Source organism: Nylanderia fulva, unplaced genomic scaffold (genome assembly GCF_048542155.1).
Source record: "Nylanderia fulva isolate GAGA-0341 unplaced genomic scaffold, ASM4854215v1 Scaffold128, whole genome shotgun sequence".
NCBI classification, from domain to species: domain Eukaryota; kingdom Metazoa; phylum Arthropoda; class Insecta; order Hymenoptera; family Formicidae; genus Nylanderia; species Nylanderia fulva.
Genome location: NW_028189496.1, coordinates 192,118 through 264,206, shown reverse-complemented (window position 1 = coordinate 264,206; position 72,089 = coordinate 192,118). Strand labels below are relative to the sequence as shown.

General features: G+C 40.8%; 3 protein-coding genes and 1 pseudogene across 3 annotated transcripts; 1 reads left to right on the top strand and 3 right to left on the bottom strand.

Annotated features, from left to right (window-relative positions):
• Nucleotides 1–19,344: 19,344 nt before the first annotated feature.
• On the top strand, nucleotides 19,345–24,480 carry LOC114930891 (uncharacterized). The gene has a single exon (XM_029302748.2). It carries the CDS (start codon nucleotides 19,345–19,347, stop codon nucleotides 24,478–24,480), a length of 5,136 nt encoding a protein of 1,711 aa, XP_029158581.2.
• Nucleotides 24,481–39,109: 14,629 nt separating this feature from the next.
• On the bottom strand, nucleotides 39,110–39,757 carry LOC146724514 (uncharacterized). Its single transcript, XM_085479696.1, has one exon. It carries the CDS (start codon nucleotides 39,755–39,757, stop codon nucleotides 39,110–39,112), a length of 648 nt encoding a protein of 215 aa, XP_085335822.1.
• A 2,468-nt stretch (nucleotides 39,758–42,225) lies between these two features.
• Nucleotides 42,226–43,206, bottom strand: LOC146724513 (uncharacterized). The gene has a single exon (XM_085479695.1). It carries the CDS (start codon nucleotides 43,204–43,206, stop codon nucleotides 42,226–42,228), a length of 981 nt encoding a protein of 326 aa, XP_085335821.1.
• A 28,095-nt stretch (nucleotides 43,207–71,301) lies between these two features.
• LOC114942584 (uncharacterized) lies at nucleotides 71,302–71,824 on the bottom strand (annotated as a pseudogene).
• Nucleotides 71,825–72,089: the final 265 nt, after the last annotated feature.

The following is a 72,089-nucleotide window of genomic DNA, read 5'->3' as shown; positions in this document are numbered from 1 at the left end:
CGCGCTCGTCCTAGCGGCTGCAGCGCGCGCGGCAAAGGGAGGAAAGGAGGCGTCGACATACGAGAATCGGCTGAAATGCTGAGATAATTCCGAGCACTGCTCTACCTGCACACGACGGTTGAGGCAACTCTTACCGGACACCCTGTATATGTAACACAAATACAATACAAAAAGAAAGATACGGAAATAATTACCTAATCTGATATTATAATCTGATATTATATACAGATGAGTGTGGTAAAAAATCTGCTAATAGCAGATTTTTGAGATCATTGGAAGGCGATTTTTCCTTAGCGAAAATGTCCAGCCATCAATAATTTTCGAGTTACATGTATAAACGATTGAAAATTTTTCGCAAATTAAATTAAGTTAAAAAATTATCAAAATTACATGCTTTATTAGTTAATTTAAGATAAAGTTTATTATATAATAGAATTTTAATTTAAAGTTTAATTATAGAGATATATGATAATAAAAATTAGAAACCTGTAAAACATGATCTCTTAATATTTTCGTTGAGGAAAAATCATCTCCAAATGATCTCAAGAATCTGCCATTAGCAGATTTTTCACCAATTACAGGACACCTTGTGTTCGAAAATCGAACGTCTAAAAAAGCTGAAAGAAAAAACAATTAAAACATTGCATGCAAATTCATGCCGTACTCTCATTTCACATGCAGCATGCGTATAATTTATATTATAATAGTCTATCAATTTTTATTTTAACATGCTGACGTTTCATATTATAAATAGCGCTCGGCCGCAAAGGTATAAGTATACCCCGCGCCTACGAAAAATAAGCGCTTATATTAAAACACATTAAATTGTAAACACCGCGGTCGCGCGAGAGGAGATACAATTTAGTTCCCAATAATAACAAAACTACGATTTGCTGGAAAGTAAATAATTACAGTAAACGCTCTTTCGCCCTCAACCGAACGATAGAATAAGAAAAATGTTCGCGAATATTCTAGAAATACAGGCCTATATAAATCTCCTCTCTCGTGACCGCGGCGCTCTTTTCCGATTGCTTGTCGCGTCAAGAGTGTGCTTCTACTTTACGAAAAAGATCGCTTGTCTTTTTCACGTTTAATTACCGTTGCTTGCGGACACTCAGTACTTTATTTTCAACACGGCTTTTCTCTCGGTTATTGTACTTTCTAATACGTTCGACTCGGCTATCTTTTGGTACATTCTGTGCGGTTTAAATAATTGTATTTTTGTGTTAATAGTTTAAATATATTTTGTTAACGATACGCGTGTGTCGAGTGCAGTGCTTCTCTGTCTTCTCGCTTCCGACCTCCCTATCCTGCTTTCCGTCGCGCACATTATTTGGTCCTTCGAGCTAGAATCTTCTGTGAATCCGGTGCCACGGAAGCGATAGTGAATCAGTGTCGGTGACCAGTGCTTCTGGAAAAAAGAGACAGTGTCAGAGATGGCAGACACAAAGGCAATCATTGCTACCGCCACAGTGCTATACGGCAAGATCTCGCGCGCATACGAGAATCTTCGGAAGCTCGGCAAGGCCAATATCACACTCGGCGCGGTGGAGGCTCGGCTTCAAAATCTCGAGAAGCTGTGGAAGAAATTTGACGCAATTAATGATGCGTTAGCCGATCGTGTTGAAGAGATACGACACGACGTCTACGCCAAGCAAGACATCCCTTTATTGGGCAAGGAGGCTTACCTTCAGAACAAGGGCCTCATGCTCGATCTGAAGAGCGCTCTCCAACGATAAAATCAGACATCCAGCTCAATTTCGGCAGCGACACCGGCCGCCGCTCCTCGGACCGCATTGCCAAAAATTCAGCCGCCGACCTTCGCCGGGAAGTACGAAGACTGGCCTTCCTTTCGAGACTCTTCCAGTCTATCATTGGCAGGAACCAGGCAGCCAGACCTGTTGAGAAATTACATTATCTCAAACTCTGTGTCAAGGGTGATGCTGACCTACTCATACGTAACCTCAGCACTACTGACGAAAATTACGAAATCGCTTAGAAGACGCTGAGCGATTTTTACGAGAATAAAAGATTGTTAACGCGCAACTATCTTAACAACTTCCTGGCGCTTACTAAAATAAAGAGCGAATCCGCAACTGAATTGGGGCGATTCTTCCACAGCATAAAAACCACAGTCAGCTCGCTGAAGAGCATCGATCGTCTCATCAATCGCACGGAGGACCTCTTTGTGCATCTAGTCATTGAGCTTCTCGACAATCGTTCGCGTCAAGAATGGGAGAGCGACATCAGTCATACGACGAATCCGCCTACCTACGCCGAGCTGGAAGCCTTTATTGAGCGACGGCTTCATACTTTGGAGGCGCTGTTTCCGGCCAAGAGCGACAGCCGCAGCCACATCAATGCGAAATCGACACGGAGCCATCATGTGAAGAAAACGGAACCGAAGGATAAGTCAAGAAGCCGGTGCGCCGTATGCCAGGGCGACCACTTTATTATGTTTTGTGGCACCTACAAAGAGAAGACGGCTCTGGCTCGCAGACAGTTTGTCAACGATCAAAACCTCTGTTCGAACTGCCTGGGTCGACACCAGCTGACTGAGTGCGTGTCAAAAAAAGACTTGCACCACGTGTGGCAGTCAGCATCACTCTTCGCTGCACGATGCCTTCCGCGACGCCGAGACCGCCACGACATCACATGTGGCTCAAGGATCGCACCCCGCCTCTGTCACGGTGCTGCTCGTCACTGCTCGAGTCCGCGTCCTCGATTGCCACGAATTCTGGCATTCCGCCCGAGCGCTGATCGACCAGGGCTCAGAGTCGTCCATCATAACGGAGCGATTGGTTCAGCGACTGCGACTGCCTCGCATGCCCGCCGCCGTCAGCGTCTATGGACTCGGCGAGAAACGGACGGGAATTGCCAAAGGCAAGGTAAAGCTTACCTTTCGAGCGCACAACGGTAAGTCGTCCAACTCCGTCACCGCCTTGATTTTGCCAAAACTCACGCTCTTCTCTGAAGGATGCCGCCGAAGTCTGCAATCCTGGACACATCTAAAGGACCTGGAGCTCGCCGATCCAGAGTTCAGTTCCGCGGATCCAATAGACCTTCTGCTGGGTGCCGACGTCTACGGAGTAATCATCCGCCAGGGCCTGAAAAAGGGAAGTCCTCAGGAACCGGTGGCACAACAGACCTCTCTAGGATGGATACTGTCAGGCACCATCAATGAGAATGCACGCGGCCAACGTATTTCCTCCCACCATTGCCAGGTGGAGGAAGATCTCACTTGTTTGGTGCGTCGCTTCTGGGAGCAAGAAGTTCGCCGGCCGTCTCAGCTCTTCTCTAAGGCCGAACTAAAGTGCGAAAAGCACTATTGCCTGCACCATTCACGCACTGCCGACGGCTGGTACATTGTGCGTCTGCCCACGATTGAGCCTCTGCTGGACCTAGCAGGAACAGTTCGCTCCGCCCGCCGTGCTCTGCAACACACGGAGAAGAAATTTGAGAGAGACAGCGAATTTCGAACCATGTACGCGGAATTCATGCGACAATACTTGGACCTGCGCCACATGATGCCTGCTCCTTCGTCGACGGAATCGCATCCAGGTGCTTGCTACCTGCCGCACCACGGGGTCTTGCGTCCGGACAGCACATCCACAAAACTGAGGGTCGTCTTCAACGGCTCGAGCTCCTTGCCAACTCCTTCAACAAATATCTCGCAACGGGACCGAATTTGCTTCCTTCACTGGCCGACATCCTGCTGCGTTGGCGACGTCATCGCTACGTCTTCGTGACCGACATCGAGAAGATGTATAGGCAGATCCTGGTGCACCCTGACGACCAAAGCTTGCAAAGAATATTGTGGAGAGAGAACGCTAACAACGAAATCAAGGAGTACTGGCTGGATACTGTTACTTACGGTCTATCCTGTGCTCCTTATCTGGCAATCCGCACTTTACATCAACTGGCTGAGGACGAAGAACATCGTTACCCAAAAGAAACCATCATTCTGCTGAGCGACGTCTACATGGACGACATCCTGACCGGTGCGGAGACCATGAAAAAGCCGAAGTCATGCTACAACAGCTGATTGATATCTGCAAGGCGGGCGGCTTCTCGCTTAAGAAGTGGTCGGCAAACCACTCGCTACTGCTGAACCAAGTGGGGCCCGACGACCGCCTTCAACGAAAGGCCAAATGATGGCTGCCCGGCGAGAGTCACTCCACTCTCGGGTTACGCTGGCAACCCCGGGACGATCGCTTCGCCTTCGCCACCAAACGGATCAATCTATCGACCATCACCAAAAGGTCGGTACTTTCACTGACAGCAAAGATGTTAGATCCTCTCGGCTGGCTGTCCCCAACAACAGTACTGGCTAAGATCTTCATCCAGTCTACCTGGTTGCTAGGCCTCGATTGGGACGCTCCGCTGCCAATCGACGAAGAGAGGAGATGGCTACAATTCCAGAGCGAGCTGCCTGCTCTGGAAAACTTGCTCGTACCTCGATGGCTGGGAGGTTTGGCTGACTCACAGCGGGAGATCCACATTCGCCGATGCTTCAGAGCGTGCCTACTCAGCTGTGCTATACCTGAAGACCAAAACAAAGGATATTACTAAGGTGGCTCTCTTAGCTGCGAAAACCAAGGTCGCGCCCTTGAAGCAAGTCTCCTTACCTCGGCTGGAGCTGTCTGCCGCCACTCTTCTGGCTCGTCTAGCCACCCACACCGTACCGATCATCGGAGCAGACAAGGCACCTCTTCATATGTGGTCTGATTCCACCGTCACGCTCGGCTGGATCCGTGGGCATCCCTCGACGTGGGCCATCTATGTGGCCAACCGGGTCAGCAAAATACAAACACTGATCCTGGACCCACTGGCATCACGTACCAAGTCGGGAAAACCCAGCGGACTGTGTTTCTCGGGGGCTCTATCCTAGCGAGCTGGTTGATCACCCGCTCTGGTGGCAAGGTCCCGTATGGCTAGCAGCGGAGAGCAGTCCTTGGACGACCAACAGCGAGGAGATGTCAGCAGAGGACCTCCCAGAGAGACGAGTCCGTGCTCACGTCACCGCCGTTGCCGAGCTGAAGCCCGAATCGGAATTGCTGCTTCGCTACTCTTCGCTGAAACGACTGCTGCGGATCACTGCATGGTCCGTCGCTGGTTGCTGATCCATCGCCAGCTCCGCCATGCGCAAAGCCAGCTTAGCGTAATCAGCGTCGACGAACTGACGGAAGCCCGCATCTCCTGGGTGAGGTTGATCCAGGCTAGAACATTTAAAGACGAGATTAGAAGGCTGCGCAATGGAACGCCTCTGCCGTCGCGAAGCTCCCTGCACAAACTAAATCCATTCCTAGACTGCAAAAGACTTCTACGCGTCGGCGGGCGCCTCAGAAACGCTTACCTGCAATACAATGCCACTCATCCGCCAATACTGCCCAGCGAGTCGACATACACTCACCTCGTCATCGACGACCACCACCAGCGGACGTTACACAGCGGGACTCAGCTGACCTTGTGCTCCCTGCGCCAGGAGTATTGGGTCCCTCGAGGTCGCTCGCTGGTGAAAAGACACATCAGCCGATGCAGTAGGTGCACAAGATGGCGAGCCGCCATCCCACAGCTTCTCATGGGCAATCTCCTAGTGCCAAGGGTCACGCCAAGCAGGCCGTTTCTGCACTTAGCAAGGATGACGAAAGATCAAGAGAAAAAGGAGAGGCAACAGGAGGAAAACACACTGAACCCTCGTGTTACACCGCTCCAGACAAAATCCTTTAAAGGATATCTGGAGAGGGTACAGACGAAAACGGAGGAGTACGAACAGGCCCCCATAGAAGACCTGGAAGCCATGGTCGCTATGGGGATCTACAAGGTGGCAGTGGGCTCGGGAAATCTAAAGGGCTCATTGGTCAAGCAGGCAAAGGAGTCGGCGGCTGATTTATGCGCGGCGGCAACGGTACTTGCGCTGAGAGCGCAAAACCCGGGAGCCGTAACTATAGATAGCCAGCTGCGAGAGCTTAGACAACAAATAAGGGCCCTGCAGGTAGAGAATCAACATCTCAGGAAAACCGTGCAGCAGTTGAAGAAGCCCAAAAATCAGGCCGCGGCTCCACAGAACATTACAAGTCAGGAGGAGAACACGGAGGAGAGATTAGAATCACTCCGGAGTAGCCAACGGACGGCAAGGACAGGAAAATGGGTCGCCGAAAACCCACTACCGCTCGAGGGTGGGGAAGCCTCAGGGGCCGCATGTGAAGCGGCCCCGGAAACCCCACTTCCACGGTCAAGCGGGGGATTCTCGCCAACCCAGGGAGAGGAGGAGAGGATGGAAGAAATGGAAGTGGTGGAAGAATCACCCACCACCATCATGTTTAGGAAGGAGGATTTCCCGCCCCTTGGCCTAAGGAAAAGTAGAAAGAGATGAGAAACACCCAGGGAAACGGAGCTGCCGGGAACGAGAAAGAACGTCCCCATCATTCTAAACCACCAAACAACGGAGAATGGTGATGAGGAACGAAGAAAGCAAGATAACCTCATCGCATTAATAGAAGGGGTTATCACGCGAGAGATGGACAGGCGCTTGGGAAACCCAGTACCCACTTATGCGCAGAAGAAAGAAGAGGAAAGGAAAAAGAAAATGGCACAACAGAAGGAAAAGGCCAAGCAACAAATCCCGAAAGGGAAAAGCACCACAGGCAGCGCACCACCTCCTACAGGAAACCGGAAAGAGAAGAGAGGGTCGAAACAGAAGCCGAAACCCAAAGTAACCTCGATAACGACCCTCAACCCCCCGGCCAGACTATTCAAGGAGAGAAACAGGATGGCATTGATTGTCCCTAAAAACAAGGGACAACAAAAAGCGCCAAGGCAGGACGCTGAAGCACCCCGGAACGATCCGGAATGGACGGAGGTGGTGAAGAGGAAGGGGAAGAAAATCCAAGACCCCAACACTAAGGTAAATCCCAACCCCAAAGGAAGAGAGATACCGCTCAAGCCACCAGCACCTAAGCCGCAACCCTCCCGAAAAAGGAGGGAGCCTAAAACAGCGGCAGTGACGGTGACGTGTCCTCCCGGACAATATGAAAGTATCATGCGGGAGGCACGCCAAAAGATAAACCTCGAAGATCTTGGCATTAAAAATGGAGTCAAGATCAAGAAGGCCATCACGGGGGCCCTCATGTACGAGGTGCCGGGGGCAAGAAGCCAGGAGCTAGCCGATAGTCTGGCAAGGAGACTAAAGGCAGCCCTGGCAGACAAGGAGGGAGTCAGGGTGCAACGCCCCACTACGTCAGCAGAGATCTGAATTAGAGGACTGGACGACTCGGTGACTCCCTCCGACGTGAGGAATGCAGTCTCCAATGAAGGAGGCTGCGAAGAGGAGGAAGTAAGTGTGGGAGAAATGAAAAAGACCCCCAATGGCATGGGGATGGTCTGGGTTCGTTGTCCAATCTCAGCGGCTAATGCCTTGGCCAAAAAAGGCCAGATAAAAATAGGCTGGGCACGAACCCGGGTAGATTTGCTGGAGGCACGCCCCCTCCAATGTTATAAATGCTTGGAGGGGGGGCACGTAAGGGCCCGATGCCCCAATAAAACGGACCGCAGCGATACATGTTACCGCTGCGGTCAAACGGGGCACATGGCCAAGAATTGCGATGCACCGGCGCACTGCGCTGTATGCAGTAGCAAAAACCTCCCGGCCAACCACCGGACGGGAGGTAAGGCATGTGCGCCGGTGCACAAAGGCAAGAGGGGAATTCCCTTCAATAGGCTAAATAAGCCAAGAGAGGAGGGAAACGCAGGGGGCCCAAGTGAGCCCCCCAAGGAGCAGAGGGTTCTAAGAACCAAAAAGGCAAAGGCGGACACCAATGCTATGGAAATAGCATCAGAGCAGGAGGAAGAAATAATGGTTCACGATGGCCTCCACTAAAATTGTGCAGGCCAACGTGAACCATGCGAGGAATGCGCAGGATCTCCTTGCACAGACCATGTGCGAGGAATCCTACGGCATAGCGATTGTAGCCGAGCCGTACAACCCACCAAGAAACAACAACAACTGGGTTGTGAGTGAAGACGGCACGGCTGCAATCGTCAGGAGGAATGCATCCGATTCGCCACCGTTAAACCCCAAAGATAAAGGAGAGGGATTTGCGGTGGTATCCTGGGGGCCCATCACCGTTATATCGGTATATATCTTGCCGAACATGGAAAGAAGAAAGTTCGGTGAGAGGCTGATGAACCTGGAGCGGCAGATAATTAAACACTCTGCCGGCCCCTTGGTGGTGGCGGGGGACTTCAACGCCAAAAATGTGGCGTGGGGTTCCCCGCGCACCGATTGGCGGGGCGGCGAGGTTTACGAGTGGGCGGCGCGAAGCAGACTCGACCTCCTTAACACAGGGAGGACAGAGACGTGTTGGAGGAGGCAGGGCGGGTCAATAGTCGACTTAACGTGGGCGACCCGCACTGCCAGAAGACTAATACACGGTTGGAGGGTGGGGACGGAGAAGGAAACAGATTCTGACCACAGATACATCACATTCTCCGTCTCTACTCTCACAAAGGAGGTCTTACAGCGCCGCCTACTCAGAGAGGCCGGCTCCAGGAGATGGGCCCTCAGAAAAATGGATGAGGATGCATTCCTGGCCGCGATAAACGCGGCCCTAATAGTGGACAGTTCCCAAAGGGAAGGTCCAGAGGAACAAAGGGCATGGCTGCAAAATGTTATAACACAGGCATGCGACGTAGCCATGCCCCGAGTGAAGAATAGGCCTAAAAAACAGGCATATTGGTGGTCGCAGGATATTGCAGAACTGAGGCGATCCTGTGACCAAGCAAGAAGGAAAATCCACAGGAGGAAAAGGCACGCGCTGCTAGATCCGGAAGGCCTGGAGGACGCGTGGGATGCGTACAGAGAAGCACGCTGCATCCTACGCGCCTCCATAAGGCAGGCGAAGGCAAGGGCATGGGAGGAACTGCTCTCCTCTCTGGACAGGGATCCGTGGGGTCGTCCCTATAAAATGGTTTTAAATAAACTCAAGGGAGGGACGGCCCCTCAAACGGAAACCATGGATCCCCATCTCGTAAAAGAAGTAATCGACACCCTGTTCCCGCGAATTGATAGTCATCAAATTCAGAAGCGGGAGCAGGAGTGGAATGAGGAAGAGATGGGGGTCACGAGAGGAGAGTTAAGGGACGCCGTCAGGAAAATTAAAAGGGGGAAAGCCCCCGGACCTGACGGCGTCCACGGGAAGGCATGGGCCCTTGCCTTCAAGGATCTAGCGGAGCCCATGAGGCACTTGTATAACGAGTGCCTCAAAACGGGCTCCTTTCACCGGGTGTGGAAGAAGGCAAATGTAGTCCTTCTTCCGAAGAAGGGCAAACCAAGGGAGTTGCCCTCGGCGTATAGACCGATTTGTCTGCTGGACGAGGCGGGAAAAATCCTAGAAAGGATCATCGCAGACCGCCTCGTCCACCACCTGTCTCGGAGTGGTCCGCAGTTGGATGACAAACAATACGGCTTCCGGGCCGGACGATCGACGGTAGACGCAATATTGCGGGTTTGCTCGGTCGCGGAGGCCGTAACGAGGGAAGGCGGGGTGTTGTTGGCGGTATCGCTCGATATATCAAATGCCTTCAACACCCTGCCGTGGCACCGGGTGGGGAAGGCCCTGCAATACCACAGGGTCCCCCCATACCTGGTGTCGGTCTTAGCGGACTACTTCCGGGATAGACAGTTGGTCTATATGGACAGAAACGCCGAGGAGCAGAGCAGGGAGATGTCGTGTGGGGTTCCGCAAGGCTCGGTCCTGGGACCATTGATGTGGAACCTCGCGTACAACATCGCCCTGCGGGTTGCCCTCCCCCCCGGCTGTCAGGCAATATGCTATGCTGACGATACCCTGATATTGGCCGGGGGAGACACCTGGGGAGAAGCGCAGGGACGTGCCAACCTGGCAGTGGCGCGCGTGGTGCGGACGATTAAAGATATTGGGTTGAGGGTGGCGCCCCAAAAGACGGAAGCTATCTTTTTTCACAATAAAAGAATAGGAGCGCAACCCAAAACCACAATAATGGTGGAAAACACCCCCGTAGAGGTGGGGACCCAGATGAAATATCTGGGTCTCCACCTGGATGGTAAATGGACGTTTGGCGAGCACTTTCGTCGGATAACCCCGAGAGTGGAAAGGGCCACGATGGCCCTATGTTGGCTTTTGCCGAATCTCGGGGGGCCCGACGAAAGAGTTCGCCGATTATATGCCGGAACTGTCCATGCTATGCTGATGTACGGAGCCCCCGTATGGGCGGAGAAACTGGGGGCGACCCGCAAGCTGCAGGACTCACTGCACCAGCTACCAAGACGGGTCGCCAACAGAGTTTGCAGGGGGTTCCGTACGGTCAGCTGGACGGCAGCCGGAGTGATCTCCGGGGTGCCCCCCGTCGAATTGCTAGCCCGAATGTACATCGAGGTGTACAAACGTACACGCGGGCTGCAAAGGGGGGGCACCATAGTGACGGACAGTATCCGGCGTAACCTGAGGGTCCATACCCGGCGGTGCCTAATAAAAGAATGGTCCGAGGGACTGGAAAACCCCAATCTTCCCGGACAGCGCACCGTCGGGGCCATCCAGCCCTGCCTGGAACAATGGCTAGGCAGGGCAAACGGGGGTGTGACATACCGCCGTGACTCAGGTGCGTTCCATCAGGGGAGCCCTCACCAGGAGGTTCCTCTCAGGAGGAGAGGAGCCTCCTCCGTGGACGGTGTTGCCCTCCCACCGGTGCCTTATGGCTCCCGGTGAGAGGGCTCCGCGCCTCACGTCTTCACAGAGGGGGACCCAAGGCGCCCCGGCCGGACTGGCGATGTCTGCCCGCCACGTGTCCCCGGCGGGCAGGCATCGCCAGTCCGGCCGGGGCGCCTTGGGTCCCCCTCTGTGAAGACGTGAGGCGCGGAGCCCTCTCACCGGGAGCCATAAGGCACCGGTGGGAGGGCAACACCGTCCACGGAGGAGGCTCCTCTCCTCCTGAGAGAAACCTCCTGGTGAGGGCTCCCCTGATGGAACGCCGAACCGGATCACCCTCTAGGGGATCCGGGGGATGCGTTCACCAGGGGGGCGGAGGGCGATGGCTCGAGCGGGAGCTCTCGAGCCATGGCCGCGCCCCCCAAACTCTTTGGGAGGGCGCGGTGTGGGGTTGGTGTTGCCCCGCACCGCAACCGCGAAGAAACCGCACAGTCATTGCACAAGGGCAATGATATTGGTTTGATGGGGCATGATTTTGATTGGGGCGAAGTTAAAATTTTAGATAAAGAACTTTATTATAATAAAAGACTAATATCGGAAATGTTATTTATAAAAAGACAAGCTAATGGATTAAATCTACAAACTGATACGGAATTTTTGCCTGACATTATAACAACATTATAGAGTCTTTGTCAAAATTATCAGAGTTTATAAACAAACCTTGATATAAGAAGGTAAAACATTGAGGTATTTTCGCATTTGCGATCTGAGAGTTGTGATGGTTTAACGTTCTGTTTTGTTCTCTGCAAAAAACCTTGTTTAAAGGGATGTCGGATCTGATACGTGGAACTTTTGTAAAATTATCACCGATTTGTTTGAGTGAGTGTACAGTGCATTTTACTTATCAGAATATGATGAATAATCGGATCTTGTTTATTTAGATCTTGATTTAATGTTTAACAACATTTCATCGAGAGGATTCAATCAAGATATCTCCCTTGACCAATTAATCAGGAAGTCTATTCTCATGGGTGATTGCATGGTGTGTTTTCTCAAAGTATGTATCGGAAACAATGGTTGTCATACACGATGACTTGTTCAACAACATATGTATTGAGACAATAACTGACTTCACATATTTATTATCTTGACTATGTTAACTACCGTCTTTAATGTTTAATATCACGTTCTAATTTGAAAGTAAAATATTGGTATTGCGCTGAAGAAGGCTTGAAATGTCAGCCGAAACGTTCGCATAATTGTTTTATTTCTTATATATTTATTTTCTCTTTTTAAAATACATTTTATTAATATCATCTACACATAAATGTTTATTGCTTATGTATTTATTTTCTTGTTTTAAATGAATTTTATTAAGATTATCTGACAACTGCAATTTGTTTAATATAGCTCTTACAGCCCTTCTTTGTTCACAAACATTAATTTTAATTAATTTAACAGTAATACAAAAAATACAAGTAATATACATTTATATTCATAAATACTTTCTATTATTTATTACTTACACATGATTATTTTGCAGATATTTAGCTGCGAAAAAATTTCTTTTTTTTTGCTCCATACCAACTGTATTGCACTGCTAATTCATTAGAAAACATTATCCGTAAAGAAGAAGTTTTTACATCTTGACTTGTCACATGAGTCAATTGTTTGATCTACAATTATGAAAAGTTGCGTTATAAAAATTTTACAAAAGATTATATTTGTATAACAATGTATTAATGTGGAATATATTTGTAAAATATTTTTTAAAGTATTCTATATAAAATTAATTTGTACATTAATATAAAATTTATTCTAAGTAATTATTTGTTAAAATATGTAAAAAACGAGACAATACAGAGACTATACGCGGTTGGTAGTGCGTGAGTTTCGTTGAAATTTAAGATTTTTACGAAACTTAATTTTATGTGCACACAAGGCACCGGTGTTTCTTAGATATACAAAAACTAAACGCAATTCGCGATCTCAATTTGAGATTCTAATGAACAAACGAAACTCGTTAGATTTCGTTCGTTCGTTAGAATCTCGAATCGAGATCGCAAATCGCGTTTAGTTTTGGTATATCCAAGAAACTCCGGTGCTCTGTGCACTTAAATTTTTTAACCTTATATACTAAGTGTTTTATTTCATCTATTTTTTTTCAATTAATCGTACAATATGTATATATTAATTTTTTGTCTTTGGTATTGTTCCTTACTTGAATGACTTCTTCTCCCTTTATCTCATCATTATCCTCATTTAGATTCGTTCCAAATAATTGTTCCGAGAGTATATCGGACTCATCATTAACATCATCTTCATCATCTACATAATCTTCATCATTTACGTCATTATCTACATCATCTTTATCATCTGCATGTATCTTTTTAGATGTACTAGGTTTAGGTATATCTAAAAAATTATTTTATTGCTATATTTAAATGTAATTTTAATATTGTAACCAAAAATATTATGTATTTAATTTAGTTATTTAAGTCTTTATATTAAATCTACAAATGTGCCATACGAGTATAATATAAAATAGATTTGATTTATTTAAATTATGCATTTATTATTATGTACATTATATGCTAGGTTTTTATATATTTAAAGTTCCATTTATATCATATTAAATTACAGTTATATAATAGTATAAAAAAAAGAAGAAAAATATAATAAAATGCATAATTTATATTTCTTGCTTCTTTACTTTGTAAACATATATATACCTTTTACATTGTAGTTGCAATCATATCTGTCCAATGTTGATTATGAGTTTTTATGTTTCACTGTTAATTCTAAACAAAAAAGTTAGTTTTCTTTATTGTTTTACATAATTAAAATTTGCAGCTTTAAACTAATATTTTATTATTATTAGAATTATGCACTTGTGGGCATTTTTTATAAACTCTCATAAGAGAGGTAGAGAAACTTTGTTTGACAAAGAGATTATCGGATCTCCGTGTTTTGTTTGTCGACCTCGTATCAGGTATTATTTATTTTCGAGAGCGTTCTGAACGATCCTTTGTCTGTCAGAGAAACCGAAAACACATCTCTGCTCGATAAACGAAGGTAACACTGATTGGTCCGATATTTCGGGTGGGAAAGGTTTTAACGCCGTATATATATATGCCGACTTTTGGGAATCGTCAGAGGTTCTCTCCAGCTTGAACATCTTGAGTCAGATCTTCTCTTAAACATCCGAAAAGACTTCTTCTCTTTAACTCGGAACGGACGGCGAAATTGGAACTCCCAGCTCGGAAGGATTGAAATCGTTCACGGCACGACTTGAAGACGTATAAGTTTCGCAATAATAGTGTACATATACATGCTTAACGTTGGAATAAATATTCAGACTTGATCTATCCTGACTATACAATACAATCTCCCGATCCAGAAGATTATCCTTTCTAAAAAGAAAAGAAAAAACCCCATCACTCGCCTACACACTATTAATTATTAAATTTTTTTCAATATTATTCTTTTTCTTAATATTATTCTTCTGACTATTAATATAATTTTTTATGCTTTCACCTTTCTGTGACAATTTTGCTTTTTTCATTTTTTCAGAGGTATGTTACAGGCCTAACAGGCATTTTTGGAAGCTGCAAAATAAATGAAATGAATTTTCGTCGCATTTATCATCACTATTTAATATAGAAGTTTCATCAAATTGCTTAGCAGCTCTATATTTTGTTTTTTTTTTTTTAATACTTCCTCTTTGTCAGTACCAGAATTGATATCTGATAGTTCTTCAGCATTTTTTAATTTTCTTCTTGCTAATTCATAGTTTGCTGAAAAAAATAATATACATTTTGTTAATAATTGCTTCATTGTATTATTTAAAAATATCTATTAATATTATACAGGGTGTCTTAGTATAATCGTATCAATGTTTCAAGACGGATCAAGGTCATCATTTTTTGCAAAGTTCCAATTTTTGTCATTATGTTTCTTTGTAACTAAACCTTAAATTAAAATTTTATTAAAGTAAACTCCATCTGAAATTGACTAAAGAATATAATTATGTTAACCTTTTAACTCCACAAAGTTTGTGAAAAATCCGTTTTTTTCAATTGCTTATAACTCGAAAATTCTTGATTTCTCAACATTTTTGCTAGGAAAATCATCTCCAAATTGGTTAGAGAATCCGCCTTTAAGCATTGATAGGGTTATTCTGAGACACTCTATATATATTTATATATATTTTAATATTTATAGTGCATATTCAAAACGCGCTTTTTATCAATAAATAAGAGTATTTTATAGTTTTGAAATTTTATAATATAAATGTTAACATGAACTATATGCTAATTACATACATTGCTATCAATAAAACCGCGTTCTGAATGATGGCAACTCTCTCTCTCTCTCTCTCTCTCTCTTTCTCTCTCTCTCTCTCTCTCTCTCTCTTTTTCTTTCTCTCCACATGTTGTATGCAAGAAATTATATACATATATTTTAAAATCATTGCATATATATTAAAAAAAAGAATATGATGATTGCTTACTGTCTTTTGCATAGATTTTCCGAATTGGATGTTCTATCCATGTAGGTTCTGGGTTTTCCATAAATTTCACAGCCTTATAGTAACGCTTGTTGTGTTGTTAGTGAAATTTGGCCAAACAGCCTTGTTTAAATTCGAATTCAACCAATTATTTGGAACAATTTGAAGCCCATCCTCAAATTCAACAACGGCATAAAATTTTTCTTGTGCCATTCTGTATATAAATAAATATATTATATAAAACCATGGAGGAGTGGTAAAACTGCATATTTGTCATCTTGATATGGTAACTTTATATATTTTCTAATTACATCTTTTAATGGCCATGATTTCAATTCTGATTGTAAATGTACACAATAAATTCCAAGCATTGTAGATAAACAAGGAACTGTGAATAAGTCTTCCTTTTCCAAAAATGTCTTAATTTTTTGAATACAACGATCTCTCGGTCAAGTGGAAAGCTTGTAACAAATTGGTACAGGAAGGAAACGTGTTCGAACAGATATATAAATTTCTTTTCCAACCACCCTTTTAAATATAAAATGAACACAATCTTTAATCTTGTAGATCACGCGATTCTTTTATCTAATGTAATGACCAGTTTCACGACGAGAATATTAATATCGTGAAACAAATTTTGTTTAATAACTGCTTTCCTAAACATGTAATCGATCGTTGGGTTAAAAAAAGGATTAATTTTTTAACATAGAAACATGAATGAATCGAGTAATGAGCGAAATATTGTTGATAATTCTCCTTTCATTTCACTACCTTATGTTAATAGCTTAGGCGATATCGATCGAATTTTTAAAAATATCGGATTTAATGTTGTTCATAATGTTCCTAAAAAGCCGAATCATTTGATCACACTCGGCAAGGATAGACTGCCTACAGATAAAAAAACTGAAGTAGTTTACAAAATTAATTGTAAGGATTGCAACGTGTCATACATCGGACAAACAAAAAGACATCTGTGTACACGTGTAAAGGAACATTTCAGCAACATCAAAATGCATTCGAGTAATTTATCAGTTATCAGCAAACATAAAATTGAATTCGATCACAATTTTGACTGGACTTCACTTGTTATCTTGCATAGTGAAAAACACGTAAGAAAAAGAGAAATCGCTGAAATGTTCTTTATTAAGGGAAATAATAACGCTATTAATTTACAAAAGGATACTGACAATCTAAGTAATATTTACGACACAATAATAAAGGTTGTTTAGTCTCCAATAACTCGTCTAAGAGTCTTGACGTGTTGTCAAACCGACACTATGTTCGTTCTTGACATCTTAGAATTATAATTTTATTTTTAATTTTACAAGTAAATCTCGCTTCTTTTTCTTTTTATCATTTTGTAATATTGTTAGTGAAGTGATTTTATTTTTTTTTATGTACTAATCTTGGTCTATGTATATCTAGATCACTTGATAAGGACTCAAAGAAGGGTCGAAACGTTGTGATTGAATAAATAATATTTGCCAGTACGGTCGAGAGAAGATTTTTACCTTTTTTAAATTCTCTCTGGCGATTCTCAAATATCTACGTTCTTATTTGATGATAATATATAATATTGTATGTGAGTTGATTTCTTTTCAATACATCTCCGTATGACTGTAAAGGTTTTGGTGGATAATGATACCATGGTCAAATGGATCGATGTTAATGAGGTGAGAAATAGAAAAGTTAAAACATTTAATGATATTTAAGCTCTCAATAAAAATTCTACAAATATTTACTGTTCGTCACTCATCGATGATTACTATCCAAATAGACCTCAGGAATTAGAATCATTGAATTTGTACGATTTTGCCAGATTCTGGGAAATTACGAAACAGATGTCAAATAATGACGAAGTCAAGTGTTACAAACTGGCATCGGGTTTATTTTTAAAAAAACAAAAAAAGGGTTATTTAATTAACCATTATCGATTTAATATAAAAACTGATCCCGAAAAATACTTTTACTCGCTGCTTCTTCTGTTCAAACCATGGAGAGATTTGAGTGAACTCAAAGGTACATTCGAGACTTACACGGATGTCTTTAAGAATTCAGAGTCTGTTTTAACGAAGGCAATGAAATATCACGAAAGGCTCGAGAAAATACAGAAAGTTTTTGAGAACGTTGCTGAATTAATCGAGAAGCGCGAAAATGATCTGAAAACAGCAGACAGAGACAAATCCGATGACGATGAACTGGATTGTAATCCGATAGAAGCTGACGACGCGATGAAAGATCTGGAAGATTTTGGTAAGATTGACGACCCGATTGATTTATCGCAAATGATGTCGCAATTGAACAAAGACCAGAAAAGAGTCTTTGATGGAGTATGCCAAGTTTTACAAAATAAGAATCAAATTCTGCGACTGTACGTAAGTGGCGAGGGTGGTACAGGGAAAAGTTTTCTAATTGAAACGATTAAACATTGGATCAGAATAAATTTGGAAAAAACGACTGCCATATCTGCTTCCACGGGTATCGCAGCATTCAATATCGATGGCTTGACAATCCATAGAATGTTTCAACTACCGGTTAGTCATGAATCTACACCAAAATATACGCAATTGTCAGACATGGTCTTGAAAACTTTGAGAGACAAATTAAAGAATGTCCAATTATTTATAATCGAAGGAATTACATGTAACAATGCAATGATGGATTTAGGAACGACTGTATTCAGTGATAATCAAGCCTATGTAGGTTTGTCACGAGTAAGTAAATTGGAAGGCCTACATTTGATAAATTTCAATCCAGCATCAGTTAAAGCAAACTCGAGAGCCATTGTAGAATATAATCGACTGAGATCTATATTCAAATCTGAACTGCCACAAATCAATCCGTCCGAGAAAAAAGTTGTGAAAATGTACGATCGTCGATGGGATATCCCTAATATCATTGATGATATGCAGAATTATGATTGTGAGGAACCAGAAAGTATAGTTACGTGGAAAATATATGGCCTTTGCAATAACGATGCTGTTTCGTGTTACGCTAATGTAATATTACAATGTGCGTTTCATTGCGTACGTATTAGGCAACAAATACTGAAAAATAAAGCATCGAATGCATTGATTGATGCTATCTGCGCGTATGGTGAACGTAAATATTGCAACATTCAAGCGGTTAGAAGATCTGTCGGAAAACGCTTCGAAGAACGAACACAACAAGATGTTTCGGAATTTTTTACGGCTCTAATGTCGACGTATTCCGACATCAATCATGTAATAAAACTCGAATTAAAGCATGTAACATGTTGCTCGAATGTCAAATGTAATTACAATGTAACTAAGCTGGAAAGCAGTAGTTTGTTAATATTACCTATTGTTTGAAACGCATAATAGAAAACTACTTGTGTAATAAAATATTATATTTTATTATTGGAATATTCTAGAATATTCGCTTCCGATCGCAAGTCAACAGGCATATCGTTTTTTTTATATGTTTTTTTCTGGAAAACATATCGCGACATAAATTATCCTGTCGTACAAAAACACGCTCGAAATATAAACAATTAACGGTGTCGCAACCGTTCCGCCAAATAATTATATTTTATTGAGCATGCGCGGCTTCTCACGGGCGCCTCGTTTCGCCAATAATTATCGTGATCTCCAGCTCGCGCATGCTTTCTAACAACCGTTGTTCTGTCAATTTTGACAGCGGCCAATTACGCGTAATACGCTCAGGTCACCTCGCGCAACTTTAAAAAGACGCAAAATTATTGGCGCTTCACACGAAGGTGGGTTCTTTGCGGAAACCCATAAAAGAGAGCTCGCACCCGAAATCGGGGCCTTATCGCTTTTTCCGCCGTGAACCGCATAACGCAACCGCAGATTTGTAAAACCGCAAAAATTCGTTGACGACCGCCGCTTATTCCGCACTTTGATTTGATTTCAATTTTCTCTGTAAATTAATTAAGATTGTAAAAGTTTGTTGAAGTGTTCGTTTTCTAATTGTTTTATAATATTAAAGTCAATTTAGTACAAAGATTGACTCATCCTTTCGTGCAGCGCGATCCTTTGCTCACGCAGCGCGTTCGTGAACATATTTCTGGTCCTTCGAGCCGGATCCGTCGCACCGGCAACCGCAAGTTCGCGAGCGTGACTTCTCGTGTGAGTGAAGGTGTGAACGTCTGGGTGTGCAGCCGTCATGGATGTGTCCACGCTGGTCGATTGTCAGCGTGAGATTCAAATCCGAATCTCACGCTCCGTAGAGTACCTGAAGAAGCTGGGCAGCGCCAACATCACCACCAGTGCTATCGCCACACGCACCAGAATCCTGGATCAGCTGTGGGCAAAGTTCGAGACGCAGCACGACCTTATCCGAGCGGCCCTGAAAGACAAATTCAGTGAGAGCGAGTATTTCCAATCAGATTTCCACGCAGATACAGAAAATCTGTATGTAAGTCAGCGAAGCATACTTGATGGCTACGCCGAACACTTTCGTGCACCGAACGTAGCTCCTTCTGCCGACGTCACGCCACGGTCGTCACTGCCGCGCATCAAGGTACCGCCATTCTCTGGTGCTTACGCTGATTGGCCGTCGTTTCGGGATCTCTTTCTCTCCGTCGTGAGTGGCAACGCGATCTCCAACATCGAGCGCTTCCATCACCTTCGCTCATGTCTGACGGGACCGGCTGAAAGGTTAATAAAGTCGTTACCCGTCACTAGCGACAATTATGAGCGTGCTTGGGCGATACTGGACAAGCACTACAACAATAAAAAAGAATTGATCCGCTCCAACTTTGCCACGTTCATCGCCGTGCCAAAGATGAAGGGAGATACCGCAGAGGAGTTGAGACGCATCCACAACGCCGTTACTGCCACCGTCAACGGTCAGGAGAGCATCGGGCGTCCAATAAACTCCCACGGGATGGACCTCTTCAACTTCCTGGTGACGGAGCTTTTTGATGCACGCACACGTCTGGAGTGGGAGTCGTCCATTTCAGACTCATCAGAGCCAGCACAGAACGAGGCACTTGTGGACTTCATCAGCCGCCGGATCCTGACGCTCAACGCCGCACGACCGAAGAGCGCCAGCAAACCGCCCGGAGATGCTCCACGGATCGCCAAGGCACACGTCACGAAACACCAAGGATCTGAACCGCCGCACTGTGCACTGTGTCGCGAGAACCACACCTTGATGGCCTGCCGAGACTTCAAGGCCAAGACAGTCAACGAGCGTAAGGCGTTCATAGAAACAAGCAAGCGCTGCTACAATTGCTTAGGCAACCACTTTCTATCTCGCTGCCAGTCGAAGAAGAACTGCCTCACATGCGACGCACGACACCACACGATGTTGCACGGAGCACCGACGTCTTCACTGTCAGCTGAGGCCACCACACGCGCCACCACACTGACCACGACTCTGCAACATCAGGATCACAAGGCCGTTCTTCTGGCAACAGCTCGAGTAAACATCACCGATCGGTACGGGTCCCCACACGCCGTACGCGCTCTGATCGACCAATGCTCTGAGGTGTCGATCATTTCAGAGACCTTGGCACAACGCCTTCGTCTTCCTCGAGTTTCGACGGATCTTTCAATCTTCGGCATCGGAGGGACCCGCTCAGGATCCGCTCGAGGCAAGGTAACGCTGCACGTAACGTCAGACGTGACCAACGCCGAGCTCAGCGTGGTAGCCTTTGTGCTGCCTCGCATATCACTGCAGCAAGGATCAGTCTCACGAGGAGAACGCAGCTGGCCTCATCTCAAGGGACTCCAACTGGCCGATCCTCGTTTTTTGGACGACGACCCAGCTGAGTTACTCTTAGGAGCCGAGGTCTATTCCTTGATCCTCGAGGAGGGCCTCCGCAAAGGAGATTCAAGGATGCCGATCGCCCAGCAAACAAGCCTGGGGTGGATCCTCTCTGGCGGATACGACTCCGCATCAGTCAACGGACATCGCCGCGCATTCCGATGCACCGCCGATCATGACCTCGCCGACCTCGTTCGCCGCTTTTGGGAGCAGGAGAGCGAGCCAATATCTCAGGCTCCACTCACTCCTGACGAAATCAAGTGCGAGGAGCTTTACGTGCGCACCGTCACACGCACGCCCACCGGAAGATACATGGTGAGACTGCCTCTTGCATCACCGCCGACGACTCTTCAAGACACTCGCCGCCCTGCGGAGCACCTCCTGAAAGCCATGGAGTCCAAGGGCAGCCGAGACCCTCGATTTGGCGACCTCTATCGCAGCTTCATGCAGGAATACGAGGACCTGCAACATATGAAGAGGGTAAATATCGCAACAACAGCTGAGAAGATCAGATGCTACTTACCGCATCACGGGGTCCTGAAGGAGGCGAGCACGACGACGAAGCTCCGAGTCGTGTTCAACGGCTCTCAACGGACGCGAACTGGGAACTCGCTGAATTCGCATCTGCTGACTGGGGCGAATTTGCTGCCCGCTCTCACCGACGTGCTGCTGCGATGGCGTTGGCACCGATATGTCTTCGTCACAGACATCGAGAAGATGTATCGCCAAATTCTCGTACATCCTGAGGACTGCAGCCTTCAAACGATACTGTGGCGTCAACACCAAACGAACGAGATCCAGGAGTACGAGCTGCTGACGGTGACCTACGGCATGGCGTGTGCACCGTTCCTGGCCATCCGGACGCTGCGACAACTCTGTGCGGACGAAGGGGCGCAGTTTCCTCAAGGGGCCACAGCACTTCGGCGAGATTGCTATGTCGACGACGTAGTCACCGGAGCGGACGACCTCGGCGATGCCGTCAACCTCCAGACAGAGCTGCGCAATCTCTGCATGGCGGGCGGATTTCCGCTGAGGAAGTGGGCTTCAAACAATCCGGACGTCCTCAGCGGAGTCCCACAGGAGCACCGGCTGCAGCAAGGACCACATTCTTGGGACGACGAGAGCCATTCGACCTTGGGTCTGCGATGGCATCCTCAAGAAGACCGGTTTGCCTTCGCCATACATCCTCGTGTAGTCAGCGAGTTTACGAAGCGACGCGTCCTAGCAGAGACTGCACGGCTGTTTGACCCGATGGGCTGGCTCGCACCTGTCGTGATTCGGGCGAAGATCCTGATCCAGACCACCTGGCTTCAGCAACTCGACTGGGACACTCCACTACCTGCCAAGGACGTCAAACGTTGGCAACAGCTGCTGAACCAGCTACCTCTGCTCAGCAACATACGGGTGAATCGCTGGCTCAGCACCGACAGCGATTACTCCACGTTGCAGATCCACGGCTTCGCAGATGCATCAGAGCGAGGATATGCTGCCGCCGTTTACATCCGCAACTCTGGAACGAAACAAACCACCATCAATTTAATCATGGGGAAATCCAAAGTCGCGCCCGTCAAGCCAGTTTCGTTGCCTCGCCTTGAACTGTGCGCTGCTGTGCTACTCACCACGTTGACGTTGCATATCCGAAACACCCTCGGCTTGACATCAACTCCAGTGCACCTGTGGTCCGATTCCAAGGTCACTCTCCATTGGATCCAGGGACACGCCGCTCGCTGGAAAACGTTCGTCGCCAACCGGGTGGCTCACATCCAGACTCAGCTCCCGGACGCTCAGTGGAGACACGTGGCCGGGAAGGACAATCCTGCAGATTGCGCATCACGAGGAATTAATCCGGAAGAGCTAGTCAATCACACGCTATGGTGGACGGGACCTACCTGGTTGGCACTGGACGAGACAGCATGGCCCAGCTCAGAGGTCCACATCGCAGAGGATGACCTTCCTGAACAGCGCACCACCAGCCTGATGACCAAGGGCTCCGTCGTCGTCGAACCGGACATCCTTCTTCGGTTCTCTGCGCTTCATCGGCTGCTACGCGTTACGGCCTGGTGTCGTCGATGGCTCAACGTGGCGAGCCGAGAGGTCACACTTGGTCGTCCGCTGCATCCTGACGAGCTGGACGCCGCCCTACTTCAGTGGCTTCGAATTGTGCAGGCACTCCACTTCCCGGACGAGATAGCCGCTGCCACTGCGAGACGTCCCGGTCCACCCCGCAGTTCACTGATCAAACTCAGTCCATTCCTCGACGACCAAGGTGTACTGCGCGTAGGAGGGCGCCTCAAACACGCTCTGCTGCCTTACGACGAGAAGCACCCGGTGATCGTTCCGCCGGCCTCCTGGATGACGCGACTGCTCATCGAGTCCTGCCATCGTCGGTCTCTACACGGCGGCGTCCAGATGACTCTCGGCTTGCTTCGTCATCGATTCTGGGTGCCACGAGGAAGGACCGTCATTAAGCAGCAACTTCATCGGTGCGTCACTTGCACTCGCTGGCGAGCGGCCACTCCACAGCCTCCAATGGGCAACCTTCCGCGTGACCGAGTGACGCCGACTCGGCCATTCCTGAGCACTGGCCTGGACTACGCGGGACCCATCTTCATCCGGACCAGCAAGGGGCGCGGACACCGCTCACAGAGAGGATACATAGCTGTCTTCGTATGCTTTTGGTCTAAGGCTATCCACCTCGAAGTCGTCTCGGACTACAGTTCCGAGGCCTTCATCGCCGCCTTACGTCGCTTCGTTTCCCGCAGAGGCCTGTGTACGGACGTGTACAGCGACTGCGGCACGACGTTCGTCGGCGCCGATCGCACCCTGCGCGAGCTCTTCAAGGCGTCATCTTCCGAGGGCCATCACATCGCTCGCGCCGCCAACAATCAAGGGATCCGCTGGCACTTTAATCCGCCAGCGGCCCCTCACTTCGGTGGTCTGTGGGAGGCTGCCGTAAAATCCACAAAGTTCCACCTCCGTCGAGTAATCGGCGAAACCACCCTCACATATGAGGAGCTTAGTACACTCCTCACGCAAATCGAGGCGTGTCTTAATTCTCGTCCGTTGCAGGCTTTATCAGACGATCCGGACGACACTTCGGCGCTCACACCAGGCCACTTCCTCATCGGGGCGCCACTATTAGCCGTACCTGAGCCATCGTCGACTGGTCAACCAGCATCCACACTGTCACGCTGGCGTCATCTCCAATTGATGCGAGACCATTTTTGGCAGCGTTGGTCAGCGGAGTACGTGCACGGCCTCAACCCCCGCACCAAATGGGTCAAGTCCGAGGCCGCACCTCACGTGGGAGACCTCTGTCTCATTCGTTCGGAGCTCACCCCTCCGACCCGATGGCCCCTCGCACGGATCACGAGACTGCATCCCGGGGACGACGGTATCGTCCGCGTGGTTTCGGTCCGCACCGCCACATCCGAATTCGTGCGCCCGTTCGTTAAATTAGTCATGCTTCCGGGCGCGGATCGTATTCCTGGCATGACTAACGCGGACACATCGTCCGCCGGCACATAATTCATCTCGCGACACTTTTCACCTCACGCACTGTATCACTCATCACATCTCGTTTTCTTTCCTCATTTTTATCTCATTACCGCACTTACATTTCATCCATCACCGCACTTACATTTGATCCATCACCGCACTGATAATTGTTCCATCATCTCACTGCACTACACAACACATCAAACACACACTCGTTACTGTCTCAGCTGATCATCACATTCCACGCGATCACCACGTGTTTTCGCTGCTCAGCTGATCGATTCAATTTACACGCGATCATCACGTGAACCTCGCCGCGCCGGCGCGCCTGCCCCACCATCGATCACTATCGACTTGCGATTCCGCGACCGAAATCCCACCATATGTTGTCACTGCGCGACAAGGCGGGCGGGAATGTTTGAAACGCATAATAGAAAACTACATGTGTAATAAAATATTATATTTTATTATTGGAATATTCTAGAATATTCGCTTCCGATCGCAAGTCAACAGGCATATCGTTTTTTTTATATGTTTTTTCTGGAAAACATATCGCGACATAAATTATCCTGTCGTACAAAAACACGCTCGGAATATAAACAATTAACGGTGTCGCAACCGTTCCGCCGAATAATTATATTTTATTGAGCATGCGCGGCTTCTCACGGGCGCCTCGTTTCGCCAATAATTATCGTGATCTCCAGCTCGCGCATGCTTTCTAACAACCGTTGTTCTGTCAATTTTGACAGCGGCCAATTACGCGTAATACGCTCAGGTCACCTCGCGCAACTTTAAAAAGACGCAAAATTATTGGCGCTTCACACGAAGGTGGGTTCTTTGCGGAAACCCATAAAAGAGAGCTCGCACCCGAAATCGGGGCCTTATCGCTTTTTCCGCCGTGAACCGCATAACGCAACCGCAGATTTGTAAAACCGCAAAAATTCGTTGACGACCGCCGCTTATTCCGCACTTTGATTTGATTTCGATTTTCTCTGTAAATTAATTAAGATTGTAAAAGTTTGTTAAAGTGTTCGTTTTCTAATTGTTTTATAATATTAAAGTCAATTTAGTACAAAGAGTGACTCATCCTTTCGTGCAGCGCGATCCTTTTCTCTCGCAGCGCGTTCGTGAACACCTATACATTCGACATTAAAAAGGAAAAAAGATGTCACTCTACAAAGTTTGATTAATGTAGAATTTTCTAAATGGGAAACGATAAACGGCAATTGTATTGTCTTTTACTGCGTTTATTCGGATTATTAAATACAGACTTTTACTCTCCACCGAGGAAAACCGTGTCTCGCGAGCGCGAGTCAAAGTCTATCTGCCCTTCGAGGCCGCGTATCGTCTTGCTTCTCTCGATTTTTCCACGACCTTATTTTTATTTTTAGGTGATTAGTCTATGTATTATTTTGAAGACTTTCGCTTTTTATTCTATTCGGAAATCATAATCTACCTTCGTCATGCTAGACGCTTATTTATTTATTTATTATTTTGTGTCACCGGTCGCGATATCCTTAACACTCGTCGCTTGTCATATATTTTTATTTCGTGTACATTTTTTATTTTTTATATATTTTAATATTCTTGTGGCATTTATCGCCACAGTACCCCTCTTCTAGTGGTTTCCTAATTGTACAATTATTTAATTATCGCGCCTATTTGTCGTTTCGAGTCGTCACTAGTCACCGCGTCAGTTTATACTTCGCGTGGAGAGATAAAGCAAATAAATAAATATAAATAAATAAATAAAACTTAATAAAAATTAATAATAATGTAAATTATAAAATTTCTGTTTGTCCGACACGCCGCGTCACATCGTATATCGGTCCGGGAATCGGACCCTTCGACCGCTCCTCGTTCGTGTCTGTCGTCCTTCACACGCCGGCTGCGCCTCATGTGACTGCTCCGGGTCCAGTCTCGTCTCTCTGTCTCCAGGAGTCCCTGCCGTCGGCGACGCTTCGTCACTCTGTCTCTCTGTAATTAAATACGCTGGTTTTACGCGATCGATTGAAATTGTCTGTTCTTTCCCGTGCATACGCACGACAAAGATCTTTTCTCCTCTGCGAACCACTGTGTAGGGCCCATCGTACGGCATCTGCAATTGTGTTTTCGGCCCGTCGTGCCGAACAAACACACTCTCCGTGGTTCCCAGCTGCTTGAACACGAACGGGCGTCGCTCTCCGTGCTGCATGACCTCGACCGGCCGGACATCCTCGAAATGACGTCGCAATTCTTTAATGAAATTGCTAGCGTCTCTCTCCTCGCCGGACTGCTTATTTAGGAATTGTCCCGGCAGTCTGAGCGCTTCTCCATACACCAGCTCGGCCGCCGTCGCCTGCAGATCGTCCTTCCACGCCGCTCTTATGCCCATCAGAACTGTCGGCAGCACATCCGTCCACCGGTCCTTCTGATGGCACTTGATCGATGCTTTTAATTGGCGGTGCCATCGTTCTACCATGCCGTTGGCCTGGGGATGATAGGCAGTCGTCCTCAGGTGGTTAGATCCCAGCAATCCGCTCAACTCCTTGAAGAGGTGCGCCTCGAATTGCCGTCCCTGGTCGGTTGTTATTCTTAACGGCACGCCGAATCTACTTATCCAGCCGTGGTAGAATGTCCTTGCGACTGTCTCTGCTTCCTGGTTCTCCATGGGAAACGCCTCCGGCCAGCGCGTGAATCGGTCAATGCAGGTCAAACAATATCTGTTGCCGTCTGATATCGGCATGACAATGATGTCCACGTGCACATGTTCGAATCTCTGGCTTGGTAGCTCGAAAATTCCTCCCGGCGATTTTACGTGTCGTGTAACTTTTGCTCGCTGGCACTCGATGCATGCGCGAGCCCAAGTGCTGCAATCCTTTTTTACTGACGGCCAGACGTAACGCTGTGTTACCAAAAGACCTTAAAAGACACTACAAGTCTCCTTATCCTGCACCATCAAAGTCCATTCCTTGGGGGTGTAGAACTACTAAAATATAAAAAATTTTGAATTGCACGTAATATAACCTGAAAGGCGGCATTGCCACGAGTAATTTGAGCCAAGAAAAAAATAAAATGGTCAAGCCGTTCTGGAGATACAAGCGGTCAAAAAGTGACGTTTTTTATGAAAAATGAATTACGTCTTTCTTCTTCTTCTTCTTCTTCTTTTTCTTCTTCTCTTCTCTGTCCGCGTCCGCTGACGTCATCAGGATTATATAATATATATATAAATCTCTTTCACCTTCACTCACACCTCTCTCATAACTTCCACCCACCCCTTTCCCTCCCACATCCCCGCCCCGCGCTTCTAACCCCACCACCAACTCCCACCCCTCTTTCGCCTCTTTCACCCTCTTTTGTCCTCTCTCACCCTCTTTTGTCCTCTCTCACCCTCTTTCACCCCTCTTTCGTCCTCTTTCACCCCTCTTTTGCCTCTTTCATCCTCTTTTCGTCCTCTTTCACCCCTCTTTCGCCCTGTTTTCACCCTCTTTCGCTCCTCTTTCACCATCTTTCGCCTCTTTCACCCTCTTCGTCCTCTCTCACCCCTCTTTACCCCTCCTCTTGCATTCCCTTCTCACCCACCTTCATTTCGGTCCTCTTTCACTCTCTTTCGTCCTCTTTTACCTCTTTCGTCCCTCTTTCACCTCTTTCGACCCTCTCACCCTCTTTCGTCCCTCTTTCACCCTCTTTCGCTCCTACCTCACCCTCTTTAGTCCTCTAACACCCTCTTTCACACCTCTTCGTCCTTTTTCACCCTCTTTCGTCCTCTTTCACCATTTTTCGCCTCTTTCAACCCTCTTTCGTCCTCTTTCGTCCTCTTTCACTCTTCTTTTGTCCTCTTTCACCATCTTTGCCTCTTTTCCCCCTCTTTCGTACTCTCTCACCCTCTTTCATTCCCTCTCACCCTCTTTCGTCCTCTTTCACCCTCTTTCGTCCTCTCTCACCCTCTTTTCATTCTCTCTCACCTATTTCACCCTCTTTCGTCCTCTTTCACCCTCTTTCGTCCTCTCACCCTCTTTCGTCCTCTTTCACCCTCTTTCGTCCTACCTCACCCTCTTTCGTCCTCTCTCACCCTCTTTCATCCTCTTTCGTCCTCTTTCACCCTTTTTCATTCCCTCTCACCCTCTTTCGTCCTCTTTCACTCTCTTTCGTCCTCTTCACCCTCTTTTATTCTTTCTCACCCTCTTTCACCCTCTTTCGTCCTCTTTCACCTTCTTTCACTCTCTTTCGTCCTCTCTCATTCTCTTTCATTCTTTCTCACTCTCTTTCGCCCTCTCTCATCCTCTTTCGACCTCTTTCACACTCTTTCGTCCTCTCTCACCCTCTTTTGTCCTCTTTCACCCTCTTTCGTTCTCTCTCACCCTCTTTCGACCTCTTTCGTCCTCTTTCACCCTCTTTCGTCCTCTCTCACCCTCTCTCACCTCTTTCACCCTCGTACGTCTTTTCTCACCCTCTTTCGTTCTCTTTCACCCTCTTTCGCCTATCTCGTCTTCTCTTACCCTTATTCGTCCTCTCTCACCCTATCTCCAAAAAATCATAAAAATGAAAAGGTCAAGCCATGTTCAAAAGAAGGTCCTCAAAAATTTAAACCTAGTCTGTACAATGAAAAATAATTACTCGTAATTCCAGAGTTCCAATTTGTTAATATCGAATAATGTATTTGTTTCAAGTAATGGCAGTAGAGTCAAATACATACCTACGTATATGCAGTTTTTGCTGTTAAATGTACTTGAACGAAAAAAATAATTAAATGATTTAAATATAGCACATTTTAAATCAAGAAACTTATATAATCGAACTCTGTTTAGGAAAAGGTAGAACATTTCATTTGTCTCTGCCTTTACAAGAAACATTGGATAAGGTATGTCCTCCGGAAGATCCTATAAATTTGAATCACGAGTTGCACATTCACGTTCGAGGTATACCCAAGAAATCTAAAGTGGTTTGGGAAAATTTGGTAGATATTAATAAAATGTATAAGGCTTTACAATGGTTGAAAGAAAATAATCCTCATTACTCAAAAATTCGTCTTCCAGCGTCATCTGATGATCTATTAAAGGATAAGTTGCAGGAAACAGAATATAGGATTGTCGATAAGGAAAGCGACAATGACGAAATAAATGAGGTGGTTGAGGAATTACCAGCATTGAATTTGTACAATGTACAGCAAAACAAAAATAATAATGATCAAACCGTTTTAAAACGTACGGCTTTTCTCACACAAATCACTGAACATTCGGATATTAACGATCAGTATACAATATACCCAATACACGCGAAAAGAATCGATAACGAATCTGCATTGAAGCTTTATCAAATGGTAAAAATTGAAGATTTTCCAATGGATAATCGTTATAAATATCTGGATGTCATGTGTTTCCCTGATTTATATCCTGATGGTGTCAATGGACAACGAGAAGATAGAAACTTTGCATTGCCGGAATATTTATTTATTAGAACACGATTGATGTCGAAACATAGTAGATTCAGGTTGAATCTGCAGTATCTGTTCTTCCTTCTCAATGATGCTAACTACTGACAGTTGAAAAGTGGTATCTATTATACGATGATGGTTACTAACCCACGAGAGAGATACACTGCTGGTAGATACTTGAACGAATTGAAAGGTTACCAATTAGAATCGAATTTAATGAGTATTTTTGCAAAATTGAGAAATACGGATCAATTTTGGCGACAACCGTCCAATAATGTAAAATGCATGACTTTGCATTACGGTCCAGCGACGTGGTTTTTGACTTTGAGTCCTAGTGAATGGAAATGGTCCGATTTGGGTGAATATTTACGAGATATGAATCCCGATAAAGAGAAGTTAGGCATCAGCGAACTAATCGCATACGATCCTGTAAGTACTTCTAGATTCATGTGCATAAAATTCAAAGCCATGATTGATTTTATTTGTTCGTCCGATAATCCAATAGGAAAGGTTATTCATTACTTTTGGCGACTGGAATATCAACGTAGAAGTATCCAGCACATGCATTGTATGATTTGGATAAAAGATGCTCCAGTATTAGGAAAATCGCCGGATGAAGAAGTTGCTACGTTTATTAAAAAATACGTAACGTGTGAAATTCCAGATGAAAATGTTTCGCCAACGTTGTACGATACGGTAATAAGTGATCAGAATCATAAACATAACTCGTATTGCATGCGTACGAAAAAAACGGAAACTAATATATACAGAAAGTGTCGGTTCGATTTTCCTCGGCCAGTTACTGAGAATTTCGTTTTAAGAGACGTTATCACTTCGATAGTCGGTAGAAAAAATTTACGCAGTAAGAGCAGATTGTACGATCTTCCTCGCAAGGAGTCGGAAAGGTTTATAAATGATTATAATCCGTCTATCAAATTAGCCTGGAAGGGAAATATGGACATACAATTTATTAGAGAAAAATCAGAGTTTTTAAACTCATATTTAACAAAATACACGACAAAGTCGGAAAAATGCAATACAGACTTTGAAGTGATAGATTCGAATAAGTCCTTGGCATCGAAACTGTGGAATTTTGCAATGCGTTCATTAAATAACAGAGAATGCGGTGCTTTAGAAGCTGCGGATACACTATTAGGGAATCCCTTGTACGGTACGGATAATGATACCATGGTCAAATGGATCGATGTTAATGAGGTGAGAAATAGAAAAGTTAAAACATTTAATGAAATTTAAGCTCTCAATAAAAATTCTACAAATATTTACTGTTCGTCACTCATCGATGATTACTATCCAAATAGACCTCAGGAATTAGAATCATTGAATTTGTACGATTTTGCCAGATTCTGGGAAATTACGAAACAGATGTCAAATAATGACGAAGTCAAGTGTTACAAACTGGCATCGGGTTTATTTTTAAAAAAACGAAAAAAGGGTTATTTAATTAACCATTATCGATTTAATATAAAAACTGAGCCCGAAAAATACTTTTACTCGCTGCTTCTTCTGTTCAAACCATGGAGAGATTTGAGTGAACTCAAAGGTACATTCGAGACTTACACGGATGTCTTTAAGAATTCAGAGTCTGTTTTAACGAAGGCAATGAAATATCACGAAAGGCTCGAAGAAATACAGAAAGTTTTTGAGAACGTTGCTGAATTAATCGAGAAGCGCGAAAATGATCTGAAAACAGCAGACAGAGACAAATCCGATGACGATGAACTGGATTGTAATCCGATAGAAGCTGACGACGCGATGAAAGATCTGGAAGATTTTGGTAAGATTGACGACCCGATTGATTTATCGCAAATGATGTCGCAATTGAACAAAGACCAGAAAAGAGTCTTTGATGGAGTATGCCAAGTTTTACAAAATAAGAATCAAATTCTGCGACTGTACGTAAGTGGCGAGGGTGGTACAGGGAAAAGTTTTCTAATTGAAACGATTAAACATTGGATCAGAATAAATTTGGAAAAAACGACTGCCATATCTGCTTCCACGGGTATCGCAGCATTCAATATCGATGGCTTGACAATCCATAGAATGTTTCAACTACCGGTTAGTCATGAATCTACACCAAAATATACGCAATTGTCAGACATGGTCTTGAAAACTTTGAGAGACAAATTAAAGAATGTCCAATTATTTATAATCGAAGGAATTACATGTAACAATGCAATGATGGATTTAGGAACGACTGTATTCAGTGATAATCAAGCCTATGTAGGTTTGTCACGAGTAAGTAAATTGGAAGGCCTACATTTGATAAATTTCAATCCAGCATCAGTTAAAGCAAACTCGAGAGCCATTGTAGAATATAATCGACTGAGATCTATATTCAAATCTGAACTGCCACAAATCAATCCGTCCGAGAAAAAGGTTGTGAAAATGTACGATCGTCGATGGGATATCCCTAATATCATTGATGATATGCAGAATTATGATTGTGAGGAACCAGAAAGTATAGTTACGTGGAAAATATATGGCCTTTGCAATAACGATGCTGTTTCGTGTTACGCTAATGTAATATTACAATGTGCGTTTCATTGCGTACGTATTAGGCAACAAATACTGAAAAATAAAGCATCGAATGCATTGACTGATGCTATCTGCGCGTATGGTGAACGTAAATATTGCAACATTCAAGCGGTTAGAAGATCTGTCGGAAAACGCTTCGAAGAACGAACACAACAAGATGTTTCGGAATTTTTTACGGCTCTAATGTCGACGTATTCCGACATCAATGATGTATTAAAACTCGAATTAAAGCACGTAACATGTTGCTCGAATGTCAAATGTAATTACAATGTAACTAAGCTGGAAAGCAGTAGTTTGTTAATATTACCTATACATTCGACATTAAAAAGGAAAAAAGGTGTCACTCTACAAAGTTTGATTAATGTAGAATTTTCTAAATGGAAAACGATAAACGGCAATTGTAACGAATGTAAGGGCACCGTGTTGAAAAAGAAAACCGTAATCGAATCAACTTTATCCGTCGTAGTAATACAGCTCAATTTATATACTTTTATAAACGGTGCTTCTAAAAAAATTATCAACAATCGAATGACCGCCGTGCCGACGAGTAATATCACGATTAATAAAAAAAAGTACAAGCTAATAAGCGCTATATTTCACGAAGGTGAAGAAATGAATCGTGGTCACTACACGTGTATGTTGAGAGCTGACACAAAATCGGAATGGTATTACTCTAATGATATGGAAGTGTTCAAGAAAAAATGGCCCAAAGGAGCACAAGGGGCATAAATATTGTTCTTAGAACAGATTAAATAATGGCGCTGTATAAAGGCTGCCGTAAACGCTACATTAAAACATCAACTGTTCTAGCGCTGTATAAAAGTTGCCGTAAGCGCCAAAATAAAATATCGGCTGCTCTGGCGCTTTATAAAAGCTGCTGTAAGCGCTGCATTAAAACGAGTGCAATAAGTTTCTAATTTGACCTAGGCTTCATGACATTTCAAAAAGTATCATCAAGAAAAAAATTATCAGACAGAAATATGTATGTCGTGTTAAAATCGGAGAGACGAAGAAAAATATATGGTTGCGTTCTCACGAGAATGGGCGATGGAGGGGCCCATTCTTTATTTTCAATATTCATACAAGAATATAAATTCATTCCGTTGCAATTGAAATAAATGTGCAATGTATCGTTAAAAGTTATTACAATTATACAAACATTTACATATATGATTAAATAAAATATATATGTATAGTATAATATAATTATATATTATATATATGTACATATATACCATATATTTCAATTATTTTGAACTGTATTGCATAAATTGTTACTTATACAAAGTTATGTAATAAGAATCGAAAATACATATATTTGTGATATTTGAATTACTAGAAAGCTGCTCTATATATCTGTACTTTAAAAAGTAAGTGATATCCTAAAAAAATCATAAAAATGAAAAGGTCAGGCCATGTTCAAAAGAAAGTACTCAAAAATTTAAACGATCTAATAATAAATTATCACGAAAAGTAACTGATATGTTATTCAAGGTGCCAGTTCAAAGTGAACATACGTAAAGTGTATATTATCTAAATTTAGTAATAATATATTACCATGAAAAGTAACTGTGATATTTTATTCAAGGTGCAAGTTCACATTGAATATACATACATATAAGTAAAACTGATTACAATTTGATTCTAGAAAATAAGTGCGATATGTTATTCTTAGTGCACAAAATATAATAGTCGTTTATAGAGATTTGATTTGAAATTCATACTAGCCCGTACAATGAAAAATAATTGCTCGTAATGCCAGAGTACCAATTTGTTAATGACTCAGAAAAATAACATGGCGGCCTGCTCTCAAAAAACTTTCGATGGGTAGAATAAATAATTGAAATAAGAGTTGTGAAAATTGTATAAATTAAAAACCTCCAATCTTTCTTTAGTAAAATTTCGAATTTTTGTATCAATTTCCGATTTGTGTTATATCGTATTTTCAGGAAGTAAGTTATTGATCAGAAAACTTTGCCTTGTTGCTCGAAACGGGTGTATATTAAGTAAAATTTATAAATGTACAGTTCTCAGGTCAACTACAATAAAGCTATACGCTTAAAAAGTTTACTGATTATTTGTCGTAATATACAATAAAAAATTACATATTAATTATTCAAGATACAAGTGAGAAATAAATATCATTAAAATATACAAAAAAAATTTATCAATTTGACTCTGAAAAGTAAGTGACATGGTTCTCAAAGTGCAAGGTTTCATTTGACTTACAATTTTCTTCAGAAACACAGAAGAAAAAGGTATTTGTATATAGTTTTGTATATTCACTTCGTTGTGTGTGTAGAGCTTTTAAAAATACGTTGAATCCTTATTCTAATCTAATCTTCTTCTAATGTAATACTTTTCGTATTTCAAATGTTGTAGTAATTATTCTGTAAGAGCTTTGACATTATTTCTAAATGGACATCGAGAAACATCATAGTTTTTTGAGAGCAGGCCGCCATGTTATTTTTCTGAGTCATTAACAAATTGGTACTCTGGCATTACGAGCAATTATTTTTCATTGTACGGGCTAGTATGAATTTCAAATCAAATCTCTATAAACGACTATTATATTTTGTGCACTAAGAATAACATATCGCACTTATTTTCTAGAATCAAATTGTAATCAGTTTTACTTATATGTATGTATATTCAATGTGAACTTGCACCTTGAATAAAATATCACAGTTACTTTTCATGGTAATATATTATTACTAAATTTAGATAATATACACTTTACGTATGTTCACTTTGAACTGGCACCTTGAATAACATATCAGTTACTTTTCGTGATAATTTATTATTAGATTGTTTAAATTTTTGAGTACCTTCTTTTGAACATGGCCTGACCTTTTCATTTTTATGATTTTTTTAGGATATCACTTATTTTTTAAAGTACAGATATATAGAGCAGCTTTCTAGTAATTCAAGTATCACAAATATATGTATTTTCGATTCTTATCACATAACTTTGTATAAGTAACAATTTATGCAATACAGTTCAAAATAATTGAAATATATGGTATATATGTACATATATAAAATATATAATTATATTATAGTATACATATATATTTTATTTAATCATATATGTTGTTCGAGATTTGAACGTTTAAAAAACCTGCAGGATTAAAAGCATTAAAACATCATTGCATTAAATTTCATGCAGCCGTTTCATCCCCATGCAACATGCATCATGCATAATTTTAAATTAACATTATTTAAAATAGCGCTCGGCCGCACTGGTATACGTATACGTACCCCGCGCCTGCGAAAAGAAAGCGCTTACGTCGACTCATCGATAATTGTAAACACCGCGGTCGCGCGAGAGGAGATACATTTTAGTCCCGTTAACAACAAAAAGATTATTTTTTTAAAAGTAAATAATTACACAAAACGCTCTTTCGACCTCAGCCGAACGATAGAATAAAGAGAATTATTCTCGACTATTCTAGAAACACGGGCCTATAAAAACCTCCTCTCTCGTGATCGCGGCGCTCTTTTCCGATTGCTCGTCGCGTCAAGAGTGTGTTTCTACTGTACGAAAAAGGATCGCTTGTCTTTTTCGTTTTACCACGTTTAATTACCGTTGCTTGCGGAACATTTAATTATTAATTACCGACTCGGCTATTTCTTTTGGATTCTCCTAATCAGTTATCTTTTTGTAAATTCTGTGCGGTTTCAGTACTTGTATTTTTCTTTGTTTTAGTTTCAAATATAGTTATATTAAACGATACGTGTGTGTCGAGTGTAGTGCCTCGCCGTCTTCTCGCTTCCGACATCCTTATCCTGCCTCCTGTCGCGCACATTATTTTTGGTCCTTCGAGCCGGATCCTCCAGAACCTCCTGTGAATCCGGTGCCACGGAAGCGTAGAGTTTTTCAGTGCATCTGAAAAATAAGACAGTGTCAGAGATGGCAGACACGGCAACTATAATTACCAACGCCACCGCGCTATATGGCAAGATCTCGCGCGCATACGATAACCTTCGGAAGCTCGGCGAGGCCAACATCACACTCGGCGCGGTGGAAGCCCGGCTTCTGAATCTCGACAAACTGTGGGAGAAGTTCGATGCGATGAATGATATCTTGGCTGAGCGTGTAGACGAAATAAAACATGACGTCTATGCTAAACAGGACATACCTTCACTCGGCGAAGAGTCTTACCTAGTGAACAAGGGCCTGATGTTGAAGATGCGGCGTACTCTCCAGAAAAAGGAACGCGCCGCTGCTTCTGCTACTTCAGAAACATCAACATCGGCGCCTCGCACCACGCTACCTCGAATCCAGCTGCCGACCTTTACGGGAAGATACGAGGATTGGCCGGCCTTCCGAGACCTCTTCGTCTCCCTCATCGGCCAGGATAAGACGACGAAGCCTGTAGAAAAAATGCACTACTTGAAGAGCTGTGTCAAGGGCGAAGCAGATCTTCTCATCAGAGACCTCAGTTCTACCGAAGCCAATTATGAACGAGCCTGGCAAACTCTAAGCGACTACTACGAAAATAAACGCTTACTAACCCGCTCTTATTTAACAAATTTTTTAAGCCTGCCAAAGATGAAGGGAGAATCCGCTGCTGAGCTTAGGAAGATATTCCACGGCATCAAGACTACGGTCAGCTCGCTGACGAGCATCGACCGGCCAGTAGGGAGTACTGAAGATCTCTTTGTGCACCTCGCCGTTGACCTTCTCGATAGTCGCTCTCGCCGCGAGTGGGAGACCTCCATCAGTGAAACGAACGAGCCTCCGCAATACGCTCTGCTAGAGCGTTTCCTTGAGCGACGTCTTCATATATAAAATATATAATTATATTATAGTATACATACAGGGTTTTTCCGGAAAGTAATGCGTCGCATTTTTTTAAAAAAGAATTTATTGATCGCATAGGTAAAACAACTTAAAATTGTTCGAAGTATGACCCTTCTGCGTCAATACATTTTTGCCAACGCGATTTCCATGCGTCATAAGATTTCTGGAACTCCTTGACTGGGATGCTGTTCAGGGAGGCCGTCGAAGTAGCTTGTACGTTGTCAACCGACTCGAGCTGTTGTCCTTTGAGCTCCCTTTTCAGCCGAGGAAATAAAAAAAAGTCCGCCGGGGCCAAACTTTCTTGAGCATTTCAAAAGTTTCCAGCGGCGTCTTGTCCAGCTTCACGCAAAACTTTATCGCATAGCGTTGCTCTATCGTTCTCTCCATCACAAGTTCGACGCGACCACTAAGCAGAGGTTCACAGAATAAGCCGTCCTAACCCTCCAAGCGCATGGAAACAATTGAGCGACCTACCGTTGGAAAGCTAAGGGTACCCCCCTTCCTCCCCAACCGGTCCCATCGCTCTGCGATGTATAGTCGCGTCACAAAAAAATGCGACGCATTACTTTCCGGACAAACCCTGTATATATTTTATTTAATCATATATGTAAATGTTTGTATAATTGTAATAACTTTTAACGATACATTGCACATTTATTTCAATTGCAACAGAATGAATTTATATTCTTGTATGAATATTGAAAATAAAGAATGGGCCCCTCCATCGCCCATTCTCGTGAGAACGCAACCATATATTTTTCTTCGTCTCTCCGATTTTAACACGACATACATATTTCTGTCTGATAATTTTTTTCTTGATGATACTTTTTGAAATGTCATGAAGCCTAGGTCAAATTAGAAACTTATTGCACTCGTTTTAATGCAGCGCTTACAGCAGCTTTTATAAAGCGCCAGAGCAGCCGATATTTTATTTTGGCGCTTACGGCAACTTTTATACAGCGCTAGAACAGTTGATGTTTTAATGTAGCGTTTACGGCAGCCTTTATACAGCGCCATTATTTAATCTGTTCTAAGAACAATATTTATGCCCCTTGTGCTCCTTTGAGCCATTTTTTCTTGAACACTTCCATATCATTAGAGTAATACCATTCCGATTTTGTGTCAGCTCTCAACATACACGTGTAGTGACCACGATTCATTTCTTCACCTTCGTGAAATATAGCGCTTATTAGCTTTTTGGGCGAGCGTGTGTAGCTTAGTTCGTTAATTATTGCTCTATCAATATCGCGAATCGGGAGAGGATCGTTAAGACGGAATAGTTAATAGGTGTTATAATTATATTGTCTTTTACTGCGTTTATTCGGATTATTAAATACAGACTTTTACTCTCCACCGAGGAAAACCGTGTCTCGCGAGCGCGAGTCAAAATCTATCTGCCCTTCGAGGCCGCGTATCGTCTTGCTTCTCTCGATTTTTCCACGACCTTATTTTTATTTTTAGGTGATTAGTCTATCTATTATTTTGAAGATTTTCGCTTTTTATTCTATTCGGAAATCATAATCTACCTTCGTCATGCTAGACGCTTATTTATTTATTTATTATTTTGTGTCACCGGTCGCGATATCCTTAACACTCGTCGCTTGTCATATATTTTTATTTCGTGTACATTTTTTATTTTTTATATATTTTAATATTCTTGTGGCATTTATCGTCACAGTACCCCTCTTCTAGTGGTTTCCTAATTGTACAATTATTTAATTATCGCGCCTATTTGTAGTTTCGAGTCGTCATCAGTAACCGCGTCAGTTTATACTTCGCGTGGAGAGATAAAGCAAATAAATAAATATAAATAAATAAATAAAACTTAATAAAAATTAATAATAATGTAAATTATAAAATTTCTGTTTGTCCGACACGCCGCGTCACATCGTATATCGGTCCGGGAATCGGACCTTTCGACCGCTCCTCGTTCGTGTCTGTCGTCCTTCACACGCCGGCTGCGCCTCATGTGACTGCTCCGGGTCCAGTCTCGTCTCTCTGTCTCCAGGAGTCCCTGCCGTCGGCGACGCTTCGTCACTCTGTCTCTCTGTAATTAAATACGCTGGTTTTACGCGATCGATTGAAATTGTCTGTTCTTTCCCGTGCATACGCACGACAAAGGTCTTTTCTCCTCTGCGAACCACTGTGTAGGGCCCATCGTACGGCATCTGCAATTGTGTTTTCGGCCCGTCGTGCCGAACAAACACACTCTCCGTGGTTCCCAGCTGCTTGAACACAAACGGGCGTCGCTCTCCGTGCTGCGTGACCTCGACCGGCCGGACATCCTCGAAATGACGTCGCAATTCTTTAATGAAATTGCTAGCGTCTCTCTCCTCGCCGGACTGCTTATCTAGGAATTGTCCCGGCAGTCTGAGCGCTTCTCCATACACCAGCTCGGCCGCCGTCGCCTGCAGATCGTCCTTCCACGCCGCTCTTATGCCCATCAGAACTGTCGGCAGCACATCCGTCCACCGGTCCTTCTGATGGCACTTGATCGATGCTTTTAATTGGCGGTGCCATCGTTCTACCATGCCGTTGGCCTGGGGATGATAGGCAGTCGTCCTCAGGTGGTTAGATCCCAGCAATCCGCTCAACTCCTTGAAGAGGTGCGCCTCGAATTGCCGTCCCTGGTCGGTTGTTATTCTTAACGGCACGCCGAATCTACTTATCCAGCCGTGGTAGAATATCCTTGCGACTGTCTCTGCTTCCTGGTTCTCCATAGGGAAACGCCTCCGGCCAGCGCGTGAATCGGTCGATGCAGGTCAAACAATATCTGTTGCCGTCTGATATCGGCATGACAATGATGTCCACGTGCACATGTTCGAATCTCTGGCTTGGTAGCTCGAAAATTCTTCTCGGCGATTTTACGTGTCGTGTAACTTTTGCTCGCTGGCACTCGATGCATGCGCGAGCCCAAGTGCTGCAATCCATTTTTACTGACGGCCAGACGTAACGCTGTGTTACCATCTTCACCGACGCTCGTATCCCCGGGTGTGCAAGTCCGTGTAGTATATTAAATGCGGCCCTCCGAAAAGGCCTTGTCAGAAATGGTCTCGGAATCTTCGTTGTTGTATCGCACAATACTGTCGTGCCTGCGCCTGGAATCTCTATTTTTTCCAATCTTAATCCGCTCGTGCCCTCGATGTACTCGTTGCACTCCGCATCGTCCTCCTGCGATCTCGCGAGTGCCTCGTAGTCCAGCGGTGTTTTCACTTCTTCGATGCGCGATAGCGTGTCCGCCACCACGTTCTCTTCTCCTCTCACGTGTCGTACGTCCGTCGTAAATTGCCCGACAAAATCAAGATGCCGAAATTGTCGCGGCGTGCATTTTTCCGGTTTTCTCTGAAATGCATACGTGAGAGGTTTGTGGTCCGTGTAAATTGTGAAGGTCCGTGCCTCGACCATGTGGCGGAAATATTTTATTGCCAAGTAGATCGCCAAAAGCTCCCGATCAAACGCGCTGTACTTGGCTTCCGTCGGGCTTAATTTTTTCGAAAAGAAGCCCAGCGGTTCCCAATCATTTTCCGCTCGCTGCTGTAGTACGGCCCCCACGCTGCTGTCCGATGCGTCCGTAAATAGGGCGAGCTCCGCGTTCACCTTCGGGTGCGATATCAAGGTAGCTCGCATCAGGCTACTTTTCGCGTCCTTGAAAGCCTGTCTTGCTGCCGGCGTCCACTTGACGAGCGCTTTTCCTCTGACATCGCCATGAAGTAATTCATTTAATGGCGCCTGAATTTCCGCGGCTCTTGGCAGACATCTCCTGTAGAAGTTGATCATGCCAAGATACCGCCTCAGCTCCTTCGCTGTCCTCGGCTCCTGGAACTCCTCGATCGCCCGTACGCGCGCCGGCAATGGTCGCGTGCCGTGTCCGCTCACCTCGTATCCGAGGAATTCGACTTCCGCTTGTCCGAACACGCACTTTCCCGGATTAATTACGACGCCGTATGTCTGAAGACGCTCAAACAATATTTTCAGATGTTCGCTGTGCTCTTCGGCCGTCGTTGACGCGATCAGTATGTCGTCAATGTACGCGTAGCAAAAGTCAAGTCCTTGTAGGACCTCGTCGATAAACCGCTGGAAAGTCTGAGCCGCGTTCCTTAATCCGAACGACATAAACGGGAACTCAAACATGCCGAACGGCGTAGTGATCGCGGTCTTCGGAATATCGCTTTCCGCCACCGGTATCTGGTGGTACGCGCGCACTAGGTCGATCGTCGAGAACACCCGCTTGTCTCTAAGCTCCATCGCGAAGTCCTGAATGTGCCGGACCGGGTACCGATCCGGGATCGTCCGCGCATTCAACGAGCGATAGTCACCGCACGGTCGCCACTCTTCACCTTTCTTCGGCACTATATGCAGCGGGGACGCCCAACTACTTTTCGACGGTCTCACGATCCCGAGCTCCATCATTTTTTCGAATTCTTTACGCGCTGCGGTCAATTTATCCGGCGCAAGTCTCCGCGGTCTGCACACTACCGGCGGCCCCAAGGTCGTTTCAATAAAATGTTTCGTGTTATGTCGCACCTCTTTCGGGCGCCCGTCAGGTCGTACGATGTCCGGATAACGCGTCAAAAGTCTGTGATACGGCGTCACTCCCGTCACTGTTCGGACACTCGGTATTCCGCACTGCGCGCTACGTCCCCGGCTACGAGTCCCGTCGCCTGATCGACTAGCCGACGATTCCGCAAGTCCACCAGGAGTCCGTAATACGATAGAAAGTCCGCGCCGATAATCGGTCTCGACACATCTGCGAGTACGAATCGCCACGTGAAATTTCTCCGTAGTCCGAGATTTAAAGTTAAAGTCTCGGTTCCGTACGTATGGATCACCGTTCCATTCGCTGCGGATAATTCGTATGTCGATTGTTGCCGCGGCCCACGCACCATCCTGCGAGGAAATACGCACAGGTCTGCGCCCGTATCCACGAGGAAGTCAATTCGCGTGTCGCGGTCAGCAACGAATAGACGGCGCGAATCCTGGCCTTGATCACCGGCCGTCATCAGTGTCGGGCCATCGCGTTTCCCTGCGGCTGTCCGGCACACGGGGGTTCACATCTTCGCGCGTCCGGTCCGAATCTCCAGTGGAAGTAGCATAAATTGTTCGACGCGTGACCACGGACACGAGAGCGCGATCGCGAACGCTCCCGCCTGCGACGACCACCGCCGTCGCTCCGGCGAGGTTCTCGCTCTCCTAGTGCCTCGATGCATTTTCGTAAGCCGGTCATTTGCTCAGCGAACTCCTGCTGCATGGCCATACGCATTTGCGTCATTTGGACGTTGATTCTCGCTTCCAACGCAGCTATGCCGTTTACTTCGGCACCCGCGAATGCCGTCGGCCGAGCCGCTTCCGCGACGTGCACCGCGGGCGCTCTCGTTGCCTCCACGATCGCTTCCGCCATATCCGCGAGAGTTTCCAGCGTATCTCCTACGCGCGTTACGAGATGCGGCTGCAAATAAACGGGTAGTCGACTTAACCAAATGGTTCGCAGGACTTCATCCCCGACAACATTACCGGCGAGACCTCGAAGATGCCGCAAAAACTGTGACGGTTTGCGGTCGCCTATCTCCTCATGCTCCAGGAGCCGACGCGTCTTGTGCTCCTGCGACAAGCTCAATCTCTTTATCAGCTCGCATCTTAAAGTTTTGTACGCGCGTTCCGCTGGCGGGTTCATTATAATATCGCGTACTTCCATCGCGTGTCGTGGACCGATCGCCGTCAATACGTAACCGAACTTGGTCGCGTCCGTAATAATTCCAGCGGCCTGGAAGCTCCGATCTATGATGTTGAACCATAATTCCGGATCTCCGGAAGTAAATTCTGGCATTCTCATGCCTACGCGATTTACCTCGGCGCCCGCCATGAACAGGCAAGGTCGTTCTGCTCCTTGTTGCGACGTCCCTGGCACAGGCAGTGCATCTCGTCTCGGCTGCTCGATTTGTATCAGCGGAGAGGCAGCTCCATCGTCGCGTGTCAGCACCATTCCGTCACTTTAAAAAAAATTCACTTCAAGATCTGTATCACGATTCGCGGCAATGTCAATGTCCACAGCACTTCGCGTCACCCAGATCACGTCGGGGTCACCACTTTGGGCGAGCGTGTGTAGCTTAGTTCGTTAATTATTGCTCTATCAATATCGCGAATCGGGAGAGGATCGTTAAGACGGAATAGTTAATAGGTGTTATAATTATATTGTCTTTTACTGCGTTTATTCGGATTATTAAATACAGACTTTTACTCTCCACCGAGGAAAACCGTGTCTCGCGAGCGCGAGTCAAAATCTATCTGCCCTTCGAGGCCGCGTATCGTCTTGCTTCTCTCGATTTTTCCACGACCTTATTTTTATTTTTAGGTGATTAGTCTATCTATTATTTTGAAGACTTTCGCTTTTTATTCTATTCGGAAATCATAATCTACCTTCGTCATGCTAGACGCTTATTTATTTATTTATTATTTTGTGTCACCGGTCGCGATATCCTTAACACTCGTCGCTTGTCATATATTTTTATTTCGTGTACATTTTTTATTTTTTATATATTTTAATATTCTTGTGGCATTTATCGCCACAGTTTGTACTTTTTTTTATTAATCGTGATATTACTCGTCGGCACGGCGGTCATTCGATTGTTGATAATTTTTTTAGAAGCACCGTTTATAAAAGTATATAAATTGAGCTGTATTACTACGACGGATAAAGTTGATTCAATTACGGTTTTCTTTTTCAACACGGTGCCCTTACATTCGTTACAATTGCCGTTTATCGTTTCCCATTTAGAAAATTCTACATTAATCAAACTTTGTAGAGTGACACCTTTTTTCCTTTTTAATGTCGAATGTATAGGTAATATTAACAAACTACTGCTTTCCAGCTTAGTTACATTGTAATTACATTTGACATTCGAGCAACATGTTACGTGCTTTAATTCGAGTTTTAATACATCATTGATGTCGGAATACGTCGACATTAGAGCCGTAAAAAATTCCGAAACATCTTGTTGTGTTCGTTCTTCGAAGCGTTTTCCGACAGATCTTCTAACCGCTTGAATGTTGCAATATTTACGTTCACCATACGCGCAGATAGCATCAGTCAATGCATTCGATGCTTTATTTTTCAGTATTTGTTGCCTAATACGTACGCAATGAAACGCACATTGTAATATTACATTAGCGTAACACGAAACAGCATCGTTATTGCAAAGGCCATATATTTTCCACGTAACTATACTTTCTGGTTCCTCACAATCATAATTCTGCATATCATCAATGATATTAGGGATATCCCATCGACGATCGTACATTTTCACAACCTTTTTCTCGGACGGATTGATTTGTGGCAGTTCAGATTTGAATATAGATCTCAGTCGATTATATTCTACAATGGCTCTCGAGTTTGCTTTAACTGATGCTGGATTGAAATTTATCAAATGTAGGCCTTCCAATTTACTTACTCGTGACAAACCTACATAGGCTTGACCATCACTGAATACAGTCGTTCCTAAATCCATCATTGCATTGTTACATGTAATTCCTTCGATTATAAATAATTCGACATTCTTTAATTTGTCTCTCAAAGTTTTCAAGACCATGTCTGACAATTGCGTATATTTTGGTGTAGATTCATGACTAACCGGTAGTTGAAACATTCTATGGATTGTCAAGCCATCGATATTGAATGCTGCGATACCCGTGGGAGCAGATATGGCAGTCGTTTTTTCCAAATTTATTCTGATCCAATGTTTAATCGTTTTAATTAGAAAACTTTTCCCTGTACCACCCTCGCCACTTACGTACAGTCGCAGAATCTGATTCTTATCTTGTAAAACTTGGCATACTCCATCAAAGACTCTTTTCTGGTTTTTGTTCAATTGCGACATCATTTGCGATAAATCAATCGGGTCGTCAATCTTACCAAAATCTTCCAGATCTTTCATCGCGTCGTCAGCTTCTATCGGATTACAATCCAGTTCATCGTCATCGGATTTGTCTCTGTCTGCTGTTTTCAGATCATTTTCGCGCTTCTCGATTAATTCAGCAACGTTCTCAAAAACTTTCTGTATTTCTTCGAGCCTTTCGTGATATTTCATTACCTTCGTTAAAACAGACTCTGAATTCTTAAAGGCATCCGTGTAAGTCTCGAATGTACCTTTGAGTTCACTTAAATCTCTCCATGGTTTGAACAGAAGAAGCAGCAAGTAAAAGTATTTTTCGGGCTCAGTTTTTATATTATATTAAATCAATAATGGTTAATTAAATAACCCTTTTTTCGTTTTTTTAAAAATAAACCCGATGCCAGTTTGTAAAACTTGACTTCGTCATTATTTGACATCTGTTTCGTAATTTCCCAGAATCTGGCAAAATCGTACAAATTCAATGATTCTAATTCCTGAGGTCTATTTGGATAGTAATCATCGATGAGTGACGAACAGTAAATATTCGTAGAATTTTCATCAAGAGCTTAAATTTCATTAAATGTTTTAACTTTTCTATTTCTCACCTCATTAACATCGATCCATTTGACCATGGTATCATTATCCGTACCGTACAAGGGATTCCCTAATAGTGTATCCGCAGCTTCTAAAGCACCGCATTCTCTGTTATTTAATGAACGCATTGCAAAATTCCACAGTTTCGATGCCAAGGACTTATTCGAATCTATCACTTCAAAGTCTGTATTGCATTTTTCCGACTTTGTCGTGTATTTTGTTAAATATGAGTTTAAAAACTCTGATTTTTCTCTAATAAATTGTATGTCCATATTTCCCTTCCAGGCTAATTTGATAGACGGATTATAATCATTTATAAACCTTTCCGACTCCTTGCGAGGAAGATCGTACAATCTGCTCTTACTGCGTAAATTTTTTCTACCGACTATCGAAGTGATAACGTCTCTTAAAACGAAATTCTCAGTAACTGGCCGAGGAAAATCGAACCGACACTTTCTGTATATATTAGTTTCCGTTTTTTTCGTACGCATGCAATACGAGTTATGTTTATGATTCTGATCACTTATTACCGTATTGTACAACGTTGGCGAAACATTTTCATCTGGAATTTCACACGTTACGTATTTTTGAATAAACGTAGTAACTTCTTCATCCGGCGATTTTCCTAATACTGGAGCATCTTTTATCCAAATCATACAATGCATGTGCTGCATACTTCTACGTTGATATTCCAGTCGCCAGAAGTAATGAATAATCTTTCCTATAGGATTATCGGACGAACAAATAAAATCAATCATGGCTTTGAATTTTATGCACATGAATCTAGAAGTACTTACAGGATCGTATGCGATTAGTTCGTTGATGCCTAACTTCTCTTTATCGGGATTCATATCTCGTAAATATTCACCCAAATCGGACCATTTCCATTCACTAGGACTCAAAGTCAAAAACCACGTCGCTGGACCGTAATGCAAAGTCATGCATTTTACATTATTGGACGGTTGTCGCCAAAATTGATCCGTATTTCTCAATTTTGCAAAAATACTCATTAAATTCGATTCTAATTGGTAACCTTTTAATTCGTTCAAGTATCTACCAGCAGTGTATCTCTCTCGTGGGTTAGTAACCATCATCGTATAATAGATACCACTTTTCAACTGTCGGTAGTTAGCATCATTGAGAAGGAAGAACAGATACTGCAGATTCAACCTGAATCTACTATGTTTCGACATCAATCGTGTTCTAATAAATAAATTTTCCGGCAATGCAAAGTTTCTATCTTCTCGTTGTCCATTGACACCATCAGGATATAAATCAGGGAAACACATGACATCCAGATATTTATAACGATTATCCATTGGAAAATCTTCAATTTTCACCATTTGATAAAGCTTCAATGCAGATTCGTTATCGCTTCTTTTTGCGTGTATTGGGTATATTGTATACTGATCGTTAATATCCGAATGTTCAGTGATTTGTGTGAGAAAAGCCGTACGTTTTAAAACGGTTTGATCATTATTATTTTTGTTTTGCTGTACATTGTACAAATTCAATGCTGGTAATTCCTCAACCACCTCATTTATTTCGTCATTGTCGCTTTCCTCATCGACAATTCTATATTCTGTTTCCTGCAACTTATCCTTTAATAGATCATTAGATGACGCTGGAAGACGAATTTTTGAGTAATGAGGATTATTTTCTTTCAACCATTGTAAAGCCTTATACATTTTATTAATATCTACCAAATTTTCCCAAACCACTTTAGATTTCTTGGGTATACCTCGAACGAGAATGTGCAACTCGTGATTCAAATTTATAGGATCTTCCGGAGGACATACCTTATCCAATGTTTCTTGTAAAGGCAGAGGCAAATGAAATGTTCTACCTTTTTCTAAACAGAGTTCGATTATATAAGTTTCTTGATTTAAAATGTGCTATATTTAAATCATTTAATTATTTTTTTCGTTCAAGTACAATTAACAGCAAAAACTGCATATACGTAGGTATGTATTTGACTCTACTGCCATTACTTGAAACAAATACATTATTCGATATTAACAAATTGGAACTCTGGAATTACGAGTAATTATTTTTCATTGTACAGACTAGGTTTAAATTTTTGAGGACCTTCTTTTGAACATGGCTTGACCTTTTCATTTTTATGATTTTTTAAAGATAGGGTGAGAGAGGACGAATGAGGGTAAGAGAAGACGAGATAGGCAAAAGAGGGTGAAAGAGAACGAAAGAGGGTGAGAAAGGACGTACGAGGGTGAAAGAGGTGAGAGGGAGTGAGAGAGGACGAAAGAGGGTGAAAGAGGACGAAAGAGGTCGAAAGAGGGTGAGAGAGAACGAAAGAGGGTGAAAGAGGACGAAAGAGGGTGAGAGAGGACGAAAGAGTGTGAAAGAGGTCGAAAGAGGATGAGAGAGGGCAAAAGAGGGTGAGAAAGAATGAAAGAGGGTGAGAGAGGACGAAAGAGAGTGAAAAAAGGTGAAAGAGGACGAAAGAGGGTAAAAGAGGGTGAGAAAGAATGAAAGAGGGTGAGAGAGGACGAAAGAGAGTGAAAGAGGACGAAAGAGGGTGAAAGAGGACGAAAGAGGGTGAGAGGGAATGAAAGAGGGTGAGAGGGAATGAAAGAGGGTGAAAGAGGGTGAGAGAGAATGAAAGAGGGTGAGGAGAGGACGAAAGAGGGTGAGAGAGGACGAAAGAGGGTGAAAGAGGACGAAAGGGGGTGAGAGGGAATGAAAGAGGGTGAAAGAGGGTGAGAGAGAATGAAAGAGAGTGAAAGAGGGCGAAAGAGGGTGAAAGAGGGTGAGAGAGGACGAAAGAGGGTGAGAGAGGACGAAAGAGAGTGAAAGAGGCGAAAGAGGGGTGGGAGTGGGGTGGGAGTGGGGAGTGGGGGTGGTGATGGGGGTGGGGGTGGGGGCGGGATGTGGGAGGGAAAGGGGTGGGTGGAAGTTGAGGGAGGTGTGAGTGAAAGGTGAGAAGAGATTTATACGCGGACAGAGAAGAAGAAGAAGAAGAAGAAGAAGAAGAAGAAGAAGAAGAAGAAGAAGAAGAAGAAGAAGAAGAAGAAGAAGACGACGTTACTTCATTTTTCATGAAAAACGTCACTTTTTGACCGCTTGTATCTCCAGAACGGCTTGACCGATTTTATTTTTTCTTGGCTCAAATTACTCGTGGCGATGCCGCCTTTCAGGTTATGTTACGTGCAATTCAAAATTTTTTATATTTTAGTAGTTCTACACCCCCAAAAAATGGACTTTGATGGTGCAGGATAAGGAGACTTGTAGTGTCTTTTAAGGTCTTTTAGGGTTTGAACATGGCCGGAGACACTACCGCGTCTCCTGATATAAAAGACATTTTAGCAAGTCGTGAAATTGAGAATTGGCGTAAATTAGAAACAGCAAAATCAAGCAAAACTAATGCATTATACCTTGGCAACAATCAACATAAAATAATTGATTCTTTGACTTGTAAAAAAGCTATGAAAATACCTATTATAAAAAATGGCAATGATCTATCTTTAAGATCTTTAAAAATATGTGATGATAATTACACTATTGTTAATACATGCGCATTTGATAGTATCTTTCAAATATTACTTGCTGTAGGACACGATTCAGATAACATTTGTACGTACATGAACAAAATAGCAAAAACAAATTTGTTCTTTGAATTAATTGATCACACAATAAATAATGGTATTAGTTCCTACACATATAAATTGCGCGCGCAGATACTTATGCCAATTTTCCAAATTTCCAATGTCAGTGATTGCAAATATGTAAATTGTGAGACAAATGTCGGTTATTTAGCTGGCATTCTTTTCAAAGATATACCAAGCTTTCAAGAAACATCTCGTTGCAATTCTGGTTGCGCCGTACGGCATAAAAAGTTTCCTGTAATCCAAATCAAGGAATCAAAAATCATGCAAGCTGATGATTTCGACGAAATAGTAAAACAAAGTATTTCTCTGGAAGGTGAACATCCTTGTTGTTCAAAATACTGCTCAGGATTTGAAAAAACAACATTATCTGAAACAGGCATGATTTGTATATATTATAATATTATATAAACTAGAAATTGTATTTTTCATTGTTATTATAATTAGTTATAAGAGCATTTACTTACATTTATTCAATTATTAAAAAAAAATATCTTTATAGCTTTTAATGCTCTATTACATACATCACATACATCACATTTGAACATATGACTTATAAACATAATTCGCTAGACGAAAATATCTAGCAGGTATTCTAATACGTATACACTCTCCGAGATTTGTTTATGTCACATGTCCAAATAGGATTTTCAGGACATTTTTATTACTAAAGAAGTAATTTTATATTTAAATGTATACGTGTATTTTATTTTACAGGAGATATTATCCTTTTTGAAATTTTTTCAAGAGATCTTAGTTTACACACTGAAATTAAGTTGGACGAAATCAATAAATCATTTAAAAATCCTTTAAATGAAATGGAATACAAATTACTCGGCGTTGTTATACAATATATAAAAGACCCGTTTTAACAAGAGCTGTACAAACAACAGGGCATTATACAGCATTGTGTCTGAGATTTGGGCGATGGATCGAGTATAATGATTTAGAAAAAAAAGAAAAAAATGTTAAAGAAAAAACCTATATCACACCTGCTTTATTAATTTATAGTGTTTAAGATTAAGAAATTATTATTCTAGAATTATATCATTTATTTAATAAAATACAATTATATTAACATAATCATCAGACATATTTAATTCCCCAACAACAAACTATGTAGTTTGTGCTTAACCTTACGTTTTATGACACAAATTAATATAAACTCAATATTAATTATAGTCGCTTTTATTTTTCTTTATTTTTCTTGTGATCCTGCTAGCTTTATATTAAGTTGACAAAACCACGAGTTTCTTCGAAGTGGGATGTGGTACAAAATTATATTTTGTAGCACAAATTAGCACAAAATGAGCACTAATTATATCTTTTTTGATTTTTGATTTTTGATTTTTTTTTTGTGGTCCTGCTAGCTTCATATAAAGCTAGCAGCGCCACGAGTTTCTCCTAAATGGCATGTGGTACAAAATTATTTTTTGTAGCACAAATTAGCACAAAATGAGCACTAATTATATCTTTTTTGATTTTTGATTTTTGATTTTTTTTTCTTGTGGTCCTTCTAGCTTCATATGAAGCTAGCAGCGTCACGAGTTTCTCCTAAATGGCATGTGGTACAAAATTATTTTTTGTAGCACAAATTAGCACAAAATTAGCACTAAATAGTTCAATAGGTTTTTTTCGATTCTGTCCATTTGGTCCTGCTAACTTCACAGAGGTCAGAAATATAATGAGACAGCACAAAATTTCGGGCAACGCGTCGACCAGCTCGCTATAAATTTATACGATTCAATGATAGAGGGAGGAAACCAGACGAGCTCAGAGAAACGCACTATCTTACAAACGATCCAAACACAAGCATTATTAAATTTTCAATTAGGGCTACGAAGCGACTTAAAAGTACTCGTACGCTCACAACGATATACGACGCTTCAAGAAGCGATAGCCGGCGCGAGCGCGGAAGAGAGATTTATCGGACTTAGCACGTAACGGGCAACTAATTCCTCGCTAAATAAACCTGAATCAACGCGGTCAGAACAGCGAACGACGGGACAATGTTATAGATGTGGAAAACCCGGACATTACGGACGAGACTGTCGTAGCAAAGTCAACGTTCTGCCGAAACCGGAAAAATCCTCGCGCGTATCCGCCATCAAAAAATTTTGCAATCATTGCAAAAAGCGTGGACATAACCGCGAAGAATGTTGGGAATTAAACGGGCGACCGAAAAATAAGACGCCCCTACGGAACAAGCCAGAGGATCGAAAAAACCCGCGAAGTATTAATAAAATAGATAATCAAAGAATCCGGCAGGAGAGAAATTCCGAGTCCGAACGTAGCAGCGATGAAGACGGAGAGCGCGGAGATAAGATTAAGAAGACTCGCGCGCTCGAATATCAGGTGACACACGTGCGCCGAACGCCGAGAGAGAGCGAGTTTAAATATAATTACTCTGCCCATGCGAGAGGCAAAACGCGGAAAAGTAAATATGCTTTACGATTCGGGAGTTACGATTTCATTGATAAAAGTGAAACACTTGAAGGGCGAGACCAAAATTTACAATAATAAAATAACCCTCGTTGGAATAACCGGTCATAAAGCAAAGACGATCGGAAAAATGTACGCGACAATTGAGCTAAACGGAAACAAGATAAAACACGCGATTTACGTCGTGAAAGATGATTTCCCAATGGAATACGACGGGATCATAGGAATCGATTTTTTCCAGAAGCAGCAAGTCACGTGCGATTACAAAAAACGCGAATTACAAATCGGAAACGCCGTCCTAAAATTGCAACTGTATAACAAAATTATCTTAAAGCCGCGTAGTGAAACAATTATACACGCAATAACAAATGATAATAAGACAGGGATTATTCGAGCCAAAGAAACCGCCTCAGGAATCTATATCGGACGATGTTTGGTAGAACCGAAGAATTACCAATGTCCCATCAATGTAATTAATACAACTGATAAGCCGGTCGAGATACACACACCCCTCGTAACCGTAGAAGACGTTTGCGAAGATAACGCGCACGAGTTGTACACGATACATATAGACGAGACTCCAAATCAATTAACGCATGACGAACGAATTTGACAATTGTTACACACAAAACATTTAAACGAGGAAGAAAGGAAAGCGATACAGAAAATATGCGAAGAATATAGCGACGTGTTTTATTTAAGCGGAGAACCACTGTCATGCACAGCAACGCTAAAACACGAGATAAGCACGCGCGCCGATACCTCACCCGTCAATGTGAGACCGTATCGCCTTCCCGAGAAACACAAATCAGAAGTGAACAAACAAGTACAGGAAATGCTAAAAGACGGAATTATTAGTACAAGCATTAGCCAGTGGAATGCACCGTTATTAGTAGTGCCAAAAAAAGCTGACGCAACAGGCAAACCGCGATTAAGAGTAGTAGTCGATTTCCGGAAGTTAAATGAATTAACTATAGGCGATTCATTCCCACTGCCAAATATTACCGATATTTTGGATCAGCTGGGAAACGCAAAGTATTTTACGACGCTCGACCTCGCATCTGGATATCACCAAATACCGATGGCCAAGCGCGACAAAAATAAAACAGCCTTCTCGACTCCCTACGGACACTACGAGTTTAATAGAATGCCGTTTAGACTTAAAAACGCGCCTGCGACTTCCAACGACTTATGAACTCAGTGCTAACTGGGATACAAGGGCTCCGATGTCTCGTTTATCTCGACGACATTGTTATATACGGATCCAGTTTAGAGGATCACAACAGAAGACTCGCGGAAGTATTACAACGCCTACGGAAACATAGTCTCAAACTACAGCCTGACAAATGCGAATTTTTACAAAAAAAGGTAATATACCTTGGACATATTATTTCCGAAAACGGTATACTGCCAGATCCGTCAAAATTAGAGGCGGTAAAAAATTTTCCGACACCACGGAAAGTAAAAGACGTACAATCGTTTATTGGATTAGCGGGTTATTACCGGAAATTTATAGAAAATTTTTTGCGAATCGCAAAACCGTTAACAAAATTAACGAAGAAAACGGAAACGTTCGAATGGAAAAACGAACAACAAATCGCGTTTGAAAAATTAAAGGAAAAATTAACGACAGCGCCATTGCTAAAGTATCCGGATTTCAATGAAGAATTCAACGTGACTACCGATGCCTCGGACTATGCAATCGGAGCCGTACTATCACAAGGAACGGTAGGCAAGGATAGACCTATCGCATACGCCAGCCGAGTATTATCTCGCGCGGAACAAAATTATAATACTACGGAAAAGGAACTATTGACAATTGTATGGGCTGTTAAACATTTTCGACCATACATTTATGGCACAAAGTTTAAAATAATTACCGATCATAAACCTTTGATATGGTTGTTCAATGTAACTGACCCCGGGTCTAGATTAATCCGTTGGAGACTGAAACTCGAGGAATATGATTATGAAATCATACACAAGGCCGGACGAGCAAACGCGAATGCCGACGCGCTAAGCCGACAAGTAACCCGAGATATCAACGAGGAGACAAAAAATAGAATTTTCACGTTAGAAGAAGACAAAGAAGAAAAAGAAGAGGAAGAATTCGCGGATAATACAAGGAAATATTCTGAAGAGGAAAAGAAACAAATACTCTACGAATATCACGATGCACCCACAGGAGGGCATCAAGGAATCGAACGAACAATCAAAAGAATTCGATTAAATTATAACTGGCCAGGATTGACAAAAGATGTCGAACAATATATCGCCAAATGCAAATCCTGCCAAAAAAATAAATTATCGCGCCGAATAAAAGCACCCCTCATGATCACAGATACTCCGAATAAACCATTTGAAAAATGTGCATTAGATATCCTCGGACCGCTAACAGTTACCACTAACGGAAACAAATACTTACTAACATTTCAGGATAGCCTGACGAAACTCAGTAAAGCGATACCGATCGCAAATCAGGAAGCAAATACCGTCGCGAAAGAGTTCGTTACGAAAATAATTTTCGAACACGGCACTCCCGAACAAATTTTAACAGACCAAGGCACAAATTTTATGAGCAAAGTATTTAAAAATATATGCAAATTATTAAGAATAAAAAAGATACAAACAACCGCGTATTACCCCGAGAGTAATGGAGCATTAGAAAGATCGCACCGCACATTAGCCGAATATTTGCGACAATATATAAATGCTGACCAAACCGACTGGGATGAATGGGTGCCATACGCAATGTTTACATATAATACCACTCCTCATTCAGCTACGGGATATACCCCCTTTGAATTAATATACGGACGACAAGTCGAACTACCGACGGCACTAACAAAACCGCCTAAACTGATGTATAATTACAATGACTATCTACAGGAACTAAGGGAAAGAATACGTGCCTCAAATCAACTTGCGAAAAAAATATTAAAAAGAAAAAAATAAAATCAAAAAAATACTTTGATAAATCCGCGAAAGAAACCAAATTTAAAATAGGCGACAAAGTACTCGTATACGACGAGACACTCCGACGCGGACGATCCAAGAAATTAGACGCATTATGGGCAGGACCGTATACAATAATAGAAATAAATTCAAGCATCAATTACACAGTAAAGAAAGGAAGAAGAGCAATACGCATGCACACAAACAGATTAAAATTATTTATTGAAAATTAGGACTTACCTAATCGTCTGCTTCGTCCTCGTGACATACACGTCTATAAGGGAGAGGCCGCCCCTCTTGCAGAGCCCTCAGAGTTTGCATGGCCGGAATCATGAATCCCTCCTCGGGAGGCACCAAAGCAACTTCGCGCACAACGCGCACACCAGACCGCACGTTTACACTCACGTGTAAAGAGAACGGAAAGGAGCTAGCCGCATATCTTGCGACAGCCTCCAAAGCCCGATCAAAACGGTTGGTCGACAATGCCGGCCCCACAACTGGGCCCACACATCTAAGAAACCTCGAACAAGAGAAACATATCGGCTCCCACTAGAGCACAAACTCTACATGGCATCGCGAGCAATCAAATCACATATCAGAACCAAACATTTTTTTTTGTATTAGACGACGCAACGATAGTAATGAAGCAAAGGTTGTCATAAGACTAAAGGGACGACAGAAGACATATAGAACGAACGCTCCTCTTGCTTGATAAAAAAAATTGCAAACAAAAGCATATTCACGATCAAGAACAAAGTAGTAAGAAGAATTATATGTATATCATTACAGGACACTCTCACTCTTAGCCTGCAACGCTGCAGTACTCGGAAAGGAAAGTGAGAAGGATCAACTGTATAAGATAACAGAGTTCAAGCACAGTCCAGGGATATATTTCGAGCAAATCGGACAACTACACTTTTCCAAGAAAACATGGAAACTAGTGATAAAATTAAACCTCGCACCTTTAAAATTTAGACATGAACAAATTGCCAATTACATAAAACAGACAGAAATGATGTGCGACGAAACAGAAAGTTCATGCGTAAATTCGGTTAATATTATAAAACAGAAATTAAAATACCTAAACAACATAAAAAATCAAATTGATACCCTATATAAAGGACCGACAAACAAACGTCGAGGACTAATAGACGGTATAGGATCAATAACAAAAACATTATTCGGAATCATGGACGCAGACGATAAAAAACAAATAAACGAACAGTTAGAATTAATAGCAAATAAGCAACGGGTATCCGAACACGTGATTCGAAACCAACTAAAAGTAATAAACGCTACAGTAACACATTTAGATAGATTAGAAAACATAATCAACCATAATGAGAGACTGCTAAAACAAACTATGGCCGAAACTCTTACCTTAGAAAAAATAAACGAACATTTCAGGGCGATAGAAGCAATTGTAAACAAACTAATAAAGGATACAGAAAACGTATTAGAATACTTAACATATATACGAAAGGGCAAAATGCACCCCAGATTAATACCAATAGACAAGATTATAAATAATTTAAAAGATGCAGCAGCACAACTAGATAGAATTTCCTACGCCATACATAAAGAATGTATACAATTATATTAAAATAAACAACCCAATTATTGTAGTAGATAAGGAAAAATTAACGTACGCCATAATAACAGAAAAGAAGTTAGAGCAATGTAGTAAAATAAATACACAATATGTATGCAAACAAAATACACCCATATATCGCATAGATGTAGACGCACCGTGCGAAATTCAAATGTATACACTGCGACAACGTTATCAGGATAAATGTAATGTTAGACAATATACCTCGTCCCGCACGATATGGATAACTTTACACCAAGAAGATACTTGGCTATACTCGACCTCCGCGGAACAGACAATAACTATACGATGCGACGGACGATCAGAAAGTAAAGTAATCAAAAACACAGGCGAGATTACATTAAACAAAAACTGTAAACTGACAACAACAGACACAACATTACAAACGGCAGAAAAATTGTACGAAAACACCTTAGAAACTTTCCTACCAAATATCAATATAACAATTCCACGAGACGGAAAAATAGGACATGATCAGGACACACATTAGAAAACATCTCACAACATCGTTTGGAATTGACAAAACTCAGAGACAAAATAGAAACTATAGACAACGACTTACAAAACAACGAACAAAATTTTTATGCACGAAAGCAATTTGTCTACCCAATGACATTTACCGGAACAGTAATGACAGTAGCTGCAATATTCATTTTAACATGGATAATAATAATAAAAAGAAAAAATAAAAACAAAAAACAACCGAAAACTACAACAAATATTGACTTCGAAATACCGAAATCAATTCTAAGAAGAAGTCAAAGTACTAGAATTTAAGAAACGATTGTAATACTATACTGTAACGGGAAACCACTATTATATGTAAGTTAAGAAATTAAGAACGAAAAACTTCGTACCTCTGTTTTTCTTTTTCAACGGGGGAGGAATGTTATAGTCCGAATGACTATAACTATATTAAATATATTAAACAAATCAAATATAGTAGGCCAACTGAACGAGCAAATAAATAAGGTGTAAAAATTTATTAATAGTTAAATAATTAAATTAACATTCCGTTACAGAATCGATATAAATTGTAAACGTTTCGACTGCACTACAGTCTTTATCAATACATAAAAGTTAAATATTAAAATACAAAGTTAAATGTTAAAAATACAAAGTTAGTTAAATATTAAAATATAAAATTAAAACGATTCTTCGCTGTTGACCAATAGATATGCAAGGCGATTGGTCTGAGATGCCAAGTTATGCGACATTTAAACATGCTGCGGATATAATACGCGAATTAAATCAATGTCAGAGAAAATTAAATAATCTTTCAACTTACATTATCGTTTTAACAAGTCCTTTTTCCCGATATTTCAAGTGTGTGTTGCGAAGTCTGAATAACAAATGTCAAAATAGAGAGCGTGATGTATTTATTTATTACCAATGTTTTTTTCTAAATTATGATTCAGCAAATTTTTTAAGTATGTCAAAATAACTACTGTCTAACAATTCGGTGTCTTTATTTAAATTAATTCCATTTTTCTGTTCTTTAATGTGGATCATTTCAGATATTAGTCTTTTATGGTAATTCTTTTCATGATCCATAATTTTAATATTGTCCCAGTCAAATGTATGTTGTTCGTTTAGAATGTGTTTCGTGACAACCGAATGTCTAGCAGAGTCTAATTTAATATTATTTTTATGTTCTTTAAGTCTCGTTCCTAACTGTCTTTTTGTCTGTCCGACATATGTGGCGTCACAATCGTTGCAATTCAATTTATAAATAACGTTAGAATTCGTGGGGCAATTATTTCTGTCCTTTTGAACTTTTATGAAGTCATTCAATTTTTTAATGCAACGATATCCTACCACTACGTCAGGTCTTCTTATTGCTGAAGCAACTTTCTCAGATATTGATTCTATATATGGTATGACAAAATATTTAATGTTAGTATTAGTATTATTAGTATCTGTTATACCACTATAAATCAAAAAATAGGATGCGTGGTTTGTTGCATAATATCAGAACTGAAATTCTTAACATAGAGATATTTGATTTATATAGAACATTAAACTCACTTAATAAAAAACGGTCAAGGCAATTCCAAATTCTCCAAAATCTTTTACCATCTTATATCTGGCAGGAGATTTTAAATCACCATTGCAACTCCTTTTCTTTGTTCAATCAAAAATTATATCTCATACAGAGAAAGAAATTCATAAGAAATTCATAAGAAAAAATTCCTATGGCTACGTAAATCGCATGAAACAGAGTACATTAAAAATATTGATCCTATCGAATTGAAAACAACGGTATCATCGACAAATATTGTTGATAACACTGTTTCTGCCAACAGTTTTCGTTGTGCTACACATAATCCTTTACAACAAACTAACCAGAAATGGTTTATTAATTTAACTGATAAAAATATTCCCCCCAATATAACCAATCTATTACAATTGGGAGGTGAATTTAGTCTCCCAGTTAACTTAAATAAAAAAGTAGCTATACACGAATTCATCAAAGATATAGAAAGCAATTCTAACGGGATCAGAAATCGTACTTCGATTCGTAATGCTGCCATTCCACAATTTTCATTATTTTTAAACAAGAATGACAAAAAAACGGACATACAAGAAAAATTACTTCACATGCATAAAGACACAATTAAATTCTGCAATCAAAATCCTAATATTTTATTTACTAGAGCAGATAAAGGCAGCATTACAGTCGCACTAGAAAAAGAATTTTATATAAAAAAAGTTGAGAGTCTCCTAGAAGACGATTCTACGTATACCATAGTTAAAAACAATCCATCAACAAAAATAGAAAAAGACCTCAATATTTGTTTAAAAAAATGGTTGAAAAAAGATTTCATCAACAAAAAAGAATATTATTATTTATTTTCAAGCGACTCTCTTCTTCCTAAAGCCTATGGGCTCCCCAAGATCCACAAGGAAAATATTCCTTTTAGATTAATAGTTTCCTCAATAAATACTTCTCTATATAATATTGCTTCCTTCTTTCATAAAATTTTAAAAGATAGCCTTCCTAGAGCGGACAGTTTTGTGAATAACAGTTTTGATATATGCAACATTCTATCAGGGAAAACAATACAAGATTCCGACATAATAGTTTCATTGGACGTTGTTTCATTATTTACTAATGTTTCCGTAGATCTTGCATTAAACGGTATCAATAATAGATGGCATTTTATAGAGTCACACACAAAGATTCCCAAAAATGAATTCATAGGTATGATAAAATTTATATTAACTTCTACATTTTTCACTTTCAATAACATAACTTACAAACAAATTTATGGGACTCCTATGGGTTCCCCACTTTCTCCGATCATTGCCGATATAGTCATGCAGGACTTGGAAACATTGGTAATTAGTAATTTAAATTGCGAAATGACTTTTTATTTCCGTTATGTAGACGACATTATTTTATGCACTTCCGCTGACAATATTACATATGTTTTGAACGAATTCAACAATTATAACGATAGACTACAATTTACATTAGAAAAAGAGGATAATCGGTGTATAAGCTTTTTAGACATAATGATCAAAGTAATAGATAATAAAATTTATTTAGATTGGTATCACAAAAAGACATTCTCAGGTAGATTACTTTCATTTTTTTCAAATCATCCGACTTGTCATAAAATAGGAACAATTTATAACTTGGTAGATAGAGCTTTATTACTATCACATCCGCAATTTCACAAAAAAAATATAGAGAAAGCTATTAACATTTTGCTATCCAACGGTTATCCTCTTGATCTAATTTTCACAGAAATAAAACGCAGATTAAAAAATCTCTCAATTAAGAAATTTAACAAGCCTAATAATAACAAGATAACAGATACTAATAATACTAATACTAACATTAAATATTTTGTCATACCATATATAGAATCAATATCTGAGAAAGTTGCTTCAACAATAAGAAGACCTGACGTAGTGGTAGGATATCGTTGCATTAAAAAATTGAATGACTTCATAAAAGTTCAAAAGGACAGAAATAATTGCCCCACGAATTCTAACGTTATTTATAAATTGAATTGCAACGATTGTGACGCCACATATGTCGGACAAACAAAAAGACAGTTAGGAACGAGACTTAAAGAACATAAAAATAATATTAAATTAGACTCTCTACATCTTCCCCCGAAAGATATAGAAGAGGACAGGAGACCACCGCGAACGGAGAGCGAGGCGATGAAGTCAGTCGCTAACGAAAATCCAAAAAGTCAAGTCGCTAATTAGAACCTAAGAGTCGAAGACAAACCGCAGAATATAAACTATCACCTGTAATCTAATTATCGAGTGCGAGCATACTTAACTAACCACCCAGGTGGGATTATACATAATTAAACCAACTCGAGAAATAAATGAAATAAAAGATTTATTCAGGTAAACAAGTGAATTAGTTAAAGTGGAGACGCCCGCCGATCCTAGGATCCTCATCCTTCAGTCGACTGAGACCCCAAAATTTTCCGTGCTTTCCCGGAGGCACAACATACCTATAAATCTCCTCACCCCTTATCTCACTCTTTTCTCACAAAATACCTGCCACGCTTTCACACACCTGTCACTCACACTCTTACCGGAATAGGAAGCCGCTAAAAACGTATATGTATTAATATATGCTAAAGACGTATACATATATGTCTTTAGCATATATTAATTAACGTATACTAAATTCATTTCTATAATTTTTACTTAGTTTTATGATTGAACATGACACCATCGAATCCCAGTGGACCAACAACTAAATGTAGTAATCAAACATATTTAATTATTATATTACAGATTTAATACATTAATGTTATTATTTAACAAAAAATCCAATGTTACTCAATTGTTGAATCTGTTTAATATGACAATTATTACATGTTACATTATATACATATATTTCATGTGTATATCAATATGTTCAGCTAGCCACATGTCATTCGAATATCGAGCCATGTACAATAATATGTTTACAGATTTTTGTTGAACCGTATTGCAGTAAAAAAATTAGTCTATACTTTGATTTATATTTTATTTTATCCACTAATGTGTTAAAATAACAATACAAAAACAGCGCTAAGTATTTTTTGTACATCACATTTTTTTATTTTTATTTTTTAATTTAAATTTAAAATTTTTATTTAACTTTAAATTTTTTAATTTTCTAAATTTAATTTTTTGTGCCTTATATTACCTTTTTTGAATATACGTTTAAATATATTTGAATTAAATAATTATTTATAGATAAATAATTTATTTTATTATATATATCTATTTATCTAAATATTTTATAAAAATATATAATAACTTTACAATGTATATACATTCCAGTTTAAATTAATTACATAATTATTCATGTTATTTAAATTTAAAAATAAATAAATATATATATATATATTTTTTACTGAATTTATTTTGTCATTATATATATTATAAACGTTTTAAAATAAAGCAATAATTATACATTTGTATCATTATAGGAAATTTATCTAAATATTATATATTATGTTGTCACTTACTTAGTGCAACTTTTTGATTTCACTACTTTTTGATGCTAATATTTTAACCTTTTTTCTCGTATTATTAATATAATTATTTAGCGCAATTTTATGATTTCACTATTTTTTGATGCTAATATTTTAATTTTTTTCTAGTATTATTAACAAAAATATAATATAATTTATAAATATAATTTTTGAGAAAATATTTTTGATAATGATTAATTTTGGCAAAGAATTATTTTGGCTATAAACATAACTTTTGAGAAGATAATATATTTGATTACGACTTTTTGTAAAGAATTATTGTTGCTTGCAAAAGATATAACTTAGCACTTTTTTTACATCTGTGATGTCTTTTAGTGGGATATGAATTATTTGAATAAGTCTCAACAAAAATTAATAAGTTTATTTTTTATGTTAATATATATATATGTATATATATATATATATATATATTATAAAATATATATATATATATATATATGTATATAGTATTTAACATAAAAAATAAATATTAATAAGAATATTTGTAAGTCAGCTCTCCAATTGTTTTAAAAACTCCATATTCATCTCGACTAAGAGCCAAACGCGATGTTATTGCGACAAATTAAGATAAGAAAATTTTTGGAAACTGAGGAATTTGAATCCTATGGTTGGGATCTCAGAAATTCCCCTTGTTCCTTCTCTAAACATCCCCTGTAAGAAAAAGACGAGAAAAATATTGGTCCGAAAGTCGGCTGAATCGGGAATCGAACCCGAGACCTTCCGCTTGCCGGGCGACTGCTCTTCCAACTGAGCTATTCAGACACTTACAAATCAATATTTCTCTCAATGTTTATAACCCCCCACCCCCCCCACCAAGGCGTCGTACCTGGTCCAAACGCAACAAATATTAATAAGAATATTTGTAAGTCAGCTCTCCAATTGTTTTAAAAACTCCATATTCATCTCGACTAAGAGCCAAACGCGATGTTATTGCGACAAATTAAGATAAGAAAATTTTTGGAAACTGAGGAATTTGAATCCTATGGTTGGGATCTCAGAAATTCCCCTTGTTCCTTCTCTAAACATCCCCTGTAAGAAAAAGACGAGAAAAATATTGGTCCGAAAGTCGGCTGAATCGGGAATCGAACCCGAGACCTTCCGCTTGCCGGGCGACTGCTCTTCCAACTGAGCTATTCAGACACTTACAAATCAATATTTCTCTCAATGTTTATATTTTCTCATTATATGGTCTCGGGTTCGATTCCCGATTCAGCCGACTTTCGGACCAATATTTTTCTCGTCTTTTTCTTACAGGGGACGTTTAGAGAAGGAACAAGGGGAATTTCTGAGATCCCAACCATAGGATTCAAATTCCTCAGTTTCCAAAAATTTTCTTATCTTAATTTGTCGCAATAACATCGCGTTTGGCTCTTAGTCGAGATGAATATGAAGTTTTTATAAAAAATAAACTTATTAATTTTTGTTGAGACTTATTCAAATAATTTATACATATGTAATTATTATTATGTTGCCACATAATAAAATTTCGATGAATTAAACTTATATTACGACATAATAATAATTCCAAATTTTTATTATGTTTCGACGTAATTTTATACAATACTCCTCTCAACCTTTTGTCGCGCGTCTAACAGTGGTATAACATCACGCTGTCTGTTATCGCTGGCATCGCCGCGCGTCTAGCAACCACGTTACGATGGGCTGTCCCAAGGTCCGTAGATGAACGACATGAGGGGAAGGAAGGTCATCGCATTCATATTTTAGCATTGGGCCTCAAAATGGCACCGCCAATTCAGCCACCGGACAGCTGTTCAACTACAGTTTTTTTTCACTAACACTTTGTACGACACACACCGACATACAACACACATAACTAGTCGCGTCCAATATGGTCGCGAGGTAACATATATGCGAAGTTACGCATTACTTTTTTTGGAAATATTACGCATACACTTACAACTCATATTTACACTGCACTTATTACACACGTCTACACTTACACCGAGACTACTCAGCTCGGCGGGGTTACCGTTATCGCACTCTATTGAATGTACACGCTATTGACTTGTGACCGGCAAGAAGAGACCAAGTCTGGTTTGCTGAGGCCATTAAACATTGAAGAAGAAGAAGAACACACATAACTTCGTGGCCCCAAAATGGCGGCCCATGCGAGGACCTTCCTTCCCCTCCCGTTCATCTACGGACCTTGGGCTGTCCCTTCTTCCCGCGATTTCTTCTCACCGCTTGTTTAGCAATCGCGTTACAGTGGGCTGTTCCTTTTCTCCGCGCTACAACATGCGTGGATTAGCCAAACTTTATTAATTAATTTCTCCTTTATTATGGAAAAAATGGCAAAACGGTAAAGGACTTTTTTACTCAGTTTGACCTGTTCTACTTGCACCTGACAGATGGAACGCAAGTTATAGAACACCCTGTGTATATATACAGGGTGTCCGGTGACTCGCGTTTAACCTCTCATAGGCAGGTAGAGCAAAACAAACCGAGTAGAAAAGTCTTCTACCATTTTGCGAAATTCTTAATAATTAATGAGAAATTAATTAAGGTAAAAAAATTTGATCGCCAGTAAAATTTAAAAACAAGGTTAACAAATATTAAAACGATCAACTGGCTACGGATGTTAAACTTTATTCAATCGCTACGTTTAGACTACTGTATTGGGTCCTCTTCAGACTACAATAGATAAATATGAGCATACAAATTAATTAAAAGATAACAAATTAAACCATATGAAATAAATTAACATTAAATTTATGTATAATATAAATTAATTAATTAAGATCGACCAATTCGCGCGGCTATAGGGACCGTGCAAAGCGTTTGCAGTGCCATCTGATGGCCAATGTCAACATTTATGTAATGACATTTACTGCACGCATATGTCAAAGTTGTTTATTGATATTAAATTGATAAAATAATAAATAATGTCAAGAAGAAATTGTTGCATTCGAAGCTGTTCGAATACACCAAGAAGTGTTCGGGATGTTAATCCATCAATTAAATTTTATTCTTTTCCGGAAAGCACAGTACATGCCCCATGGAAAAGTGTTAAGCGAAATAAATGGATTAATGCTCTTAAAAATTACGTGTAAGTATTCTGTTAATAATAATGATGATGGTTTTAAATTTAGATAGTACAACATTGATAGATTATGGATCAAATATCAATATAACTTTGAAACATATATACAATTACACTTAATCATAACCTAACCTAACCTTAATATATAATATTGTGGCGTCTCAACACCACACGTAGGCGCCACTTAATAGCGCTCCTGCGGCATATCCACACCGCACACACATACGAGCGCCTCGGGGAAAACACCTGAGGCACGGCAACCCTCCGGATTTTTCCGAGTGCTCCTACCCGTCACGCGTGCTTTCGCCGCTACGCGGCTACGTCTCCCGTGAGTGAGATACACGCGGACAGGTATATAAGGCTGAGCGCGACAAACGAGAAATCAATCGCGGCTCGCGCTGTGTAGACCGTCAGGTTGAATTTTGAGACAGCCAGCGAGTTAGAAATTTTTTTTGCACTCGTCCGCTCCGAGTTTTGGAGCGAGACGAGAACAGGTACATCTCCTGGGGCTATCCACGTCCTCTGCCGCCGCCCGCTTCATCTGGGCAACATTTGCGGCAAGACATCCCAGGGACGCCGCCGAGACCAAAGCCGACAGGTCCACTGAAGTCTACAAGAGTAGGTCCTGCAACCCTGTCGAGCTGCCACCACTACGCCGCCACAGATATGGACCTGCTGACAACGTGGGACATCCGGGTCTGGCGTTACACCTCACCGACTGGACTCTGGCACGTCCCACAGCTCCTGTCACCGCTGCCACCGTCACCACAGGCGCACGCAGGCATCACAGCGTGCATATAGACGTCGCGGCCCAGCAGAGTACATCGCAGCACACAGTACCGTCCCGACCAGACCAGCTAAAGAATGCAGTACAGAGCTGCGACGGTCGACCAGGCTACACAATCCAATCTTTCTGACTGGGAGACGCCGACGACCTTGAGAGCGTATACCGGTGCATCACCGCGGCCAGTCTCGAGGGCAGACGTTCACACATCGCCATCCGACGGAGAGACTTCCGAATACACTCCGCCTGGACTCCACGTCACACCACGACAGAGCCTGTCATCGAGTGGAGAGAGCGACTTCAACTTTAGCAGCCGGCAATCTACGGCCCTTTTTAGGGCCAACCAATTGTTGTCATCGGCCCTTTTCAGGACCACACAAAGACACAAAGATAAACCTGTACATAATTGTATATTGTGTACATACTAATAAATACACGAAAAGACAAAGTCAACATACTCGACTCGTGATTGACGGAACCCTCTCTCAAGCGAACCACCTCTCCTTTGCGGCACTTCTGCGATACAGTTAATAAGCACACGTTATACGTACAACAAGCACTACAATATATTATTGATTTCAGTAAAAAACTGACAGATTGGGAACCAACGAAAAATACAAAAATATGTAGTGCTCATTTTGTTAATAATACGAAATCGGAACATTCATTACATCCATCTTACAATTTTTCCTGGTAAAGTAAATATAAAAAAATCAGTCCAATCTGTACAAAGACTTGAATGACAGAAACGTCGTTCAAACCGAGTTATTGAGCAAGAAATAATTAATAATAATTACATTGAAATGGAACAATATAATTGTGAAGAAATTAATGTTATAAATTATCGCAGTATAACCTGCCAGACCGATAAGAGAATGAATGAAACTTCAAGTGAACTAATATTTTTTTTGTAATTTGAATCATCATGATGGGATAAGTACTGCAGAAGTACAGGTGAACATTGCAGTGAAGAAAACGGCAAACAAGATGTGTGATGTCAATTTACCGATACTGAAGACAAATTCTCAAGATTTTGGCTGTAATCCTATTGATCAAAATCCTACAAAATTATACTATCTAGGTTTCCATGGAATAAGTTCGATCATAAGTGACGAGGATTTAAGCAGCTTAATTGGTGTATATAATAATTATAATATACTATAAAGTCACAAAATATAATTAATACAATTATATAGCAAAATTACCTATAATTATGATACATGGTGCTACAACTGGTGGTTCTATGTTCTCCAATAGTGTTGCTTCTTGTTTAATAAATTAATTATAGTTAATAAAATGTAAGTTTGAGACATTCATAAAAAAAATAAAACATATTTAAAAAATATTTACAGGATATGTTTTAAATAATTTTTGCAAAACATGAAATGTTATCAGATTTTAATGCTTACCACCATCGCTTAAAGTTCACTTATGAAATCGAAAAAGACAATTGTATAAACTTTCTAGACACTACTATAATTAGGTGCAAGGATGGTAGATTGATTACTAATTAGTATAGAAAGTCAACCTTTTCGGGAAGATATCTCAATTTTCTTTCCGCGCACCCCCTCAAATATAAAATTAATTGCATTAACAACTTAGTTGACAGAGCCATTTTATTGGCTGATAAAAAAATTTCATAATGACAACATTCAAATTATTAATGAAATTTTAACCAATAATAGTTTTCCATTTCATGTAATTAAAAAATATATTAAAAAAAGATTACACGTAATCAATTATATTAATAATTTTGACACTAATAGTAATTATGATATCAATAGAGATGAAAATAATAATAAAAAATTTGACGCGTTTTTACATATTATAAAGATAAAGAATATATCGCTGTGAAGAGCCAAATATCATACTTAGCAATTCGCTAAAACGAGGAACAATTCCTCTTCCTCTTTACCCCCTAAATTTGATGTAGACGAGAAAAATATATTCTCTATCCTTGTTATTTACGATAAGAGCGTTCTAGCCATATTATTGTTATTTTCACACGCGGGCTGTAATGCGTGTTTTATTAGTATACATTGAGACGAGAGAGGTATATCGGTTTGTTAAGGTGTTTAAATAGCTCAGTTGGAAGAGCAGTCGTCCGGTTAGCGGAAGGTCTCGGGTTCAATTCCCGATTCATTCGACTTTTTCGGACCGATATATTTTTTTCGTCTACATCAAATTTAGGGGAATAAAGGGGAAAAGAAATTTAAATTTTGATTTGAGATTGTTCCTCGTCTTAGCGAATTACTAACAATAAGTATGATAATTGGCTCTTCACAGCGATACATTCTCTATCCTTGTTATTTACGATAAGAGCGTTCTAGCCATATTATTGTTATTCACATATTATGTTACCGTACATCAAAAATCTTACTGATAACATTTCTCTTAGAAAAAAAGAACTGAAAACAATTTGTAAAATTCCAAAAAAATTAAACACATTAATTAAACGTGGTAAAGATGAATTATCGAAGATAAATAAAACTAACGTTATGTATAAATTAGAATTTAATGAGTGTAACGCTTCGTACATAGAACATACAAAAAGACATTTGATTACCAGAATAAAAGAACATCAGAATAATATAAAAAAACGTGAGACAAGCCATTCAGTGATCAGCAAGCATAGAATTGAATACAATCATGACTTCCGATGGCTTGAACCATATATTTTACATACAGAGACAAATAAACAAAAAAAAAGATCGCCGAAATGTTCTAAAATTAATTTACAAATAGACACGGATAACCTTAGTCCTATTTAGGACAACATTATTCAAATGATTTAAAAATATGACACTTTGTCTTCAGTAGCTAACAGATTGTTAACATGACAGGTGAATTTTACATCTCCATTTTTGATTAATGTAATTGCGAAATAAGAATAAGTATGTACGATATATCGATTTTTTGTTAATGTAAAGATAATTTTGCTTGCCAACTTATGTGTTTTTGTATTTTAGCACTTGATAAGGACCACAATGTTAGTCGAAATGTAATGTTCATTTACTTTTAATAAAGGATCTATCTACTTTTAAGAAACGAATTTATCATAGATATGTAGATGACATTTTTATGGTTGCTCCAAAAAATGAAATAGACAATATTCTAAATAAATTCAACAGATATTATGACCGCTTACAATTCACGGTCGAATACGAAGTAAACAGAAGCATCAACTCTTTGGATTTAAAAATTATTGTTATAGATAATATCCTATACATAGAGATTGGTTCCAAAAAATAACGTGCTCAGGTAGAATTTTGTCTTTTTTATCCAACTATCCTTTATGTCACAAAATTGGAACTATCTATAATCTTATAGATAGAACAATGTTACTGTCTCACCCTAGATATCACAAAAAAAATTTCGAATTGTGCATTAACATATTGTTGGACAGCAGATACCCTCTACATTTGATATTCAAAGAAAGTAATCATAGAATAAAAACTATAATGAATAATAAATTAAACAAGAAAACTAACAATGATAAGGATGAGAAAAAGTTTTTTGTTATTCCTTACATTAATAAAATCTCAGAATCAGTGGCATCAACAATAAAAAAATCAGAATTTACAGAGGGTTACCGTTGTCTAAACAATCTCAATAAATTTATCAAGCCTCAAAAAGACAAAAACAATTATAACAACAATAACAATGTCATCTATAAAATCAATTGCAAGGAATGTGAGGCCTCCTATGTAGGGCAAACTAAGAAACAATTACGCACTAGATTGAAAGAACATGCAAATAATGTTAAATTGGATTCGTCCAAACATTCGGTGATTTTTGAGCACATTGTGAATCAACAACATAATTTTGATTGGGATAATGTCAGAATTTTAGACACTGAATATAATTACCCAGATAGCCAGTAATTATTATGACATTATTTTGATGTCAAAATGCATTATTTTGATGGCAAATGATGCATTTTGACATCAAAATGATGTCATAATAATTACTGTGGCTATTTGGGTATCATAAGAGGTTGATTTCTGAGATGATACATATCAAGGAACAGAAACATAGTATTAACAATATTACAGACACCGAATTGTTGGACGACTCTTATTTTGACATTTTGGATGAATTAGCGAATATGTGAAATGTTTACAAAGTGTTTGTTTCGTTTAGTTTAATAAATAGTTTTTTAACCTTTCCATTTGACATACAGAGACAGTCGAGTTTTAGTCAGTATACATATTGGAGGCCTTCCACATCACGTTAATTACACAGAATTGTAAGTTTTTAATTTTTAATTTTACAGTTATATTGAAAGTAAAGAATTTCTTGTTTTTTTATAATAGTACAGCGGATTCACGATGGGAGACGGATTGATAAGGACATATCCAAATTATTGATCGTTCGCTGACCAACGAATAATGATCATATTGATGGAGTGTACTGTGAAAATTTGGTTTCTCCGTGAAACACTGCTTACTATTGAAACTGCTTAAATCGGCGAATGTGATGAGCTTCTAATTTGAATCGGATAACACCGTAATAATTATATGTAATTCATTATTATCATTTAACATGCGTCGATTAGTTTATTGCTTTACTTGTAATTATAGAATATTATAAATGACAATTAATTTAAGATTATTGAAGAAGGCTTAGTATAGTTCAAAACGTTTAATTTTAGAAGTTTACGACTAATGAATTAGATGTATAATTTTATATTAAAATGTAATTTGTATCTTCTTATGTTTTAAAATTGTCACTGGCAATTAACAATTATTTGTGAAAATATCTATTTCTTTTTAAAGAATTGACCATGTAGTTTTAACATCTTCAAGTAAGTATTTTGTAGATATCATTAAGAAACAATCTTTGCGCAGGATATGTAGCTTCAAGATACGAATTAATTTTATGTTGAATCTTAAGATCGCTTGATAAACTATTTTGACGTAGAAAGAAGAGGTGTCAATAAGGCCGTTTTTTGGCCCACATCAGAACCGTTCCAAACTGTGGTATTTTCTTCCTGCCGATGTAGCTTACAACCTCCTAGAACCGTTTGCTGTCTGAGCAATTAGAGGCTGAGAATGAGTAACTTGAAATCTCAAAAATCAATGGAGTTTTTCACATAGTTGTAGTGCTGGTCTTATTTCAGTATGTCATTGTTGAGCTTTCATCTATATTTTCACTATATTTTCTCAAAAACTACTAGAGTATGTACTGCTTTAAATACAAAAGAAAGCTTATCTGATCTTTATGCATTCAAGATAGAATCAAGCCTGATATTTTGAATGGATTGCCATATTACTGAACAATCATACAATAGCATCCTTTCCTTTAGCCTTGTTCTGTATTGTCTTTTTTGTTTCTGTGTCAATATATTTTTCTGATTGTCAATTACTACATCCAGCTTTGGCAGATAATACTTTTTTGTTTTCTTAGAGGTATATTTAAATTTTGATTTAGACATATTTTCATAAGTGGTCTATTTAAATAACAATTTCGGTCTCGAAGTTTTAAATATATTGAATGAGATCCGTTTTCAAAACATCTGCCATCTTCATCCATATTTTTGAAAGTTTGTGGGTAATTATCGACAATTTTTTCCGCTACTATCTTGAACGCTTTAGCTAGTATAAATTTTTGTACATTTCTCATTTCTGAAACTGTATGATTCACAACCGCATTTATTGCACATTTGCTGCGACGTCCACTTTCTAGTTCTTTAATCACTGGCGATTCTAAATTATTCCATGGTATTTGAAAATGTGTCCAAATTTTATTATTTTTATTATTTAATATTTTATTTGTTGGCGATGCAGTAGATCGCGAACTTGGTGAAGATGGAAAAAATTCTTCATTTAAACTAGATGTGTATGAAGCAGTATCAGAAGTTATGTTAGATTCAGTTTCATTTTGTGTAGACCAAGATTCTTTATGCTGTAGCAATATGCAAATTTCACTAGAACAAAATTTTAGAATATCAGAGTCATTAACTATTGTGCCATCTTTTTGCAAAAAAGATTTGAACCAACAATACCAAGTTTAATATTACTTTTGCAATGAGATCCGATAGCATATTTTCTGATTCATTAATTACGAGTGATATTTTTTCTATTGGCAGACCAGACTTTATACAAATATGACATCTATAAAATAAAAAAACATGTATATAAATATATGTATAATACAATGAAAAAAAATAATGCTGAAATATAAGTTGTTTACATAATTTCAAAATCCAAACTTATAAATCAAGAGGTATGTATTTGAAGACATATATGGAAATGGATTTTAAATTAGTTTCAAGAATAGGATGTGGTGCAAGGAAACAAGTATGGAAACAAATTGATTTTCTCAACATTGTAATGTTGATCTTTAATTTCAAACTGTTCATAAACACAAAAATCAGGA

What these genes read in the sequence shown, in the direction of transcription:
- LOC114930891 (XM_029302748.2), top strand. Translation starts at nt 19,345, where the DNA reads ATGGATGTGTCCACGCTGGTCGATTGTCAGCGTGAGATTCAAATCCGA.
- LOC146724514 (XM_085479696.1), bottom strand. Translation starts at nt 39,757, where the DNA reads ATGGTAGAACGATGGCACCGCCAATTAAAAGCATCGATCAAGTGCCAT.
- LOC146724513 (XM_085479695.1), bottom strand. Translation starts at nt 43,206, where the DNA reads ATGGTGCTGACACGCGACGATGGAGCTGCCTCTCCGCTGATACAAATC.